The sequence below is a fragment of the Cajanus cajan genome, chromosome 1 (assembly GCF_000230855.2).
Source record: "Cajanus cajan strain Asha chromosome 1, NIPB_CcT2T_4, whole genome shotgun sequence".
Lineage (NCBI taxonomy): Eukaryota > Viridiplantae > Streptophyta > Magnoliopsida > Fabales > Fabaceae > Cajanus > Cajanus cajan.
This window is the reverse complement of record NC_138517.1, coordinates 78,336,803-78,408,295: the sequence shown is the minus strand read 5'-3', so window position 1 is coordinate 78,408,295 and position 71,493 is coordinate 78,336,803. Positions and strand designations below refer to the sequence as shown.

Genomic DNA, 71,493 nt, shown 5'->3' with positions numbered 1-71,493 from the left:
TTGATCGATCGGTGAATATTTGATTCGGTAACTAAAACTAAATCTATAGAAGAAAAAGAATTCATTAAATAAAAATTGGAACTTACGTGGTGTTATGACTTTTAATAAATTTTTAGTCAATAAGAAAAACATTTGAACATGTTAAGAATTGATATATACATATATATAAAGGCATACACCAATAATGACTTACACGCATCATCACTTGAAAAAAAAATATAGGCTAAAATTGAACATGGCACCTCAAACTTCCAAATCCAAGGCCTATATTGTTGTTTTGCTAGCCTCCCTAATCCTCCCCTTGGTTCTCCCAGAATGTTATTCTTCTGTGGTGGTTGCAAGTGCAGCAACCAAACCAAAATTCTCAGATGTTGATCTGTTGGAATTTCCTCTAAATTTAGAATACTTGGAGGCTGAATTCTTCTTGTTTGGGACTTTGGGACATGGATTGGATGTGGTTGCTCCAAACCTCACTGGGGGAGGACCCCCTCCCATTGGTGCCAAATTGGTTCAACTTGATAGCCTTGCCAAAGATTTCCTCTTGCAATTTGCTTTTCAAGAAGTTGGACACTTGAGGTTAGTCTTTGCAATTACAATTACTATTAGGGCAAAAAACATAGAAAAGGTTTTTTAATTGTTTTCTTTACTTACAGGGCCATAAAGAGTAAAGTGAAAGAGTTCCCTAGGCCATTGCTGGATCTTAGGGCGTCATCTATTGCCAAACTAATGGATAGAGCGTTTGGGCGAACTCTAAACCCTCCCTTTGATCCATATGCTAATTCCATCAACTTTATTCTTGCAGCTTATGTGATTCCCTATGTTGGCCTCACTGGTTATGTTGGTGCCAATCCACTACTGCAAAAGCCTTCTTCCAGGAAGGTAAATCCCCTTATATACTTAGCTAATCTACAAAACACGTGTATATATATCAATTAATATGTGATTATTTCGACTTAATCTATGATCTCAAGTCTAAAGGTGTAATGACACCATTCATGCATGTACACGATCGAACAGCTTGTTGCGGGGCTTCTTGGAGTAGAGTCCGGGCAAGACGCGGTTATTCGAGCATTGCTGTATGAACGTGAAGCGCAATTGGTGCAACCGTATGGAGTGACGGTGGCAGAGTTCACAAATCGCATTTCAAGGCTCAGGAACAAGCTGGGAAAGGCAGGTGTGAAAGATGAGGGTATCACGGTGCCTAGGGCAGAAGGTGCTGAGGGAAGAGTCATGGGCAACATTCTCGTAGGTGACAAAAATTCACTGTCATATGCGAGGACTCCCAAAGAAATACTTAGGATAGTCTATGGATCTGGTGATGAACATGTTCCTGGTGGCTTCTTCCCTAAAGGAGGAAATGGTCGCATAGCTAAATCTTACTTAAAGTAAATTAGTTGTGCCTAAAGCTATGTATCAAGAATATTAGAGAGCATTCGTTTTGTAAATTACATGTCTCTCGAAACTGTTGTGCATCTATGTCTTCTCTACGTGCGACAGTAAATTATTTGTTATAATAAGATTAATGCTTGCTACTTCTTGATATAATATAATCTTTTCTGGCTTCAATGTTATAATAGATTTGTAGATAAGGACAAGCAAAGGACTTTGCGGCGTCATTGCATTAATTAGGATATCAGATTCATCTTGAATAATAAAATAGAATAAACAACATTTATATAAACTTTCTTTTGTTGGTCTATGGAGTATCTCCACCGATAGCAGTGACTAATCTCCTCGCTACGTTGGAGGCACTTCAAAGGGTAAGATAGCTGGTCCTAATAGATTTAACGCAATTACATACACAAGGCATGATTGGAACTCCTGACCTTGCTTAAAACGTGGATCAACCCCTACCGCTGAACCACACGCTTGGGGTTTACATTTATATAAACTTTAATACAATAAAAATATTTACTATTATTTTTTAAAATAATTCGGTTGACCAAACATATTTTAAATAGAATTTTTTTAAAATATATTACTATAATATTATAAATTGATAAATATAAAATAATTTATCTTTAAATTTATGTCCTTAATTAATAATTTGACTACATAATATATTAAATGATATTGCTAAATCTTATTTACTGATATATAAATGAATTATGATATTTGTCAAATATAATGTATTAATTAAATTTAAATAAAAGTAATTAATAATATATATACAAATGTATTTTAATGATAATTATCATAAAAGATAATAAACTTAAATAATAAACTTAAATTTTATAATATTTTTATACTACTAGTCCATACTCTGTGTGTGAGCATTTAATAATTTATAAAAATGAGTTATTTGATAAATTTAAAGTTTATAAGACAAAGATTGAAAATTAATTAGAAAGGAAAACTAAAATACTTCATTCTGATAGAGAAAGGGAATAGGTCTCTAATAAAATGAGCAGTGGCAGACCTTAGTAATGACAGGCTCTCCCAAACTTTTCTATTTTTTTTATATATTAATATTATATTTATATATTATTATATCACTAATTGTAATAAAACTAAAAAAATTAAGTAAAAAAAAGAAGAGAAATTCTATTATTTTTTTAACTAATAAAAAATTTAATTTATAATTATATATATATATATATATATATATATATATAAATAATCTGGCACTCCCAAAAAAAAATTTCAAGTTCCACCACTGAAAATGAGTGAATATTGAGTCACATGGTATTATTCATGAAGTTATTCTACCCTAAGCTCCTCAATCCAATGGAATTGTTGAAAGAAAAAATTGTACTTTGTTAGGCATGATAATTTTGTTTTACTTATAAGTTTTGGTTTGCTTGATAAATTGTGAGGGAAAGCTTTATTTACTATATGTCATATTTTGAATACAATTCCTTATAAAAATAATATGATAAAATCCCTTATGAACTTATGAAAAATAAAAAATCAAATTTGAAATATCTCAAAGTGCAAGGATATGTCTTACAAAGGTGAATACTCCTCTTAATAAGAAAAGGAAAATTGGTCTCAATACTATTGATTGTGTTTTTCTTGGATATTATTTGCATATTACTACTTATACATTTTTAGTTATTAATTATAAAGTTACTAAAATTTCTAATAATACAATTATGAAATATATAGATGTTGTTTTCTATGAAAATGTTTTTCCTTTGAAGAATAAATTATCTAAACTTGTTTGTGATGCTCCTAGTTCGGTTTTACCTTCTAGTATTAATGTTAATAAGGATTTTGAACCTAAGAAAAGCAAAATACTTAGAAAATCTAAAGTTTTTGGTTTTTATTATTTTATTTTTACTTGAAGATGATCCTAAAATTTATAGTGATGCTTGAGTTTTGTTGATGCACCTTTTTTGAAAGAAGTCAATAATGATAAAATGGATTCTCTTAAAGTCAATAAAAGTGATTTTTGATTGACCTTCCTCTTGATTGTAAAAGTATAGGTAGTAAATGTGTTTTTTGAAAAAAATTAAGAACAGGTGGATCTAAGTTAAGTTTAAGGCAAGATTTATTGTTATTGGTTATAAACAAATAAAAGTGTAAGTTTCTTTGATACATATTCTCCTATTTCTAAAGTTACTACTATTAAAGTTTTAATTGTTCTTGCTTGTGTTTTTAATTTGAAAATTCATCAAATGAATGTAAAAATTACTTTCTTAAATAGTGAATTGGAAGAAGAAATTTACATGAATTAACTTAAAGATTTTATAAAACTTGGAATAGAAAAGAAAGCTTGCAAACTTGTTAAATTTTTGTATGGTTTAAAACAAACATATAAACAATGGCATGATAAATTTTTGCAACATCATGGCTTACATTCTCTATATATACTAGTGTGTGAAGAAACTTTAAAATTTAACACACAACAAATCACTCATCTGACTTCAAAAATATTTCTACCATTAAATATTTTGGAGTAGTATTCTCTACATATTTTGAGGTGGTATTTTTTGGTTATGGATTCGTTGCACATAAACAAGTAGATGTATCTTGAAAGATGAGCACACTATAAATTTCTAAATTACTAGAGTAATTGAGACTTTTCCTCTCTAAAAATAATGTTTTACGTGTTTTAATCCAGACTATTTTAAATTTATTATTTCTAAATTTAATTTACTCTATATGTTTAATTGGTTGTAGTTGATTGCTTTGTTTTTAAATTTAAAATATTTATATTATTGATATTGACTTTCTTAATAAATATAATTTTCTATTTATTTGTATTTTTTATTTCCAACAAATTCAGGACTTCCCGATTTAATTAGGACCATAGTTTTTCAATTTCTATCAAGATAAATAGAAGGAAGTTTTCCCATCATTGACTCAAAGTTATTGTCAAACTAAATTTTACTGAGTGGAATATGGAGGCACTTATGATAAAACAAGCCAAGCTAAACTTTTACCATAAAGTGATTGGTGGAATTACCATTAAATGACTTATTAGTAAATTAATAAATTACTTCAGAACAGGATATACATCACATATCCAGTCCATGGGTGGCTAGTCTAAGATTCTAAACAACAAAGCTTGATTTTGAAAAAAAATATTATCATTATGTGAATGTACATAGGGAAGAACAAAGCTGTTTGGGGTGGTAGTTTTTGTATTGATGAAATTATTCTCTAGGGACACGATAGAACACGTGCGAACACCGTAAAATGAAAAAATTAAATTCAATGAGGATTTAATTCATCCTAGAAAAAACTTGTCATGTATCAAACAGTCCTTAAATCAATTACCATTTATTAGTATTTAAGGTAATACATTTATGGTACATTATTATTAAATATTATTATGGTACAGTCATAATAATAATAATAATTATTATTATTATTATTATTATTATTATACATTTTTATGGTAAATTATTATTAAATCAACATAATAAACCATAAAATTATCATAATTATAAAAAAAAACTGTTTCTTATTTAATAAATTTAATCAAAATATTTTAAATATTTAATTTATAAATATAATCAAAATATATTTATTATAATCACCTTAAGTACAATAATAAATATAGTTATATATTTTTATGTGTTATAAAACTGATAAATTTAGACAAAAAAGCAAATATTTCGATGTCATGTGATAATTTTTTTTAATAATAATAATAAGGTTTAAATATGTATTTAGTCAAATAAAATTAACGAGTTTTGATTTTGATTAATTTATAAATTTTTTAAAATTTTTGATCCTTATAATTTTTTTGTATTTTTAGTTCTTGTAAAATATTTTTTATCGTATTAAAATGCATAAATTTTGATTTTAATTCCTATAATTTTTTCATTTATATAAAATATAAAAATTATTATATTTTTTTTCTTAAGGATGGCTTTAAAATATATAAATAATATTTATTTTTAAAATTTATAATTTTTTAGAGTTATCACACATTGACATTAGTTGTAAGTAACATATAAGAGGGTCATTTAACATAGTTAAAAATGATTACATAATAATAGAGGCTAGAAAAAATATTTTTAAATTTTAGAGGTGAAAAAAAAAATCACATGCCAAAGTCAAAACTTGATCATTTTGTAGAAGCTGAAAATATATTTAAACCCAATAATATTATTTTTGTGTATACAAATAATCTCTATATATTAAATACAATTTTTTTCTTAAATACAATTAATCTCTATACAAGGATTATATATTAATCTCGATGAGATGACTTTTAGGAATTTTTTAAAATTTTTCTGACGCCTATCGCTAGTTTGGAAGCTATATTAAAATTGAGAGAGTAAGACTAGAAAGGGTTGTGCTTGCGACTTACCTAAGAAGTAAGAAGGGTCGGGTTCTAACTTCTGAGCGCACAGCATCATCAATAATTTCTCAAACAGCGTCCTAAAAGGTAATTCTAAGTCGATCTATCATTCTTTTATTCGGATTTCTTTTCTCAATTCTTTTATCATTGTTTTTGTCAATCTAATACTTCCTTCGATCGGATTTCGTTCGCAATTTTCGATTCCAATTGTTTCAATTCCGAGTCGGTTTTCGCTACGTTTGAGTTTTCTTCGAATTAAGAGATCGCCCTGGGTTTCTTACGATTCTGTATTGAATTTAATTAATAATTTATAGGCAAGTGTTGCCGTAGGACGAAATTCACACATTGGAACGGGTTTCACTTCCTGTATCAATGGTGTTTATGTGAATTGCGAGAGTGTACGTAGCAGAATGTTGGATTTCAATTCTCAATGACAAGTAGTTTAGCTGAACTACGTAGCATCCCAAACCCTAAATCGTAGCTTTTAAATTTGATTAAATAGCAAATATGATGTCATCTGCTTTGATCCTTTTATTTTGTTAAATTTTCTACAGTGTAGAAATTTTATTTGGACGCAGTATCTGTACTAATTGTGATGTCTTGGGTGGGAATGGGTCAGCATTGAGGTATACTGAATTTGAGACTAAACCATTTGGGAATTTTGCGAGTTATTGTATAGGTGGCTTTTGGGAGGATTTCGGTACCAGTTGTTTAATTTTAATTTCTTTTTCCCTTTGTTTTTGTGTGTGAAGCGTCCTACTTGTTAAAGACTCAACTCAACTTAGGTCAGAGTTCGTGAGTGTTTGGTCCATCATGTTTATGTCTGACCAACCATCCCTTTGAAATTACCTGTTTCTAACCACAGCACAATGGTTCTGGATAATTGATTTAAGAATTCAACTGCATGATTTAATTTATATTCTTTCTACCCAAAATCATTCAATCCTGGTTTTGTTTACAGAAACACATTAGAGTAAGCAGATAATTATGGCTGTACATTCTGATTCGGCTTCATCAGGGAAGAAATCAAGCAATGGACTGAATGAGTTGCTGACTTTTAATGCTGAGAATATGCAAAGCAATATGAAAATTATCTATTACAGGTTTGGTTTGATTGTTAATGGTATTTTGAATATATAAATATAACTAGAAACATTATATTTGGGGTGGACCATGGAACATGAGGGTTTTTTCTCCCCTTTCTTTCTTTACCTGATTATGGATCAATGTGGGTTCACAAGCTGTTTGGGGTGGTAGTTTTTGTATTGATGAAATTGTTTGGTTCTATCTTCGTGAAATAGTCATCTGAGTTCATGATATGTAGCTGTAAAGCACTCTTACAGTAAAGGAGAAAAAAGGGTGGGATAGGGGTGGGGGATGAAAAGAAACACCTGTTTAGTGTTGTAAAAGTCTCTAAGGTTTACAATTGAATATTCATTTTTGTCTCTTTTGCAGTCGAACATTTTTATCTATAATTGGTGGAGTTGTTGCTGGCATTTTGGGATTTACAGGCTTGAAAGGATTTGTGTTTTACTTACTTCTCATGGCACTTACTTCACTTGGGCTTGTGGCCAAAGCAGGATTTTCAACCCACACATACTTTGATTCCTGGAACCGAGTGCTACTTGATGGCTTTCTGGGTGGCCTAATGGTAGGTTGTTTATGTTCATTTCATCTTTCTTTGGGCATGGTGTGTTTTGGAAACTTCTTTATTTTTCATGAAAGAAGAAACTAGTTTGTATAAGATGGGTAGAGAAATACACAAATAGAGAATAAATAACATATGAAATGCACATCAGCAATATAGCATTAGCCAAATTTATGAAGCATTCACTGAAGATCCCCAGTTAATGGGGAGAATTGCCATGTGCTAAACAATAAGGATCAATGCATGTCTAAGTCAGATGTTTTCCCTTAAAGGACAGGCATTCTATTCCAGCCAAAGACATCAAGAAATAGATACAAAGTGTACTACCAGAACAATTTAGCCTCCTAATACTCCAGCCAAACATCTGAACATAATTGAATTACAAAAAAAAATGCTTCAACTATTAAAGGTGTTTACACTTACCACTCACCAAAGATACTAAATAGTCTACTCCAAATGTAATTAGTTGCTCAGCAATATGAAAAAAAAAAGGAAAAGAAAAGAAAGAATAACAGCAAAATTTTCTAAATTAGAGGTTCACGGGACATACTTATTTGAAGATAAAAACTTTGTTAGGATGTGTATCAGTAACATACCATTAAAATTAATATTGCTGAGCAATGTACTGTCCAAGTAAATGAAGATTCCGTGGAATTTTGGAAATTTCAAGGGCTTTTTCAGCCTTGTAGGAAATTTTCTCGATTTGGACTCGGAAAAGCATTAAGAAAATAAAAAAATGACTCCTGATTCCCAAATCAAACGCTAATCTAATCAAGGGTCCAAATCCTCTTCTCTATGTTTTTGTATATACTTCATCGTCAGCATAGTACATTGGAAAATATATTCATTAGGGGGGGAAGAATTAATTTGCTAATTATGTTATTGGTGCCCCTTAAAATATGCCAATTTCTGCATATATTTCTAGTCTGAGTTCTACCTGTGTTTGGTGCTTAAAGTTTTAATCAACATTAAAATATTTGTTAAATATAAAGAGAAGGTTAAAAGGAGGATTTTTCTCTGGCCAATGAGGGAGGGATACACAAGGGGGTTTATACCGAGCTCCTTTAGGTTTTGATGAAACTACATGCAAGATAAGGCTTTTATGTTATATTGAAATCTTAGGGGGGTCTATATAGTCTTCCTGGCCTTACTTGACCAGTTCAACATACATTATATTTTGATCGTAATATAATGTTGGGGTTTGTGTTCTCTTTCTCTGTATGTGTGTAGCACTCTTTGAATGTTTACGTGTTCAGCATTATAACTTCTTTTTTATACTTGTGCAGTCGTTCGTGCTGTTCTGGACGTATCCTTCTCTCTAACAATACTTTGGTGGTGGAATATGACTGAAAGTTTATTTAACTCAATACTATAAAATCTGTTGAAAATGGAGTACTTGTTTGTCCAACACAACACTGTTTCACGTAAGAGTAGTGGGGTTAGCTTTTCTAAATTGAACCAGGCTTAATTTTTAACTTACAAAGTACAAATTTGTTTTGGAGTGGGTGGGGATTTGAGTGGATTTCCTAATTTCGAGTTTTAGTAACAGGAATAACTTCCAAATGTTTTGAGTAAAATATTTGAACTTTTCAGATGTTGTGCTATGGTTGTCTAAACGCTGGTTGCCCCAGATTATGGCATCCAGCTAAAACAACCTAACAAAATGTAACTTCCGGTTTACATCTCTTGTGCTGAAATTTTTGCTACTATGCTGTATTTCTTTGACAAAATAAAGATTTGCCTATGACATTGTTCATATATTTTGATGGACGGAATGTGCAAATGTTTCAAGAGAAGACTATTTTGGCATCCGTTGCTGCTATTGATCCTTGCCTGACTGCAGCACCAGTTACCAGAGATAGCATTCATGATGTTCCCGTTTTTAAACTGAGATTTACTACCAGACTATTGTCTGTTTATGTATTATTTAAAATAGCAGATTGGGAAGGAGGCATTGTGTCGTCATTGATATGGCTGTCAGATTGGCCTCTAGGATATTCTTCTTCAATTTTGCTTCTTGATATAGATTGCAATTTTGTCAAACTTTATTTTATAGGCTTAATATACTTTTAGTCTTTTAGTCCTTCAATTCTAACTAATATGTGAATTTAATTCAGTAAATTTAATCTCTTATCTTTAATTTTTATAAATCATGTTGTAGGTTGAACATCATGTTTGCTTGGTAGTGATTATTATTCTGTCGCGATCCTGCGTCGTGAAAAAATGGATAGACATCATTAATAGTTTGATTGGCTCAAAGCTTCGACCGTGGCATATATTAGGACCAAAATATAAGTGATGCTATCTTGGAGGATAACCCATTTTACATAGAAATAATTACAGTATAATTTTGGCTAATTGTTTTGATATCTTTATTTTTATCGATTTGTAATTTTAGTCTCTATTTTAAAATTGAAAATTTTAGTTTTTTTTTAATTTTAAAAATACAGGATTTTGATTATTTTTAGTTAATTTGATATTTATTAATTGTTAGATTTTAATGTTTACTTATATTATATTTAAGTGATGTGATATTTTATAAAATTTAAAAATAAAATTTTAAAAAATATGTAAATAAAATTTTTATTAATAAAATAAATATTAATTTCTTATAAAAATAAATATAAATTGATAATAGAACTAAAATTTCATATATTTTTTTAAATAAAAAAATTAAACATTTCTATTTTAAAATATAAATATTAAAATTATGGATCGATAAAAGCAGATGGACAAAAAGTGAAATTCAACCTATAATTTTTAAGGGTATTTTGACGAATGGCTAGCATTATGTAAATATTACCCCCAATAAGGTGCGGCTTAATTTGGAAGCAAGGTATGCAGTAAATGTAATGTTTTAGGATATATTTAACAATCAGTTAAGTTGAACTGAATTTTACGCTCACAAACTTTTCTTTTTCTACATTGAAACATATTTTTTTTTTATTAAAAATTTTAAATTGATATCCAAATATACACTTGGGCTTGTTTATATCTGCTTGATTACTTTCCCGAACAATAAATACCTGGTTTACTAAAATTCAGAAGCATTTCTTGCAATAAAAAATAATTAAAAAAAGGAGTCAGTTTTATGCCATGAAAAGCCAAATACCTCGTTATTACAAAAGCGCTAGCAGTAATTAAAAAATTTACACAGTTTTTATTTTATTTTTGTGAGTTATTTGTCTATGTGGAGTTAATGCTGAAATAATGTTGATTCTGTTGAAGACGATACTTGGCTAAAAGCAGTAGGTGTTTTAATTCCCAAACCTGAGAAATTGACGAGTATCAAATATATGTGCGACGCATACAAAAGGAAAGGGTGGAATTAGTGATAAGGTGAACCAAATCTCATTTCCAAAAGGAACCAAATCTCATTTCATATCCTGCCACTGCCAGCCCATATGGACTGCACGGACACCTACTAGTCCAAATAAACACATAATATTATAACTATTATTTTTCAATTCAAATTTATATTTTATTTTAATAATGGTTTTTTTATTTTGATAGTGATTCATCCAGATCAAACAAAAATCAACACCAATTGTATCTAAGCTAACCGTCTATTTCATAGTTTAAAAGGTCCCCTGTTCGGCTATTCCATAAACTTCATTTTCATATAATTTTTTCCCCCAACTTTGAAGAACTGATTTATGCCATAAAGTAATTGCCTTATCTTAAAAATACAAGTTTATTTTCCTGTAATAAGTGTAAGTTCTATGATTTTCTAATACATCAATTATAGAAAATTAAAGGATCTTTGAAATTCATGATACTCACATAATAATAATAATAAAAAGTGTACCTATCTCCATAGTAGAAAACTCTTTTGATATTTAGAGTGCTTTGATTTTTTTGAGAAGAGAACCAAGATTTCACTCCCTTTGACTTTTCTTTCTACTCTCTCTATCTTTCGTGATGACTAGGGTTTGAGAGAATACTTTCTGTCAGGGGCATGGACCTTGTCTCACATTAGTGGATATTTATAATCCCTAAAGATTGTTATTTCTATCAAATAACATTTATTCTCATAAATGCTCCATTAAACCCATTTATGATTTAGTCTTTAATTATTTAATTATTTATTTATTAGTCCATTTATATATTACATATTTCCCACATGAGACATAATTATCTTACATTCTCCCACTTGACTCATGTGACATTTCTCACAACCGACAAATAAATAAATTAATTAAATTAACATAATGCGCATTAAAATCGCTAAATCATTTTATACATTAGGTTCATCATAATTTCATATTTAAAAATATGAACTAATTTGAGTCATGGCGGTTGTACATCAGTTTAATCGACATAGTCCCTTCCATGTACTACAAACAAGTCTTCTTCTTAATATGATCATTAATAAGGAGCACATACTTGGTCCAACTTTATATCTTTTTCAAGATGACACCTGTTTACATTACTCTAACACAAATATGCATAAAACCATAGAAAACAGGTACTCAGAAACATATCATTGATGAACTCAAAATGTCAATCACTTAATATAAAATAAACATGATACTCAACAATCATTAGTAACAATAATGCCCATATTTTTAACATGCTCAATAAATGTTTTGGGCGGTAATCCCTTTGTTAAAGGATCAGCTATCATAAGATTTGTGCTAATATGTTCTATTGACACTCTTTGTTTCTGAGCTTCCTCCTTCACGGCAAAGTACTTTAATTCCATATGCTTAGCACCCTTAGAGTACTTGTCGTTCTTAGAAAAAATACTGCTGCAGAATTATCACAATACATTTTCAACGGCTTAGCAATACTGTCGACAATTCCAAGCCCTAAAATAAAGTTCCGCAACCAATTAGCCTGAATTGTAGCCTCAAAACATGCTACAAATTCAACTTCCATAGTCGATGAAGCAACAACTGTTTGTTTTGCACTTTTCCATGATATTGCTCCTCCAGCTAAAATAAATACATAGCCAAGAGTGGATTTTCTTGAATCCACACATCCAACAAAATCAGAGTCTGAATATCCAATCACCTCAAGGTGATTAGACCTCCTATATGTAAGCATGTGACACTTTGTTCCCTGTAAGTATCTCAGAACTTTATTTGCAGCTTTCCAATGTTCCATTCTCGGATTACTTTGATATCTTCCTAACATTCCAGCTGCAAAGCTTATATCTGGTCGAGTACAAATCTGAGCATACATGATACTCCCAACAATTGATGCACACGGAATTGCTTCCATTTGTTTTCGTTCCAAGTCATTTTTAGGACATTGAGTGAGACTAAACTTATCTCCTTTCTGAATTGGAACGGGCGATGCTGAGCACTTTTCCATCCTGAATCTCTCTAGTACTTTATTGATATATACTTTCTGAGACAAGCCTAACAGTCCTTGTGATCTATCTCGGAATATTTCTATTCCTATCACATAGCTTGCCTCGCCCATATCTTTCATTTCAAAGTTACTAGAGAGAAACTTCTTAGTCTCATGAAGAAGACCAAGATCGTTAGTTGCAAGCAAGATGTCATCAACATATAGAATTAAAAATATAACTTTACTCCCACTGACCTTCAAATATATGCATCGATCAACAATGTTTTCTTTAAATCCAAAGGAAACAATGGTATCATTAAACTTTAAATACCATTGGCGGGAAGCTTGCTTAAGTCCATATATTGATTTCTTTAATTTGCACACCATGTGTTCCTTTCCTTCAACCGAGAACCCCATTGGTTGGCCCATGTAAACATTCTCCTCTAAATTTCCATTTAGAAAGGCGGTTTTCACATCCATTTGATGTAGCTCCAAGTCATAATGGGCTACTAATGCCATGATAATTCTAAAGGAATCCTTTCGTGAGACGGGTGAAAAAGTCTCTTTATAATCAATGCCATCTTTTTGAGTGAAACCCTTAGCAACAAGTCTAGCCTTGTGCCTTTCAAGGTTGCCATCAAAGTCACGTTTAGTCTTAAAGACCCACTTACAACCAACTCTCTTGCAACCTTCTGGCAATTCTACAAGGTCCCAAACATCATTTTGTTCCATGGATTTTAATTCTTCTTTCATGGCATTTAACCACTTTTCAGAATTATCACAACTTACAGCTTGTGAAAACGAAACTGGATCATTCTCATTAATACTTGAGTCAGTTTCTAACTCATGTAGATATACCATATAGTCATTCGAAATAGCTGGTCTTTTTTTCTCTTTGTGACCTTCTTAATGCTATTTCTTGTGGTTGTTCTACAATAGGTTCATTATGAATCATGAGTTCATTATTATGTTGCTCTTCTTCATTGTTGTTTAACTCAACAGTTAGAGGAACACTTACTTTATTGCTAGAGGCATAAGTCAAAGAAACTTGCATTCTAACTTCTTTGACTTCCACTTTCTGTGGAATTGTACTCCCACTAACTTCACCATTTTCAATGAACCTTGTATTTCCAGTTTCAACAATTTTCATATTATGATTAGGACAATAAAACATATACCCTTTTAATTTTTCTGGATAACCAATGAAATATCCACTGATTGTTCTTGCATCCAATTTCTTTTCTTGTGGATTATAAATCCTTATTTCTGCCTGACAACCACAAACATGTAGGTGCCTTAAACTAGGTGTCCTACCAGTCCACAGTTCAAAAGGTGTCTTTGAAACTGCCTTACTAGGAACCCTGTTTAACAAATACATGGTTGTTTTCAAGGCATACATCCACAAATATATGGGTAAAGTTGAATTACTTAACATACTCCTAACTATATCCATTAATGTTCTATTACGCCTTTCTGATACACCATTTTGTTGTGGTGTACCTGGCATTGTATATTGAGCACAAATGCCACGTTTCTGAAGAAGTTTAGCAAATGGACCTGGGTGTTGCCCAGTTTCATTATATCTTCCATAATACTCACCACCTTTATCAGATCTTACAACTTTCACTTTTTTGTCTAATTGTCTTTCTACTTCATTCAAGTAAATTTTTAAGGCATCGACTGCTTGAGATTTCTCATGCAATAGATAGACATAACCATAACGTGAATAGTCATCTATAAAGGTAATGAAGTATTTTTCCTTTCCGAAAGAATTGACATCAAAAGGACCACATATATCGGTATGCACAATTTCAAGAAGCTGAGTGCTTCTTGTAGCTCCTTTCTTTGTATGTTTTGTTTGTTTTCCTTTAATACAGTCCACACAAATATTTAGATCCGTAAAATATAGATTTGGAAGAATTTCATTTTTTATTAATCTTTCCATTCTTTCTCTAGAAATGTGACCTAAACGTCTATGCCACAAGAAAGCAGAACGTTCATTTACTAAACTACGTTTAGTACCAATGTTATGATGCAGAGTCAAGAGGGTTTCATCATACAAACCATCTAAATTCAATTTATATAAACCATCACAAAGAATATCAGTACCAATGAGATGATTATGCTTAAATAAACTGAAACATCCATTACCAAAAGTAAAAGAGTATCCAATAGCATCAAGTTTAGATAATGAAACTAAATTTCTAGATAAATTAGGTACATAAAGAGTTTCCAATAAATCTAAATGATGTCCAGTATTAAGGATTAAACGATAAGTCCTGACTGCTTCCACTAGAACTTTCACTCTATTCCTCATGAAGACGAACTTCTCATTTAGGCTTATGGTTTGGATTGTAGTGAATCCCTGCATCGTATTAGAAACATGAGTCGTACATCTAGAATCGATCCACCATGTATTATGGGGAACTTCAGTTAAATTTGACTCAAAACATACATAAGCATTAAGCTTACCTTTCTTTTCGAACCAAGCCTTACATTTTGGGCAATCCTTCTGGAAGTGTCCAGATTTCCCATAGAAATGACAATTATTACCCTTTGACGCTTTCTTCTGGATTGGCACAGATGCCTCATTAATCTTTAATGGTTTTTTGCCCTTATCATGTTTCTTAACAAACTTCTTTCCAGCTCCTTGATTCCCTTGGTGGCTTACATAATGAATTGAGTGACTTCCTTGATTCTTAAGTCTCGTTTCCTCCTGAACCAACATACTATGCAATTCATGCACATTCCATTTGTCTTTCATGGTATTATAGCTCATTTGAAACGGCCCATACTCACTCGGTAATGAGTTAAGAATAAATTGTACAAGGAAATTCTCATTCACAGCCATTCCCAAGGACTTAAGTCTTGCTGCAATATTTGTCATCTCAATGACATGCTCATGCATAGTACGTGAACCATCAAACTTTATGGTGGTCAGTGTACTCATTAGTGTCCCAGCAAGAGACTTATCAGCTGTTTGAGAGCGCTCTCCCACAAAACCCATAAATTCTTTAGCACTTACAGTTTTGGGTAGATCTGTCTTAATACTGTTAGCAACAGTCATTCTCGTGAACATAAGGCAGAGTCTGTTAGACTTTTCCCAAGCTTTATAATAGACTTTTTCTTCATTACTACTAGAATCAGTAATAGTAGCAGGCTTCTCTTCCAATATAGCAAGGTCTTGATCCAAAACACCGAGGTGAAATTGGACTTGCTCATTCCAGTCAGAGAAAATAAGCCCATTAAAAATTGGAATAGACGCTACAAGAGAATTTAGTGAATTGGGAACAGATACTGCATAATAAAAATTTTTATATGAGTGTTTTGAGACATAAAATACATGCTACACATATAATATATTCAAACATCAATTAATAGTATATTGATGTTCTCCTTTGGGTGATACATCAACATACAACATACAAACATAATGATGCTAGTAAATTTAATCATTATTTTGCAACTAAACATGCACCAATTAGAATTATCTAATACCTTTGGATATATAAATAATCTAGTAGCACACATAAGTCACACACAATTATATTCATTGATTATGAGATCAACTAATCAACCTTTGGGCAATACATAAATGTCTTATAATAATGAATTTCAATATACCCATAAAAAAACAATTATTTTATTTAGCATCCATTATTCTATGGGTAATTGAATTAAATCACCATTAATTTGGAATTAAAATAAATATAAAATCTGGCCACTTTTGTGACTAACAAATTCATCATAAAATTAATTCCAAGATTTGATTTAAAAAAAAAATCAATTCTTTCCAATTAGAAATACAAATTTAGGTATTTTTAGAAAAAAAGGAAACTTTCAAGAAAATAATTATTACGCGATTATCACTAGGATTTCGATAATGTGAAATTTAATATATTAATCATATTTCAAAATTTAGAATTACATTCATGATCCAAACAAACAACATGCAGCAGAAAATTAAACATAATATTGCAACAATGACCTTGATAGAATTATTCCACTTACAGTGGTACTCAAAGGATAACATTTATATAATATTCGTTTGTTTGTCTATCCTTTTTCTTTTCACTTTTCATAATATTTTCCCACTTCAGGTGAAGAAAATATTCTTTTATTTTCATTGTCGTACAATTATCTCACTTCGGGTGAGAAAATATCCTTTTATTTTCATTGTTGCACAATTATCTCACTTCTGGTGAGAAAATATTATTTTATTTTCTATTGTTGTAGAATTATCTCACTTCCGGTGAGAAAAAAAAATTGCTTGAAATTTCTTAATTTGACAATGTCTTCTAGATCATTGCAAAATCGTTATATATGTATATATATAACATTCATGGAGAATTATACAATTTTACAACACATATCATTCACGGAGGATCATTCAATTTCAAAACCTTGCTCTGATACCACATGTAAGTTCTATGATTTTCTAATACATCAATTTTAGAAAATTAAAGGATCTTTGAAATTCATGATACTCACATAATAATAAAAAAAGTGTGTACCTTTCTCCATAGTAGAAAACTCCTTTGATCCTTAGAGTGCTTTGATCTTTTTGAGAAGAGAACCAAGATTTCACTCCCTTTGACTTTTCTTTTTACTCTCTCTATCTTTCGTGATGGCTAGGGTTTGAGAGAATACTTTCTGTCATGGGCGTGGACTTTGTCTCACATTAGTGAATATTTATAATCCCTAAAGATTGTTATTTCCATCAAATAACAATTATTCTCATAAATGTTCCATTAAACCCATTTATGATTTAGTCTTTAATTATTTAATTATTTATTTATTAGTCCCTTTATATATTACATATTTCCCACATGAGACATAATTATCTTACAATAAGGATTTGATCACGTAGTGAAAGAGTCTATCATGTTTTAAACTAATTAAAATAATTCAACTATTGGCCTAATTATTTTCTTTATTATGCACAACTATATATATAAAAAAAAAGTATTGAGCAATAGACAACCTTAGGTAGAAATTTTAGTTTTGCTTTCTTTAAGATATGCACTCAAAAACCAATGGAGAATTAACCATAACCGACATAAAATTATTTTAAACCGACTTAACTATCAAAATTTTATTAATTAAAAAATATATGTATACAAAATAGACATTAATTGAATTATAAATAAAAGTAAGAAATAAAAGCACAATAATATCAAATTTTATAAATATACAAGACATTCATATATTAAAAAAACTCGTGGTGCTAAAATTTCATATTTTATTAACATCAATCTTGATGCTACTATTAAATATACAAAAGCAAAAAATTTAAATAAAAAATAATTAACTCACTTTTATACTATCAATGTGATAAGCATTTTTTCAACAATTTTATTTATACATTCTTAACACGTATATATAAAAAATCTATTCACAATTTTCACGTAATAAAAAGAATAATCTGGTGAGTGCTTTTTTTGTGTTAACACGTGTTAATTCATGTTTCTGTCATTGACACACATATACCCCATCTTATAAAGCAAGACTAATAAATGCTTCAACATCATAATTGAAAGTGAAATTCAAACAAAGGAAGGGAAAATAGAAGAAAGGAAGATGAGTAGGTCGTGGTGGTGGTGGTACACGTCACCTTTCCGGTGGCCGGCGTTGGACTTGTCTTATTTGAACCCGGGTTGGAACGTAGAGAGTGTTATTCAGTGGAACTTGTCGTTGGTTGATGACGTCTTTTGGGCCTTAATTACGGGCCTTGAGTCCATAGCCTTGCTCGCCATGCTTTGCTACTTCTTCCTCTGTTGTGGTTGTACTCTCTAATTCTCATTCCTTTTTTTTTCCTCACAATTATATGTTTTATTTTATATTTCATGGATCAATCGTAGTTTAAATTGTTTCTATGATTGGTTGTGACGGAATTTCTTTTTTTTTTTTTTTGTGTTTATATGTTATGCTTTGAATTGAATTTGACAATTTGTGATCGCACCAAAAGGGTCGTCTAAACGTTCCTGAGGTCGATGGAACCAAAAGGGTAAAGCGCGTTCTTTTGTGAGTTTCAGGTTTTTTTGTTTTTTTGTTTTTTTTTTTTAATGTGCTTGATTATTATTCCATTAGGATTGTCTTTGTCTTGGTTATAAGAGGTGAACATGTGGTATAAGATTCTAGATTCTTTCTTTATTGTATCTAGAAAAGAAGAAAGAAAAAAAAAACTCGATTATTATTCGTGATTTGTCCTTTGGGATTGGATTACGATTTTTCATTTATAGTATCACATCCCAAGTATGCTAGATAGGGATAATGGTTTGGCACATTAACAGCGACACATCACCTTACTTAGAAAACCATGTGTGATTTATTTTAATCAAACAAAGGGAATTTTCAAATATGGAATTGTATGGGTGTTGTTTTTTTTTTAAGGTAACTAATTTGGTGTGGATATTTGATATGAAGTATTTACAACTTTATCGAATTGTATTGGTATGAATGACAATGTAGTACTATTCTTAGTCTAAGACATAAATTTTTGGTTATCAAAATATTTCAAAATTCGACTTTAGTCTTTATTACAATTTAATATGTTTTTAGTTTGTATATTTAATAAAATTAACATGGTTTTAATATTTACAAAATGTGTTTTTGTAAAATACAGGGATGAAGAATATATTGATTTTTTTTATAAATAATAAAACCAAATTTTGAGATATTTTGGTGAAAATAAAAAAATGTTTTATCCTATATTTTTTAGGCATTGAAATATGAAAGTTACATATAGAGGAAAAGGGTCCTCAAGAGATTCGTTTATAGTTATTAACTATCATTGTCTTAAAAAGAAGTATTTTTAAACTAGTGCTTTTATAAAAAATATAAAAAATCTTTAAATAACATATAGGAATTGTTTCTTAAAATAAATAGAAAACTGTTTATTTTAAGGAAAAAATTTAAACAAACACAAAAAAAAACACTTATTTTATTAAAAGAAGCGCTTTTGTGAAAAAAAAAATTAAACAAACAGATCCTAAATATTCAGACATGCTTATTTTATTTATTTTTATTTTTTTGAGTAGCAGAGTATGCTAAGTTGACCTTAAAAAATTAATGTGTGATCATTTATATTTTTTATACATATTTTAATAGAATATTTAATTTCTAATTTATTTTTATAAATTTCATTACAAAGTTATAAATAATTTTCCATTTACTAACATTTAATTAAACTGCCTACCTAAACACGCATAATTCTATTTTCAAATAATCTCTCAGCAGAAAAAGTAAAGGGTGAAACTTGCGTTGAACATATAACGTAACCACGATTTAAATTCCAAAGCTTCGGTTTTCCAATATTTGAGCTGTATTTTATTTTATTTTTTTAATAAAAAAGGTAAATTACTTTGACGTGCTTAGAATAAAGAAAAATGTTTTCCTTAATAAAAAAAATATTGTTTAAATAGTTAGAATTATTAAGAAAAAAATCTATGTGTGCTTTTTTGTGTGAGTGATGGCTTGAAAAAAACTATTTCTCTTTTTAACTATAATCCTTTTTTATTTTGTAACGTAACTTTGTTAGATATATATAATAGTTAGTGGGTGGTGTTTATCTGCTAGCTAAGCTCCAAGTCATAATTAGGAATACGCAACACTTCTAGATTCGGACTCTTCAACCTATACTCACAAATATTATGTCTTCAAGTTTTTGTTTTCATTTTTATTTTTTTAATAGAAATAATTTATATAATATCTCAAAATTAACTATCAACAATTAATTTATACATATAAAATATTTCTTTTACTAATTAAATATTATTTTAACACAAATAACTCTGGTATTCCGACCAGGCCTTCCAACGTTATATCTTTGAAGTTGAAAGCCAATAAACCAAACTGTGTCGGCAAATCTTGAATCTTCAAAATACAAAACCCTCTTTGTGATGAGATCATGAGATAAACTTTGAAGCAAAAGCCCCAGACTTTTTGGATATCATATTAAATTATTAATCTTCAACCCTAAACTTACTGCTAAGCTTATCCAAAACTCCAACAATTAAGAGAGCTTTTGCAAAGGTTTGCCTCTAGCAAAAATAAAGACATCATCTGAACAAAAACAAAATAAAGAGATACGAGACCCATTTTTGAACATTTGAAAAGGTTGTCACCGCTTCTCATGGGCCTTCTTCAACATCATTTCGGCCCATTTTTCCATTCATAAAACAATTAGGGATTCAGATAATGAATCCCCTTGCCTAAGCCTTTTAATTGGAGTAAAATCCAAGTTTTACCCCTATTCCGTAGTAGAGAGATTCAATTTTAGTTTTATTATATTTTTACATTTTAAATATTATATAAATAGTAAGACAAATAATTTAGTTTTTATTAACAATCAATTAGAATTAATATTTTAAAATAATTTAATATACCAAATATCTCATTTATAAGTTATTATATACCTAATAGGACTATGTCTGTACTGTTTCAACATCTCCAAGGACGGAGCCAAGGGGGGACCTACGGGTGCCACGGCCCCCCAACAATTTTAATTTTTTTTTATATACATATATATTACTATATGGCACCCCCTATTTTTAATATAAACTCATATGTATAATTAAATGAATAACCCAAATTTATTTTTTTATTCAACTTTTGGACTTCTGGTACGGCCTGCTATGTGGTATCACTTTGGAATTTTTTTTTTTTTAAAAAAATGTAGCGCCTCATTTGATCATTCCAATTCTCGGCCCCCCAGTATTGAAATCCTGGCTCCGTCCCTGAACATCTCACCATTATACTAAATGTAACTATAGTAATGTAGCTCTTCAAATATATACTATTAAAAACAAAATTACACAACTTGGTAAATGTATACCTTTACTTGAATAATTATCATTAATTAAATATATTTTCATAAATTAGTGTAAATTATGTAATAAAAATGTAAATACAGAAGATGTCATAAATATTAAAAAGTTATACATATATATATAAATATAAATAAATAAATATATATATATATATTCAAAATCTAATCCAATCCAATACTTTTATTTATTTATTTTTCGATTAGATCAGTTTTAAAACAGGCATACTAGTGATGGACCTAGAACTTTAAGCTATAACGTAATTTATTTTTAAAAATAATAATATTAATTATTATGATAAATGTGAAAATAAAAAAATAAATATTACATGAAGAAAAAGAAATACTTTATAAGGATAAAATGTTCAACAGAATGAAGAATAAAAACATTTATTGAACTGAAAAAGAATCAGAGCATAAGAAAGAAATTGGTTAGTAAAAGATAAAATTTGACAACAATCGAAAATTTAGAGACAATAGATTTAAATTATAAAAATAAGAGGTAAAAAATAATAACACCAAACACATATTTATATGAGTTAATCACTTATATATTAAAGTTTTTTTATACTGACAACCAATTATATCTTTTAATTGTAGTGATATGGCACAGGTAAAATATAGTGGCGTTAACGCATCTCCTCATTTTATCTAGATTTACCACTAACGCCTGTACTGATATTAATTGTAATATCTCTTAATAAAAGATTAAATCTTCATTCACTATATAATGGGATTAACCTCTTCTAATAAATTAACTCTTCTTGATATTTGATATTTTTTGGCAAACATGATAAAGAAAAAAATATTAAATATTATATTTTCAATAAATTTTTTATTTTTAATTATTTTTAAGTAAAAATTATATAAAAATTTTAATCTTTAATGTAAGATATTTTACATGATTAAGAATTTTGTATTAGTAAGAAAAATATAAAGATAGTGGTACCTGCACTGTTTTAAAGATTTGGATGATGCAAAGTGCTTCCCAGTTTATAAAAAAAATGGATGCTGCATCATTCACGGTTGGAGGAGTCCTACACTGAGTACACTGACAGTTGGCTTATAACAAGTATATTCCCACGTAGGAAAATATAGTTTATTTTTTAAAAATAAAATAAACTAATTATTTTTTCCATTTCTTCAATTAAATAAATAACGGAAGATACATTTATAGGAACATAGCATATTTTGTCCCTCTGTGTTTTGTTAATTAAAGAATGGAAGGTGGCATGAGACATTGAGAGACGAAGGTTAAGAAGTATAAAGAGTGAGAGTGCAGAGCAGAAAAAAAGAAAGAGAAGAAGAAAGAAGGTATTGCTAAACATAGATCATTCACGAGAACCGTCTCAACAGAACACCGCTTTCTTTGTATTCTTTTTCGCTTTTTAGAATTTCCTATAACGACCGAATCGCTGTTTCTTTTTTTCCTTTTCCTTATTATTAATTATATACTTTTTTTTATTATTTTTTTTTTATTTTTCATTTCAATTTTAATCCCTTGTCGAAGCCATTCCTTATTTTTGGGTTTAGCAATTTTGGGGAGAGGTTTTTGCCAACTTGCATGGAATTTGAATCTCCAACTTCTCGCCCTATCCCAAGTGACGTCGTTTTCGACCCTCCGCCGTTTCCGATCATCCACCCCTTTCTGCCGCCGCCTCCTCCGCTCTCCACGGTGCTGCTTCCTTTTCCCTTCAACCCTTCACTTTTCTTCGTAATGGACAATCAAAGGTCCATTTCTCTGCTTCAGGTGAACTTTTTTTTTAAAAAAAAAAAATGGATTTTTGATTTGGGTATTATTTAAAGTTTATGACTTTTATTTTGGGGTTTAATAATTGTGTGTATGCAGTTCATGGCTGATGAAGGACTTGTTCCGCCGCCAGAAGAGGATGAGAAAAGGAAAAACGCTATTAAGAAGCTCAAACAGGTTTTCTCGTGCAACATTCCCTTATTTGTTTTTGACTTCTTGTGGTTTCTGCTGAGGCATTTCAGCCTTTCTTTTCCTTTTCAATGCATTCTTTGTTTTCTTCAAGGTTGTTTCTTTTTTGGATTTTTTATTTGTCTCAAATATGGAGGAAATTGTGTTTTGTTGTTATTTTCACATGTATGACTGAAAAGGTGTTTATTGTGTACGACAATGTTGTCCTTACTTTAACAAGGTTTTCTGCTAGAAAGTTGGTGTGTTTGGGAATTGCATTCAAACACAGTTTATTACGTCCAATGGCTGAAAAATGCGTAAGCTAGAATTAACGACTTCAATTAAAACGTGAAAAATCACGTCAAATGTGCCTCTGGAAGCGTATCCAAATATACTGGAAATGTGTTTTTTGTTATAGGTGACACCTTTGACAATTTGGCTTCTGTAAGGACGGATAGAAAATTCTAGGGATTTATCGCTGGTGTTTGAAAATTTATAACTTTTTTAGGTAATGGACTATTTTTTGTGTAAGTTATATCAACAATCAATAAGTATTTAAATTTATTACTCAAAAAGATGTCACTTTGTTCATATAATTGGTAAGATTTTGTAACTGCTTGAATTATTATACTCATTTATTAATGGCAAGACTTCAACAAAATATTTTACATTTTCACAACAATTATAACTTTTTACATTTCTTATGCATCCAGGGGTAATATTAATGTTTTATGGTAATAAACCCCTGTTTTGTTTGTTTGTTTGTCCAAATTTAGTTTTTTTTTTTTTTTTTTTTTTTTTTTTTTTTTTTTAATTTGCATCACAATATTTGTTTGTGCACTTTGCATTGTCTTGATGGTATTGCCACTAATTACAAATCTTGTACTTCTTTTTTATCACCTTATTTATCAAGTTATTTGCCTTGCAGATAGTCTCATTATGGATCAAGAAGGTTGCATGTCAGCATCAACTACCAAAACACCAGATTGCTGTTACTTCTGCCACAATACTGACATATGGATCTTATGGCCTTGGAGTAAGTGCTTCCCTTTTTTAGTATTCCTATATAATATTGCTTGGTTTCTTAGTTTTTAAAGATGAGAGCTAAAGAATTTGTCGAGTTAGGATTTCTCTTAATTTACTGGCATTTGACTGTTAAATTTCTTTACTTGTCTAAAGCATGTTTTATTTTCTAAACTTTCAATAATGTTTAGGTTCACAGCTCAGAGTCTGACATTGATGCTTTGTGTGTTGCTCCTTTTTTTGCCTCAATTGCAGTAAGTTAATTTGGTTTCTCTTGTTTATCATCCCCCCTTGGCTCTGTAGCACATTTGTCTTAATATTTACAGATATAATCTATACAGGAAGACTTTTTTGTTGTGTTGCATGACATGCTTAAAAGGAGTCCTGAAGTGTCAGATATTCACTGTGTCAAGAGTGCAAAAGTCCCTCTAATGCGATTTAAATTTGATGGGATTTCCATTGATCTTCCATATGCCCGGCTTAATGTACTATATGTTCCTGAGGTCAGTATGAAGAAACATAATGTAGTTGATTATGCATTAATCCATAACGCTTTTATTTTGTATTTAATACTCTTCTGAACTTGGCTTGTTAAATAACCAATTGTTTCACTGATGCTGTTAATTATAATACAGAATGTTGACATTCTAAATCCATTTTTCATGAGGAACATTGATGATACCAGCTGGAAAAGTTTGTCTGGAGTACGTGCAAATAGACATATTCTCCATGTAGTTCCTAATATTGAGGTAAGATGTATGCCGATCATTTCTATTCTCAGTAAAAGAAATAATCATTAAGCAATTGGAATATTATCTTGATGATGCAAAGTACATGAAAATATCTCAATTTTTGTTTTCTTTTACTTGAGAATGATTAGTAGCTCCCCTTTTTTATCTGGTTCCATGCATGGGCGAGGAAGGGGACTGGGCAGGTTTTTTGTCTAGTTTTGCTTTATTGTTCTTGTGCATTATGGTCTCTTTAATGCAAATCTAATGTTTCAGAAATTTCAATCTTTGCTACGATGTCTTAAACTCTGGGCAAAAAGACGAGGAGTTTATGGAAATGTAAGTGCATTTGTACTTTTAAGTAATGTTTACTTTCATAACTTTGTGCTTGAACTCTCAAGTTTTATGGTTAATGTGAGGTAACATTTTTTTTTTGGCAGTTGCTTGGTTATTTGGGAGGAGTTCATATGACAGTTCTTGCAGCTTATGTTTTTCAAAGACATCCTGATGCCACTTTAAACTCTCTAATTATGAACTTTTTTCAAACATTTGCATTTTGGCCCTGGCCGACTCCCGTAATGCTGCAGGAAGGAATGTTGCTAACAGCTCTTGATGCTATAGAAGCACGATCCTTCATGCCTATATGGCTGCCATCTAGTCCTTACGAGTTCTGCCATACTAATATAACTAAAAGCACTTTCTACCGAATCAGGTCTGAACTTCTTCGTGGGCATAATATGACAAGGGTATGTTTAGTTGCTTAACTGAAGTCTCCTTTTGGTATACATTTTATTGCTTCTATTATTGTATAGTTTTATCCTTAGTGACTTAATCTTAATGTTCTGTATTTCAAACTTACTTTCTTTTGCTTGGACAACCATAACTGAAGTTGATGCCCCTATTTTATTTCCACACGATTTTCGTGTGTACTTAGTTTAAAAAAAAAAAAAAAAACTAGCCCTTTAAGTAAGTCTTTCTCATTTTCTTTATTTGGTTGAATTGAAGGATCTTTTGATGCCAGATTTCGATTGGGATCATGTATTTGAGCCTTTCCCATACTCAAAAAGATACTTCCAATTTGTCAAGATTTACCTCTCTTCTCCTAATCATTATACACTTGGAGACTGGGTTGGTTGGATTAAGTCACGCTTTCGGGGTCTTCTCGTAATTGTAAGTAGCGCAAATGATAAATCTAGATATCTCATAGTTATATTTTATTATCATTTCCTAATATGGTTTTGTTTGCTACAGCTGGAGGGTATTCTTGGATTTTGTGACCCCAACCCCACAGAATATGTTGATAGTGAGAAAACGGAGCCACATGTGGTTTTCTACTGGGGCTTGCAACATGTGAAGAATAATTTCATTGACATTGATTTGGTAAAGGGAGAGTTCATGAAAATTATCAACAATGGCTATGAAGGCTCTCCTGGGAGGATGGAGTTGTCCATTCTGTTAACTTCTCGGCTACCTAAGAAAGCATTGATGGTGGGGCTGTAAAGACTAAAGAGAGGGAAAGCTTGCTGGAAAAATCATTGATGATAAGAAAAGGAACCCAGTCTTTGCTGGAAAAAGGAACTCAACGTCTTCCATGTTGCCTTGTTGGCCATGTGTCACTTAGTAGGCAAGCTGGATGCCTAAGCTCCAATGGCTTGATTTGTTTTATTTTGATTTATCTGCCAGCTTGATGTATGTACTATATAGCCCTGTATATTCTCTCTTTTTGGCCCCTTCTCCCTCCCTTTATTCTGGCTTCTAACTTCTGTTGGAGCATAGGTAGGATCAGTTCAATCAGTAGTCTTTAGTCATACAACACTAGATAGAAGAAGATTTTGAAAAGTCAAAAAGGTTAGGAGGTCTGGGACATGTAAAGTGAATAAACCTCATTTTACCTTACCTACCAAAAAAAAAAAAAGTACCCTCGTTCAAATACATTAGTTAGGCAAATCAATGATGAGTTGGAACACGGAAAGTTACTTCTTGTTTGTTTTGGGATAATATTTTGAGGGGAAACGATAATGTCTCAAAAAATTGGCACAATTTTTACACATGTTGGTGTGAATAGTTTTTCTATTCTTCTTGCTGTTTTGAAAATCAGACTGGATCAGATCGGCTGGACCGGCAATCAGTCTGCTGGCCCATTTGATTACTTACAAAAATCAGATCATTTGAATATCGGTGTGAACTGGTCGACTTGGTCCAAAATCGATAAAACATTTTGGATCGGTCTTGTTTATTGTTTGGTAAATTGTAAATTATATATCTTATTTTTAAGATTTATTTTGTTTTAAAAAGAATTATTTTTGTTATTTAACTTTTAAAATATTTATTGTGATCCTTAATCATTTTAATTTAGTTCAATTTGGTTTTTCTAAAATAGTAATTATTTTCAATTTCGAGTCTTTTATCGATTGATTTAAGATGTGAAAAATGTTTTATTAGATTAAATTTATTTATACGAAAGTTATTGAACTTAACTGATATTTGAATAAAAAAAATGATAAAATTTTTGTGAGAATGTGTCCAATAAGAAAAAAATAAAAAGATTAATAAAAAGTAATATAATTTTAGATAATTAAAAATGATTACTATTTTATTTATTTTTAAATTTTTGAAATTTAATTTAAAATATCTATTAAAAAATACATATTTAATAAAATCATAAGTTGAAATAAATTATGTTATCAATTAATTTTAATATTTTTTTATTAAATATAATTTAATAGTTTATATTAAATTGAAATATTTTATATCTTGAATTTTTATAATTTATATATTTAAATTTTAATAAAATAGAAAAATATCCACTAACAATAAGAAACCCTAAACCCTAAAGAGTTAAATTAATATATATATATATATATATATATATATATATATATATATATATATAGTTTAGAATTTGTGTATACATTAAATTGTTAAGAATCAATAAATGGTATTTTATTTAAAGTTTAGTGTTATAAAATTATTATATTTATTTAATATTACTTTATGTATCATTGACTATTGTTTTATTAATAATGGTTTGACCACAGTTTAACTATGGTAGAACTTGAACATTAAATTAAATTTAGATGATTCATGACTAATTTAATTTTAAAAATAATAATTTTTCACATTTATTATAATACTATTTTCATCCCAAATTGATTGTAGTTTTAATATCTGAAAAGTATTTTAAAATGATTGATGTTCTCACTTTTCAATATAACATTATTTTTTTTCCATAAATTATTCTACTATCACAATTAAAAGTAATACATTTATTGTAAAAATAAGAATATTTTAGTAATATTATTTTTAATATGTGTGTAAAAACCTTAAACTAGACATGATTGTGAAATGGAGAGAGTAATATACAAAGTTTGAACACCAAGTTATTTGATTTACATGTATGAAATTCTCTTCAATAGTTGCATCTTTTATGTTGATTTGTTAGGTTTTTCTTTGATTTATTTTCTCTTAACACGAGTTATATTTCTTTTAAACTATTTTAATTGTTTGAGTTTTGTTCTAATTGTTTAACTTACAAGTTATATTATACAAGTATTTTAAGTCTATGCATGCCAACTATTTATTATATAAATAAAATTAATAATAAACTATATATATATATATAAATAATATATATTTCAATATAAAAATTATATTAATTAAAATTTATATAAACAAATATTTTCAAACATATAAATTATATATATTTGTAAGAAGATATTTATATTAATATAACACAACTATTTTTAGTAATTAATAATTTGTTCTAAAATTATTAAGTTTAATTTAGAAATATATGTGGTAAATGCAAATTGAAATATTATATAAAACTAAAAGGATTTCTAAAAACAATTACTAAAGAAAAATGTCTAAAATCCCTTTATTTAAGAAGAGAAATTCATAATAAAAAAAATACTACATATAATACAACTATTCATATTAAATATAAAGAATGAAATTAAATTGAAATTCCAACTTAACTCTAAGAATCGGAGAACAATTACCCAAAGAAAAGATCACTTTTTTTTTTATCCATCTTTATACATAGCATAAAATTGTAGTTAATATGAAAGCCCAAAAGTACAGAAACAAGTGATATTGTAATTTAAGATTAATATAAGTTTTTGTTACTCTGAATTAGTTTGAGTTCATATTCACTTGCACACTAAATAAAAAGCACCAAATAATCTAGCAATCTATCAATGAAACAAACTACCCTTAGAATCTACTAGTTTTACTCTAAAAAAGAATTAAACAACTGAATACTCATCATGCTTTATTTCATCAATGTAACCCATTATATAGGAATTACAACATCCCTCAAACGTGACTCAAGCTAATAAAATTATACCAAAGTAATTTTTATTTAATTGAAAAAACATCTAAATTCGGCTTAAGTCTTTTATCCAGAATGCCCCCTTCCTTTTATGCTTGGGCATGACCCACTATCACACATCTTCTTGAATAATCAAATATTGACATATCCCAGTTAAATTTCTCAAAAATAATTTACTTCTTATTTTATTTTTATCTTTCTCACTTTTCAATACACGTTAAATATTGATTATTCTCATCTCTCTGACATTAGATTAGCTGAACTCTACCCAATAGAAATATAAACATACTCTTATCTATTAACTTTTCCTGTGTTGAAATATATTTTATGATATTTTCTCACAAAGAACTATTGTGAAATAATGTTTTAAAATCATGTCTCTTTGTTGAAATATAAGTTAATGAGTTTGAACCATTGATTGTTTGTGGGTGCAAATAATAAAACTTATAAACATCTAGAATTCATTAATTTTTAAAGTAAAACAAAATGGTCAACTTCAAAACGAATCCTTTTAATATATAAGATAAATATATAAATTGAGACCAAAGAGTCACCTGTGGATCCGTGGCGCAATGGTAGCGCGTCTGACTCCAGATCAGAAGGTTGCGTGTTCGATTCACGTCGGGTTCAAATCCCGTTTTTATTTTTAAAATCCTTATTGTTCACACAAACTAATATTCAAATTATGCATCACTATCAAGGAAATTTTTTCATACGTTATGAAAAATAAACTCTTTTCAGGAGGGTATATAATTAGAATCAAATAAGAGTTGTGACTTGTATAATAGACAATTATTTTAGGATTTGATGATTATTAACGGGCAATTTAAAACATTTTAGACTATATACTTTTTCTCTCAATATTTTACGGTGTTGCAAATATTTCAAAGTAGCATTTATTCATAAAGTTAATCACCTATTCATTGTTAGTGTAAAATTTTTTTACACTGACAATCAATCATATTTTTTAATAGTGACATGCCAGTTGCTTATTTAATGAAATAATAATAAAATAAACAACTTTAAAAGATATGATTGGTTACTAGTATAAAAAACTTTATATTGACAATGTATAGATGATTAACTCTTATTCATATCTATTTAATTGTCTATAGTTAATAATCATCATAACGAAAGTTCTTTTACGACAATTGTTCTTAGTTTTCCGCCTATTTTTATTATAAAAAATTATTCATTCATTATTTCATTTTCGTTACTTTTTTTTTTACTATAATCTAATAGACTATAACCTTTTAATTTTATATATATATATATTTATTTATTTATCTCTATATATATATATATTAAACGCGAAATATTATCTTACGTGAGAATAATTTTAAGAACTATTTTTTAATAAGAGTATTTGTCAGATTTTTTTAAGTTATTTATCTAATTCAATTTTTTACTTATTATATTTATTTATGAATTAAATTAACTTTTATATATTAAACACAAATAACTATTTATTACAAGAGTATTTTTAAGGGTTATCTTTTGAGATGAGCATTTATAGAAATATTTTTAAATTTTTATCTAATTTATTTTTTTATTTATATTTATTTGTAAATTAAATTTTTTAAAAATTTTATATGACTTCTTTTAAGCTTAGTTAGCTTTAACCTCGACTTAAATGACTCTACACAACCTAATTCTTAACGAACCCGTAACCTTTAGAACTCTAAAAACAACAACAATTACACTATAGCATCATATAACAATAAATATCATATAATAAAGCATTAATGATAATATTATTCAAAAAATATTAAAATAAATACAAAAGGATATATTCAAAGAAATGAGAGATTAAAAATCAATCCTTATAAATTAAATGTGAACAACTATTTTATATTCAAAAATTTTATTTATCAATTTTATTTAAGAATCAAATTTGTGCGCTTTGGATGTTCATTGGTTGTTAGGTTGGAAAATAACACGTTCTGACTTGGGGTTCATGTTGTTGTTTGTTTTTTCTTATAAACAATAAAATAAGTTCAAAAAAAATTAACAATGAACATATTAGTCGCAAAATATAAATAAATTAAATCATTTAAATTTTCAAAAATTGAAAATGTTGATCATATTATTTAAAGATAACATGATCATATCTTTAAATTTTTGTCATACAAAGATTAGAATCCAACTCATTATGATATTAATTAAGCACTTAATAATATCTCATAATAATATAATAATGCATTTTATTACATCTCAAAATGATATTAATTTTGATCGTTGATTAATATTATCAATTATATTAATGTAGTTTTTCTAAAAAAATCTTTATAAACTAAACAACCTATATTATTCGATCATAGAATAAGTTGCTAGTCAAAATATGCTATACTATTTAACTAAATGATAAAAGAATATTTTTTTAACATGTAACAATGTAGTCAATTAGATTTTGTATGCAATTTTCTATATAATGCTACAAGAAAAAGAAGGGTGAGCCTCGTTAAATATTATCTTAAAATCACAACAGGACTCTTAAATTGTGGTTTTTGAAGTAACTTGTTGTTAAGAGAAGGTCATCCTAGTTGGGCATTATAAGAAATATTGGCATCGACCAATATACATCTTATATTAATTGTCCTCTTGTCTTCATCATTAAAGGTAGCCAACAAGTCAACATAGTCCCTAGCATTGACCCTTTTCTCTCGAGAAGCCAACCAATTGGTGATTGTAAGGTTTGATGCTTGACTAAAAAACTTGTAGTTGTTGGAAGGTAGACATGTATAAGATGTCAACAAAGTTACCTTTATCTATTAAGGTCTTTATTACTATGAAGTTTTTCATTTCCTTAGTAATAACCATAAGGTCATCCTAACAAGGGTCCAAACCTTTGAAGTCGTCGTCAATAAATGTGATTGGTAACATGTTTTGCAAGGGTTATTGGGTGACGATGTTTAATGCCTTATCAGTGCGAAAATGCATTTTTCTTGTCGAATTGGTGGAACCTCTACCAGTGAATCCCCCAATGATTGTGTTAATGACCCCCCTTAATCGTGAATTAGTGTAGTCTTCCTTCTGAGGGACCTACTCAAGACTCTTCCAAGGACAACCATTTCTTTCACACCTTTTTTTCCAACGTTCATGTTGTTAACCTCAATCACATGATTGAGTTTTCGTCTTCTATACAAATTTTTGTAAGTGTCTGACCTGTATCAGCACCTCAATCTTATCTTTCAAAGTTGAACACTCTTCGATGGTGTAACCAAAATTGCGGTGGTACTAGCAATACTTAGTGTAGTCAATCTTCTGAGTGGTAAAGACTAATTTAACTAAAGGAATCAAGTAAGTACTTAATGCTTCGTCTAGGATCCTTGAGTGATTTCCATTCAAAGATGTGTATTAAGAGTACCTTGGTGGCTTGTGCTCTCATGTATTGGTCCCAGTCTCTCTTGTTCTCCTTAGATTCTATTTTTTCTTTGCCTCATTCCTCACCAGAACGTTCTCAAAACTCGACAAGCTCTTCCATGTGCATGTACTTAGTCTGTCCCCATCAAAGTTCTTCCATAGAGAATGCATATTTCTTGTACAGGCTATCCAAGAAAGGACTCGATCATAAGGTTGACAATATCTGGCAAAGTGATAGTAATGTCTAGTCACTATCAAAAGTAAACTAGATTTTCCTTAAAAATTTGTAATATAAGGAACAACCTAGGTCATTCTTCATGAAGACACAATATTTAATTTGTATTTTATCACACAAAATTAGCAAAGGGATATAATATTTCAACACAGTACTTATAGTCAACAAAATAGAGAATTAAGAATCGAAAATAAAATTAGAGAAGTATCGATTCAAGGTTTCAATTTGTACCACAAATATTTCACGGTTCAAATTATAATTCAAATTCTCAATCAACCTAATTCACACAAACTTACTAAAAAAACATAGATCTAAATCTAGATCTATGGATCCCATCAAAACATGAAACACAATCACGATCTTACAAGTTTAATAAAATTCAAGAACGGTAAATGGTTGAATTAGACAATTTAGGTTATTTTAGGTTTAAGTCTAAATATAAATTTAGATCTAAAATTAATCTTTAATATTTGTTCTAAATCCAAAACCAAATTCACAATCATGAAAAAACAAAATTAAAAGTAAAAATAGAAAACAAAAGAAACAAAGAATTCATTCAATAAAAAGATTGGAAACTTGAATTTTATCATAGTTCTTGAAACCTAAAATCAATTAATGAACTACCAATGCATCATAATCTTGTTGTAGCAATCCAATTCATGTAAGTAAGAGAGAAAATGAGAGATAGAGAGAGAGAATTTTGAGAGACTTCTAAGAGAAAAAAAAACAATTTCTAAAAAATGATATATATGATATCAAGTGTACATGTGTTACACTTTATAGACTATACTAATGGGTATAAACAGAGAAATTAAAGGCTCAATCCACTAAATCAACTAATTACATCACTAAATTAATCCTAAGATTACATTCTAAAAATAAAAAGAAAATACTATGTAGGATCACAACTTTGCATTGCATTTTTGGGTTACTTAACATTCAAATTGGCTTTTTCTCCCAACAGAGAAGTTATAGAACTTTTTATTATCTTTCTAGGGACACTAAGAGTGTCTAAATCCAATGTCAAGAGCTCTAGATATGACCTGTACAAGAAACAATGTCAAAATAGGAAAAAAATTACAAAAATTAACTAAAATTTACAACTAAGACCAAAATGACTCACTAGAACTAATCAAAGCTAATATATCACAATATGGTACTAATAAAAGTCAAATAAACAAAAAAAAATGCATAGAAAGATATATAAATTGGTCTATCAAGATCAACCTCTTTTGCCAAGTTGGGAATCTCAAAGGCTACTTACCCAAACCTATCCATGAAGGTCTAGAGAGACTCATCCTTACCTTGCTTGATGCTCATAATGGCGATCAATGTCATTGCATGTGGTCGTCTCGCACCAAGTTGTGCAATAAATTGGGAGACCATCATCCTGATGGTGCAAACTGAGTAGGATGGAGGGCAGGTATAAACCACCTTAGGGCCACCCCCTTCAAAGAAGTAGAGAAAAATTGACACTTAACTGAATTGGTGCTAATGAGCAAGCTAACCTAATAAATGTACAAGTTAACATGGTTGTCAAGGTCAGTAGTCTCATCATATTTGCCAATCCCAGGTTCTTCCACCCCCTTGAAAGGGGTACTTCGATAATATCATCAGTGATGGGATGCTTGCGAAATTTCTCGGGTATAGCAACAAAGTGAGGTGTCGATGTCCCAACCTAACGAGATGCTTGTGAGATTGATACTTCCATTGGACACATGCTAAAAGGGAAACTAGAGTCACCTAAAGAGTCAGATGTGCCTGGATGTTAAGTGAGATCGTTAGCCCCATATATTATCTTGGTGTTATTTTCTGACTATTTAATCAACCATCACATTTCAAAGTTTTGTTGTCCGAGGAATGTCATCTCCTTTTCATGTCATTTTTGTTGTCTCTCAATTTGTTCACATCACTACTAAAGCTCCCTTTGCAATTTTGCCAACATGTGGGCATTGTTTGGTATCTTCGGTTCCTGCTTGGTGATTCGCTTATTCCTACCATTTGTTAGTCGATAGAGATTGTATTAATAGTTTTTTCTATGATTAATGGTGGATGCCAAATGTACTTGCTTAAAAAAATACTTGTCAAAAGTCTTTAAGTGTTCTCAGTCTTTAGTCTTCGAAATGGTTGTTTTACATGCAAAAAAGACTTTGATGCATAAATTAGCAGGTGTTCAAAATATATAAGTGTAAAATCTTAATAATGAGCACACCTTTTAGATATGTAACACAAGTGTATATATAAAAAAGAAATTGTTACCATTAATCGAGAAAGCATTAAAGAACATTCAAGACTTTTAATTGTGATATAATGATCGGTCATTACTATGTCACTTAATTGCAAAGGTGAGAATCTCGACCTATCGAGGACAACTCAATTGGAGGAACAAAAACCTATTCAATATATAACTAAGAACTTTATGTGATTAAGTTAAACCAAGGACCAAAGTGTCATCAAATGATCGGAAACTTATCCGATATAATTACAATTAGAAATAAAATACATATAAATGTATAAATTGTTTATTGTTAATTTAATCATGTTTTCTACATTATATAAAGATTATATATAGCAATGAAATCCCTGTATGTGAACTTTTTAAATTTTAAATCAACAAGTTTTTAGTCAAAGCTTTAATTTCGATTGATCTGTACGTCACCATTAACGAAATCGAGTATTAGAAAAGGTGAATAATTTATCATAATGTACAGTTGCACACCATTCACAGTAATGCATATGTGATTATTGAATTATATATATATATGATAAATTATTAATATAATAAATATAATGCATGATTAATTAGGAATTTGTCTAAATAATACTCCAGTGGTAACTTGCAAACATATGAACAAAGGAAAATTACAAAATAATACTATTATACTTATCTATTTTTCAAATAATATTTTATAATATTGTCCTTGTCGATAATTGTTCTGGTTGGTAAAATAAATTCTGACATTAAAAAAAATGAGAGATGGACTAAATACTTAACTGGATTTTATGTCTGAATACTTTTACTATCGACTCCAGCAATCTTTTTAATGAATGAAGGATCAAGGGATCACTAGTGATTGCAGTGCCACTTCAAGATCGCATCTTGGTGTAATCTTGTCTTTCAACAAGGAAATATTTTGGTATAAAACTTCATCTAAAAGGATTTGGTAGTTAATGAATTTATTTATAAGTACTTAAAATATTTATTTTAAAGAAATAATAAAATAATTTTTTTATAAATTAAAATGTACTAACATGTAAGTTAAAAGTAAATTTGTTTCTCGATAAACTAACTTCAGTGAGTTTTTATAAATTAATTTATAAAAAAAAAACTTGTTTATTTATTTATTTCTCTATAAATGTATTTGATCCAATGAGTAAATACACAAGACCGCGGGTGCTTTGCTTGTTACTGAATAATTTTTTAATAACTCTATTTCGAGCATATAAAAAAAGTATACAGTTTATTTCATTTTTTTGGTCAAAGCTGTTTTTTTCATTTAACCAAGTAGTTTTGTTCATTGATGAAATCTCACTTGGCAGAAGGAAACCCACGATTAGAAGAGCAGATAAATTTTCCATGTACCACATAAATCTACAAACCAGCTTGCTTTCGAATTTTGGTGCACACTTGTAAAGGTTAGCAGAGTTTTTCTGTTTCTTTTTCTTTTTCTAATTCATGAAAATCAAACTCGTTATTAAAAGAATTTATAACAATTAATGCATCCTATTAAATCAAGTGTTAAATCATTTGTGCGGGGTAATGGAAGAGTTATTTTCTTCTTCTTCTTTTTTTTTTTCTACTTGAATTTGAGCCACTAATTAAACTAAAATAACTTCTAACCAATAGCTTAAATGCATTAGAACTAACAAGAATTTAAACTGTACTTGTCTGGGATACACTCGTAGTCTTCTGGGTGGTGAAGGGCCGAATGAATACTCCAATAAAATATTCCGGTGAAGGGGTTGGTACCTGCAAAAGACACTCCAACGCTCAAGTCAAGACAAGCACGAGTATCTAGGATAATTAATGAATAGTGACGTTACCTTTTTACTTGAACTATTTATACTGACATTTATGGGCTCTAACCCCTCTGGGCCCTATGACAAGATTACCATATTAGGTAATACGCCTCTAATCGGCTTATCAATGTGATTAACTCTTAACTCTTGATTAAGGATAATTCTTGTCCCCTGATTAATGATAGTTCATATTCCATAGGTATCTAATGGCCGATCAGCCGTCGGCCACCTGGTTCAGCCTTTCAGGTGCCGATTGGGTGTCGGTCACCTGGTTCGGTCTTTCAGGTGCCGATCGGGTATCGACCATATGGTGGCCGAAAGGCCTTGCCAGTACACTTGCCCCCCAGCCTTGGGGAAGTTGTACCTTCTTCAAGGGTATAGCGGTTAAGGTATGGGAGAAGTTGAAAGGTTAGGGTCATCTCTGCCGTTGGATCTTGTAGATTTATTGGTTTAGGGTTTTAAATATTTGTACCTTGTGGTAGGGTCTCTCACGCGTATCGCTTTCAGCCGAGTAGTATCATTTGAGCAAATCCGATCCAGCAGCACATGCCGAGTGATCGTTTCAATCTCAACTTTCTGGTAAGTTTTATTGGATGGCTACTGCTTCCGAGAGCTCTTCGGCGAGTGGGGTTCGGTCATCATCGTCCGAGGGGTCGTTGTCTAGGGCTTCGGGGCCGTTGCGTAGGGAGACGTCGTCGCCGAACGGGGACAGGTCTAGCGAGGACGTGAGTACTTCCAAAGAGACCTCAACTAGTGGGAGTGAAGAGGTGCTGATCCAAGTCAAGCGTATATCCAATCGGCAAAAGTATGGACCTTCCGAGGTACCTGGGTACGATTGGGTCAATGGAGAAGTGACTTCCTACTATTCTCGCTACCGAGATACCACCATGATAACCAACTTATTGGGGTACACCAAGTGTCTGTATTTCAACTCTGGCGAGAATCCGTATCCGATTGGCGTGCGTGCTTGCCGAAACAATGCATTTCCCGATCCGAACATGGTGTGCTTGGATAAGCAAGCCGATAGGATGGCCTCGTTCTACATTTATGATTGCATTTTGCGATACCTTAAGGTGAGACTACCATTTGATGAGTTCACTATGGGAGTGCTTAAGGTCTTAAACGTTGCACCGACCCAACTACACCCGAACAGTTGGGCCCAACTTCAAGGTTTCAAGCATCTATGCCTATGTGTGAACATTAGGCCTTCACCTCTACTTTTTCTTTCTTTCTATTCGTCCCGCCCTTCAGATTTGGCCAAATGGGTGTCTCTTAGCCGAGTAGGGTCTCGGCAGCTATTGGATAGCTTTACGTCGTCGTACAAGAGTTTTTTTCCGTTGTACTGGACCCGTGCCCCTCGGCCGTATGATGTAGTGTCGGATGAGATGCTCACAACCGAAGAGCAAAGGGATTTGCAATTTTTACTTCAACTTCCTAGGCGCTTGCCGACTAAGGCTTTAATAAACGTAGTTGAGTCTTCCCGATGGGAGAATGATTTGATAGGTATGTAACTTTCCTATTTCGGCCTTTAAGTAAATTCCTATTGATGTTTACTTGGTTATTGGTGCAGGAATCATGGTGACAAGTGGTGCCGATGAGTTCAACATCCGCAATCTTTTGGCTGGCCGGATGCAACAGGCTAGGGCTTCGGGGGTTATGGGCAGTTCGGCGCTTGCCCAAACGCCTCGTCCAGAACAAGATGACTGAACTCCGCCTATCCCGGAACGAAAACGCCAAAAGGTGAGGAAGGGGAAGGAGGTTATTCAGGAGGGGCTGAAGCGAAAAAGTAATGAGGAGAGGCCGGAAAAGACCAAGAAATCCAAGCAGTCAGTGTCCTCTCCGGGTGGGACAATTATTTGTGTGCCCCCCATGCTAATGTCTAGGGCCTTTCTGAGTGAAGAAGTCACTGCCGAGTCATTGGTTCGACCAAACACAGTCTCGGATCATGGCCACGAGTTCTTAGGCCAGTTGGATACCATGGCCAAATGGAAATATTTTTGTGAGGTACAGTCTCGGTCGCTGGCACTCGTGCATCACCTCGCTATGGAGCCAATCGGCGAGTTGATTCAATTGAGACAAAGGGTTGAGGATGCCGAGAAGGCCACAACCGAGGCCATGGCGGCTGTCGAGGAGGCATCAGCGAAAAGTCGCCAACTTGCAGCCGAGGTTGACGTGCAGCGGCGCAACAATGATACTCTTCGGTTGGACATGCAAAAAGCCGCGAACGAAGAAAAGCGCCGAATGGAGGAAACTAAGGCGGAACTGGAGCGGGTGAAAGAGCAAGCCAAGGAGGGTATCGTGGCCCAGCATGAAGCTGGGTTTCGCCATGCTCTTCGGCAAGCACAACACTTCGGTCGCTTTAGGGAAGGCTTTGAATTTGACATGTCGAAAGATTTCTACCAAGGATCTTTTATGTCTTTTCAGGATATGCCCGAGGGGGCTGTCCCCGACAGCGACGCGTCGAATGATGACCTCGAAGATGAGGGGATTCTAGATGCTTCGGATGGTGAGGCTGAAACCCAACAGGAAGAGCCGAACCAAGATCAAGACGGCGAGCCCGAGGTGCAAGATGACGCGGGCAACAACACCGAAGAGTAATAATGTTGGGGACTTGGGTTTTTGTATGGTAGGCCGATATAGCCTTTTTAATTTGATTGCAATTTACTTTTGCTTGTAATGCTGGCCGATAGAGCCTTTTGACGTTCATTAAATGACAAGTGCTTGTTTTTGAAGAAACTTGGAATTGGACTATGTATGACGTGCACTTTTATTTTGATTGTTTTTTGGAACATAACCGGTTGTATTCTTTCAGAAGTTGTTGTCCTGCAGCCAAACCGAATGGGTTCATTCGGACTCGATTTTCTCCTGATTCAAGTCCGAACGAATTTGTTCGGGCTTAATTGATTTTTGATCAAAATCGAACGGGTTCGTTCGGATTTGATTGCCTTTGGATCAAAACCGAATGGGTGCATTCAGATTTGACTTCCTTTTTGATTCAAAACCGAACGAGTTCGTTCGGATTTGATTGCTTTTTGATCAACACCGAATGGGTTCATTCGGATTTGACTTCCTTTTTGATTCAAAACCGAACGAGTTCGTTCGGATTTGATTGCTTTTTGATCAAAATCGAACGAGTTCGTTCGGATTTGATTGCTTTTGGATCAAAACCGAACGGGTTCGTTCAGATTTGATTGCTTTTGAATTAAAACCGAATGGGTTCATTCGAATTTGATTGCTTTTGGATCAAAACCGAATGGGTTCGTTCGGACCTGATTGATTTTGGATCAAAACTGAATGGGTTCATTCGGATTTGATTGCTTTTGATGATGTATAACAATTGGTAGTTGATTTATCTGCATCTTGTGTTAATGTCGAACGCGCATCCTTGGCCGAGTGGGGTCACTCGGGAGGGTAGCCTTTTAAGTGAATTCTGAAGGCGCATCGTTGGCCGAGTGGGGGCACTCGGGAGGGAAGCCTTTTTTGTTGATTGTCGAAGGCGCATCCTTGGCCGAGTGGGGTCACTCGGGAGGGAAGCCTTTTTTGTTGATAGCCGAAGGCACATCCTTAGCCGAGTGGGGTCACTCGGGAGGGAAGCCTTTTTTGTGATAGCCGAAGGCAAATCCTTGGCCGAGTGGGGTCACTCGGGAGGGAAACCTTTTTTGTTGATAGCCGAAGGCACATCCTTAGCCGAGTGGGGTCACTCGGGAGGGAAGTCTTTTTTGTTGATAGTTGAAGGCACATCCTTGGCCGAGTGGGGTCACTCGGGAGGGAAGTCTTTTTTGTTGATAGTTGAAGGCACATCCTTGGCCGAGTGGGGTCACTCGGGAGGGAAGCCTTTTTTGTTGATAGTTGAAGGCACATCCTTAGCCGAGTGGGGTCACTCGGGAGGGAAGCCTTTTTGGACAATTGATTTAAGACGAGTAATGAGTAAAATTGCATTTCATTAATGGGTGCCTCATTAAAAACCTTATCGGCCAAAACCCCTTTTCACTTTTTTATAAGGGGAAAAAGACCGATCAAGGAAAAGAGTGCACCATGCATATACATTGATGATAAATTCCTTTGTTTACAAGCATGTCTTAACTAAAATACATCTTCAAATGAGTTGAGTTCCAGGTGCGAGGAATGATTTTTCCCGAGAGCTCTTCTAGTTTATATGCTCCATTATGAAGGTTATGTCGGATCCGGAATGAGCCATCCCAATTGGACGCCAGCTTGCCTTCTCCAGGGTTTCATCTTGCCGATCCTTGTACTCGCCACACAAGGTCTCCTTCCTGAAACTCCCTCTTAGTGAGTGCCGAGTTGAATCGTCTAGCCATTCGCTGCTTGCAAGCTTCGGCCATGATCTGTGCTTTGGTACGAATTTCATCGACCATGTCTATTTCGGCTCGGAGGGATGCCTCATTGCAGTTCTCCTCGAAGTATTGTCGCTGAAAAGATGGTTCCCCAACTTCAACGGGGATCATGGCATCAGTACCATATGTCAACCGAAAGGGGGTCTCCTTTGTCGTGGACTGAGGAGTGCACCGATAGGCCCATAGGACCTCCGTCAGTTCTTCGGCCCAAGCTCCTTTAGCATCTCCTAATCTCTTTTTTAACTCTGTGAGGATCACTTTATTGGCTGCTTCGGCTTGACCATTTGATTGTGGATGTTCAACCGATGTGAACCGATGTTTGATGTCGAGGTCTTGGATGAATCGGTTGAGTTTTTGATCGGTGAATTGGAGACCATTGTCAATTACAAGGGCGTAAGGGATGCCGAAGCGAGTTATAATGTTTTTCCACAAGAACTTCTGAACATTGGCTGCTGTGATGTTGGCCAGTGGTTCGGCCTCGACCCACTTTGTGAAATAATCTACTGCGACGAATAAAAACTTGCATTGTCCTTTAGCTATTGGGAACGGTCCAAGTATATCCATTCCCCACATTGCGAACGGCCAAGGCGAGCTAATGCTATGTAGTTCTTCGGCCGAGGCATGGATAAGGTTGCCGTGTCTTTGGCATGAAAGACAACGCTTGACGAACTGCATGCAATCGCTTTTGAGAGTTGGCTAGAAAAAGCCTGCTCTAAGCACCTTCATATCTAACGTCCTTCCCCCCGAGTGAGATCCGCATATACCTTCATAAACTTCTCTCAGAACATAATCCGCTTGTGCAGAATCGATGCATTTCAAAAGAGGTACCGAGAAACCCCTACGATATAACTGTCCACCAACAACTGAATACCTGACAGCTTGTGTTCGGAGTTTTTTGGCGGCCGAAGGGTCGGATGGTTCTTTTCCAAGTTCAATGTAATTCATCATTTCAGTGATCCAAGTCTGGGGAGGCTCTTCGGCCATCAAACATTCAATCGGTGTGATGCTCGGGGTGGTGAGGTCAAGGTGGAGTGTAGTTCTTAGCTGTCCCGGTTTTCGGCTGCTACTAGCCAATCGAGCTAGTTGATCAGCTATTTCGTTGTGTTCTCTCGACGTATGTTTTACTTGCACTTCGTCGAAATGGTCACGCATTCTCCGAAACAAGTGATAATATTTCAATAAGTTAGGGTCTTTTACCTGAAAATTGTCATTGACTTGTTCCGATACAACTTTTGAGTCTGTCCAGCATACCACTCGCCGAGCTCTGATTTCTTGCACAAGTCTCAAACCGGCCAGCAATGCCTCGTACTCGGCCTAGTTATTTGAGGTTTTGAACGCAAACCGTAAAGATTGCTCGAGTATTAGCCCAGTTTGTGCTTGCAGGATTATTCCCGCTCCACTGCCCTGGTTGTTCGAAGAACCATCAACATGCATCGTCCATAAGTCACTGACAAAATGGCCTTGCGGCTGCAACTCATTGACAAAATCTGCTAGGCATTGCGCTTTAATCGGTCCCCTTGGTTCAAATGACAAATCGAACTCTGAAAGTTCGATTGTCCATGCCATCATGCGTCCGGCTAGTTCAAGTTTGCGCAAAACCTTGGCGATGGGGTAATCGGTGCGAACTATTATACGGTGGCTCTGAAAGTATTGTCGAAGGCGTCGGGCCGTGTGGACTAGCCCGAGCCTACTTTTTCAAGAAGTTGATATCTTGTTTCGGAGTCCTGGAGCATCCTACTGATGAAGTACACAGGCTGCTGTACTTCCTTTTCTTGCACTAACACGACACTGATTGCTTCGTCCGACACACACAAGTATACAATTATGTTTGCCTGAGGATCGGGTTTTGAGAGGATTGGAGGGGATCTGAGGCGTTGCTTTAACATCTGAAATGCTTCTTCACAATCGGCCGACCATTCAAACTTTACCTTTTTTAACAGCCTAATGATAGGCTTTGCCGTTTCAGCTAGGCATGGCAGGATCCTTGACAAGGATGTGAGCCGTCCGGCTAACCGTTGCACCTCTTTAAGGTTTTGGGGGCTTCTCATGCCGACGATTGCTTGGCATTTGTCAGGATTGGCTTCGATGCCTCTGGCTGATAGCATGAAGCCGAGAAACTTACCCCCGGAAACGCCGAATACACACTTCTCTGGATTCAATCGCATATCATGTCTACGAAGTTGTTGAAATACTTCTGCAAGGTCAGATAGGTGCCGATCAAGGTATTCGGATTTGACGACCATATCGTCGACGTATACTTCCATATTTTTTCCAATTTGATTTCGAAAGACCTTATTCATCAACCTTTGATATGTGGCTCCAACGTTCTTCAATCCGAAAGGCATCACCTGATATCAATAATTGGCCGAATCGGTAACAAAAGCTGTTTTTTCCTCATCGCCGGGGTGCATGCGTATTTGATTGTATCCGGAGTACGCGTCAAGAAAAGTGAGGAATTTATGCCCTGATGCTCCGTCAACTAATCGGTCAATGTTTGGCAATGGATAAGCATCCTTGGGGCATGCTTTGTTGAGATTAGTGTAGTTAGTACACATTCTCCATTTTCCGTTCGGCTTCCTTACCATGACCACATTTGCTAGCCATGTCGTATATTGTACTTCCCGAATGAATCTTGCCTCAATCAACTTGGCTACTTCGGCTTCGACTGCTAGTTTCCTGTCGGTCCCCATCTTTCGTTTGCGTTGAGCTATGGGTCGTGCGTTGGCGCAAACAGAGAGCTTGTGGTACATGAAATGTGGGTTGATGCTAGGCATATCTGACGGTACCCATGCAAAGAGATCTTGGTTCCGGATGATTATCTTGCTTAAAGCGGAGCGGTCTCTTTCGGGAGTGCTGGCACCGATGTAAGTCACCTGAGATGGTGATGAACCTATTTGCAAAGAGATCTTGGCTTCAATTGGTTCTACATGGTCCTCTTCATTGATCCTAGGATCAAGATCCCAGTCCTGGGTTTCCGCGGATGCCGAAGGGTTTACTGCATGAACCCTTTTCGATTTTGTTTGTTTCTCTTCTTCCATAGGAGTTATTCGCAAGCTGGCATAGTAACATTCCCGCGCTGCTTTCTGATCGGCATGAATAGTAAGGATGTTTCCTTTTTCGGATGGAAACTTCATTGCCAAATGTGGCGTAGAGACGATTGCTCCCAACATGTTTAATGATGGTCGACCGAGCAAAATATTGTACGATGTGCTAGTGTTCACCACTATGTACTTCACCTGGATTTTTCTGTATTCCTGTTCATCAAAGCAAAAACGGGTAAAGAGTTTGATGTATCCCTTGGTGCTTACTCTTTCTCCAGAGAAACCTACCAGGGGATCATCATAAGGTATGAGCTCCTTCTCCGAGATACCCAATTGCTTGAAGGTGTTCCAGTATAAAATGTCTGCCGAACTGCCTTGATCGACCAATGTTTTCTTAACTATACAGTTATGAATTTCGACACTTATCACCATTGGGTCGTCTTGTACGAGATCAATGCCCTGAAAGTCAGCATTAGTGAAGATGATTGACGGTAGCCTCCGAGTTGGCTGTTTGTCGACCACGTGTATCGACCGAACGACACGCAAATGCCTCTTTTGGGCTGAGGAGGTTGAACCCCCTCCGGCGAATCCTCCTGCAATTGTGTTAATGACTCGCTTATGTGATCCTGTAGGCTCATCCTTTCTTTCACGTGACCTGCTACGTTCACGTCGGGGCCTCTCGGCGTGATCTTGCCTATGTCGATCGTTGTGTCGAGATTGGAATGAGGAGCGAGACCGAGACGAGTCTGACCGATCTACAAAATTACGAAGCTGCCCCTGCTTAATTAGATCCTCAATTTTGTCCTTCAGAGCTGCGCACTCTTCGGTAGAGTGTCCTCGATTGCGGTGATACCTGCAAGACTTGTTGGTATCGGCCCACGGCGGGGTGGCTGCTCTTTTTGGAACAGCCAACACTTCGGAGGCGAGAGCTTGCTCAAGTATCGCTGCCCGACTTGCATTCAAGGGTGTATACTGCGAGTATTTTGGTCCTCGTGTAGGTCGTTCCCGAAGTGTTATTTCTTTGTTGCGACTCCGAAATGATGACTCTCCAGGCTTTTCGATTTTATTTATGGTTTCGGCTCGGGCTTGATTCTGAAACTCTGCCAACTCCTCCATTTGCATATATTTATCAGCTCTCCTGCGTAAGTCATTCATATCTGAAGGGGGTTTTTTGCAAAGGCTATTAACAAATGGCCATGGTTTTAAAGCCGTTGTCAGATGATGAAGTGCTACGGTCGGGTTAAGATCTCGGATTTCCAAGGCTGCCTTGTTGAACCGATCCATGAAAACTCGAAGCGTCTCCTTCTTATCTTGCCGAAGACTAATCAGCGATAAAGATGTCAAGCTGTGGGGACGACTCGTTGCAAACTGCACTGTAAATTGAGACGATAAAGTATTGAATGAGTCGATCGAATTAGGGGGTAGCCGAGTGAACCAGCTCAAAGTCCTGCCTTTGAGAGATGTAGGGAAAATGCGACACAAGGCAACATCGTCCGTAGTGCTCAGGGTTACCTGCGTAAGAAAAACATCAAGATGTTCATCAGGATCAGTAGTACCATCATACTTATCAATAGGTAAAAATTTCCAATTGTCCATCAGAGGGAGCTGCATGATGGAGGGGGTAAATGGATGTCGGTGTGACCCGACAGTTGCCAAATTTGTGGGTCGGCCGACTGTGGGTAGGGCCGAAGGGAATTTTTGAGGTGCTGCAGCCGAGGCATGAGGAGCCGAGGTGTAAATTGCCTGGGATTGATACGACCTTTGAGTTTGTGTATTCATGGCTTGAGTGGGTTTCCACGATGGATCCTGATTTTTTAGTGCCTCATTTTCGGCTTTCAAGGCCGAAAGCTCCCTCGCATCCTTTTCTCGTTGCTGCTTCATTGCCTCCATCTCTTGTTTCAACAGCCGAACAGTCTTAGAGAGATCGGTTTCGTCTACCACTTCTACATGTTCTTCCTCTTCAGGTTGATGATCTCCTACGTTCGTTCTCTTAGTTATCGTCATTGCTTCGCTTAGTTGATCTTTTAGTATCGCCTCAGTTCGGCCCCACGGTGGGCGCCAAAATGTACCTGTCTGGGATACACTCGTAGTCTTCTGGGTGGTGAAGGGCCAAATGAGTACTCCAATAAAATATTCCGGTGAAGGGGTTGGTACCTGCAAAAGGCACTCCAATGCTCAAGTCAGGACATGCACGAGTATCTAGAATAATTAATGAACAGTGACGTTACCTTTTTACTTGAGCTATTTATACTGACATTTATGGACCCTGACCCCTCTAGGCCCTATGACAAGATTACCATATTAGGTAATACGCCTCTAATCAGCTTATCAATGTGATTAACTCTTAACTCTTGATTAAGGATAATTCTTGTCCCCTGATTAATGATAGTTCATATTCCATAGGTATCCAATGGCCAATCAGCCGTTGACCACCTGGTTCGGCCTTTCAGGTACCGATTGAGTGTCGGTCACCTAGTTCGGTCTTTCAGGTGCCGATCGGGTGTCGACCATATAGTGGCCGAAAGGCCTTGCCAGTACAGAAACTCTCTAGGAGGGAAGTAGACGATGATGCCAATAATTCTTGTTAGTTAGCAAGTGTCTTTTGGTGCGCTAGTTAATGATTCTGCTTTGATATTTGAAAAAACATTATAAAAAAAAGGTGTATTACATTACACGTAATCATGGGGTGGTTGTTTTAATGAATGAAATCCGAGTAGCAAAACAGTGGTCGTGGTGGTGTCGGTCTTAGGCCCTCTCTTCTTTCTTTAGTTCCAACAGAAGGGTTCAATGAAGAGAGCATAGTCTAGAAAGTTCTCAAATTTGGCATCTTGAGGTAGGGTAGGGGACATAAAAGAAGGTGTGGCATTGACCAGAAAAGCCAAGTGAATAAGACACCCGTGAACCAAGGGCCAAGTTAACTTTAAACAACGTGTAGAGCCAAGGCCATCCCATGGTTAAAAACAGCAATCACCAAACACCAAACCTCGCCATTTTTTAATGTAAAAACTAGAAAGGGCTGCAAAATTCACATAACATAGAAAAAAACACCCACAACAACATTTAGGGGTCCAACTATTTTTTCTTATTTCTAATTTTTTAACACTTCTAATGATTAAATTAACTTTAACAATCCTTTTTTTTTTTTCAAGTTCTTTTTCTCTACCACGGGTGTCTCTATTTCATTATGTTAGAGGCTAATTTTGCTCACAATTATGTGACTGTGAGTAGTTTGATGAATTTTTCTACATAACAATAATCAAATATGAATTTTTATTAAATAAATTGTTCTAATCTATCAATTTTTTTTGTTATCTAAGTTTAAAAATTAATTAATTATTCAATGTATAAAAGAAATTGTCTCTTCTCAACTTATTTTTTTAATAATTAAAAGATGGAATCCATTTACAATTCTTACTTAGTTGACTTATTTAGAAACAAAATGCTGTAAAATCAATAGCTAAATTTATTTGTAATAACAATATTAGATGATATGTGCTCTTTTCAAGTTTATACACATACCTTAATATTAAATTTCTAATCACATATTTAAATGGCATGATACTCTGAATAATTTAACTATGTTGGTAAATCCTATTGTTTTTACACTTCAATTCTTACACCTACTTTTGTATTTTTTATTTGCTTCTTTTTTTTAACCCTCTTAACATCACATTTCTCTCTGTTCTCATGTGAGGTACATACCCCCCAAGAACTAGCAAATGATCATTCTGTGAACCTAAAAATAGGAGCCAAGAAAGAGCCTAGACCATTCTCATTCCCCTACCCATCATCACAAGAGAAAAAAATGAGGAGAATCCCAAACTTGGTGTCCTCTTTTGCACTTCACATCATTCTCCTTGCTTCCACTTGTATTCCCTTCACACTCTCCCAACCGTCTGTCCCATGGAAGGAAGGGAATGGCGATTTGGCAGACCAAATATGCAAAAAGACACCCTTTTACGACCTTTGCAGCTCCATCCTGCACTCAAACCCTCTCAGTCCGAAACCTGATCTCAAAGGGGTGGCACTCTTGATGGTGAACAACATTCTGGCAAATGCAAGTGACACACTGAGTTACATTGAGGGGCTGATCAAGAGCACCTCAGACCGTGAGTTGGAGCAAGCCTTGGCCTTCTGTGCTGAGTCCTATATCCCTCTTGTCAAGTACATTCTCCCTCAAGCTGCTGATGCCATAAGCCAAGGCCGTTTTGGCTTTGCCAGTTACTGCATTTCTGATGCTCTCAAAGAAATCAATAGCTGTAACAAGAAATTCTCTGGCGCATCTCAGGCACCCTTAGGGGACAGAAACGACATTGTGCAGAAGCTCGTGGATGTGGCTTCTGCTATAATCAAATTGCTTCTTAAGGGATGATTTGTTCATCAATCTTTTCTGTTTCATTTCTTGTAGGTATACCATTTAGTTTATCTTTAAAAGCACTTTTGGTTAAAAAAATATGAAAAAAAAATGAAGTAAATTTTGCATAAACTAATATAAATTAACTAATATATAAGTTAATTTTAGCTTATAAAAATATTATTTCATTTTTTTTTCATATTTTCTCATTCTAGAAGTATTATCGAAGATGATTATCGAGTAGTTAGTAACTTAGTTCTAGTAATAGTAGTAGTCTAATTCTTATTGAATAAACACTTAGATGGTTGATTTTGTATAATGTGTGGTTCTTCCTTGAATGTGTACTTTGAAGCAGATCTTTATAAACCATACGGTTTTTGACTACCTCTATGTTTCTGCACTAACAAAGTGTTGTGTAAGATGCAAATGAATGCAGCTTTTTTATCTTTCATTCATCGATGTAATTGATAGGTGAAAGCAAGTTATCAGAGTGACCATGTTTAAGTACAGTATGTGGACAAAAATTATGCGTGGAAATAGTTTCCCAAGTAATAAACTTTCAAATGAGTAGGTAGAAGCTATAAAACTAGACAACCTATTGGAATTTGGAACATAGTAGTTTCCTAATTCTATTATGAAATTGGGATTTGAGGAAGAAATTTCTTAGCATTTGTGGAATTGAGTTTCACTCATCCAGAATTTTCTTCTAGCACATGTGTCGATGTCCTTATGAGGAAGCTTCGTATGGAAGAGGAATTTAACAAACTTTGAACGAGTAAAAATTTCTCTCTATTTTTTATTATTAAAGTTTTAAAAATATAAAATGTCACTTTCTAAAATATGCATCAGTTTCATTAATTTTATTTTATTAATTTTTCAAAAAATTTAAGAAATGAAATGAAAATGAAGAGGATCTATTTTCCTATAGAACATCATGTTCTGGGTATGTTTGTTTTTCTCACACTTTCAGTCTCATAATAATACTAATTGTCGTGTAAAAGAGAATAAGTCAAAAAATAAATATTATTTCAATTGTTAAAGTAATTTTAATTTTTTTATTATTTACATCCGTAATAATATTTTTCAGAAAGTAGTTGTGTTGATTATTCTCAACATTATTTTGTAAAAATAATTTTTTCATCAATATATTAGCTTTAGTTTTTTTGTTTTCTTGTGTATGAGACCAAGGGAGTATTATTTAAACTTTTAACCCCTAATTTTTTGGTTGATTGTGAGTCTGTCCTCCATTTATTGCATGTTCTTGAACAAAGGGAAAATAAATAGAGAATCAGAGTGCTCAGGTCCAAGGTTCAAAGTTGTTTTCTTGAATATGAACCCAAAGTTGTTTTCTTGAATTTTTATTTGGTAATTATTAAGTTATTTTTTTAAATATGAAAATATGGTTGAGTAATAACATAACTTGCTCGTGAAAATAGGGTCGTATTTGAGATATTTTTTTTCTCTTAGACGACAATAACAACAATAATAATAATAAATTAATTACTTTTGTTAATTTTTTTTTAATAAAACGTTAAATTTTCATTTCTTATTAAAAATAAATAAACAGGCAAAACACCTGCCATGAACTCTTGGATTTTTTTTATTTTTTTTATTTTATACAATTCTGATATTTTGTGAACATGAGACGGGACCTGACATGATGCAACTCCATATCCAATATGTTATATTATACTACAGTATATATTATATTAAATTATATTGTAATGCATTATTATTATATATATATATAGATTATACAAATAACAAAAATATATATAATAAATAAATAATGTAATAAATTAAATATAAATTTTAAAATATATTAAATAATATTAATTTATATATTAATTTATAATGTTATATTATTTATTATAATGAATATATTAATTTATATAATATTATCTAATTCATTAGTATAATACACATCAAACATTAGAAATGACTTAAATTTATCTCAAGTTTATCTTACTTTTATGGCATCTGCTCCTATTTTCACATCATATCTTATTATAAGAGCATCAAATCCGAAAGAGTCAAACCTCTGGGGAAACATTTAGTAATCATCCTTATTTCTAGCCATTGATTTAAAACAGCCACAAATGTGTACCTACTATAAGCATGTTAAACGCCTCCGATTCAATGTTCAATTTATCTTAATTTCTTTTCAGGATCCCAAATGAAGCAATGTCACATGTTCATGCTAATAAAAGTCAAAATTGGCATCATATCTGACAATATCGAGAGCCACATCTGACACCTTATTCTTAATTGGAAATTCAGAGTGCCACACGCCTCAATGGTTATCCTGAATGAGAATTTTCCTTTCTGGCGAGAAAAGTAATTGATGAAGCCCCTTTATTCTGAAATGTGCTTAATGTACGTAAAATATTAGTAACAAAAAGCACATTATTACATACCAGTTGTCTTAATTAAAGCGGTGACAAAAAAGACACCTGAACATGATAAATAGAATCATAGCTTGTGGGCTTCAAAAGCAAAATCTCCAACTCAAATTCTCATCCAGCGTAGGCAACCAAAAGTTGCTGAAGAGGTGAAAAGTAACAACACGTGTTGAGCAAGACAATGAAGAAGCTAGCAGCACTGTTACGGTAATTTAACTCACCCCCAACTTTGATTTAATATACATAAGGGGATAAATTACCAACAAATAAAGAAATATATATCGTGAAAGTCAAGACTAAGGGCTTGAAGGAGTAGCATGAGAATCTCGTCGTTAAATACAGGCATTGATATTATTTCTCATAATAAAAGTGCATTAACCTGAATCTCTCATAGGTTTTTCAGGCAAATCAGAACCTGCTACCTGCTGTACAAAACTGCAAGGTGCCAATAACATGAATTAGCAAAATTGATATTAGGCAAATTTTTAACTAATAATGTATTTAAAGTTAACTTCTGCAAAAAATATTTCTAAGGGAAAAAAATAGGGAGAAAAAAATGAAATATATCTTCTCCATAACCTAGAATTAGCTAAAAGATATAGCTTCTTCAAAAAATTACTAGTTTTAGTTTAGAAAGAAGTTTATTTCACTTCTTTATATTTTTCTTTCCATAAGTACATCTGAAGAAGTTTATCCACATACATTTAGGAAACAAATGAGCAAAAGGAGAGGTTCAATGTGTTGTGTGGCGTGCATTTGAACTTACTTATGAGACTCTGAACCAGGAGCATTTGAGTTACTTGCAGAAGGATTGGGTTGGAACTCAATCGAAATTAAACCACCCTCTGATCCCCCTGCAGATACAGGAGATCCCTGGAAACTTACCACTGAGGTTTTTCCAGATGACATGCCTGCAAAAGGAACTTCTAATTAAAACAAAAATGATTAAGCTAAAATGTTGAAACTTGTCAGCATATGAAAGAATTAAGACCATTGGGATTATTTTGATCCCATCTTGCATACTACATGCATACCTTATAATTTAAACCAAAAGTAACAGGTGAATGATTGATAAAATTATGAGAATTTATAGACCATAAAAGGTAAACATAGTTAAGATATTATCAAAATATTGATGAAAGGAAACTGAACCACGGGGAACCATCTTGCAGCATAATTGCAATCCTTTATGCCCACAATTGTGAACACATCAAAGAAAAAAGGGGAGTTTGATCCGGAAAGAGAAAGCAAAACCGTGATCAGTTGATCATAAATCTCTAAGCAGCTTGTTGGAAAAAGTGAGCTATTTATAGCAAATTGTCTCAGAAAGAGTCAAATAAGAGCTCTATAGCGCATGTGAAAATTTCCTAGTAAACATGTCCAAGCAGTTCAGATTCCATAATATTTGAATCAATCCCATATTCTAGTAAGTTAACGATCCTATCAATTTCTGACAGAACAGTGTGTTTTAAAATGAAAGCTTTATGACAATTCACCAACCATAGTACTTATTTCAAAATTTGGAATGAAAATGCTAAATCCCTACATGTTGTAATGCGCAAGATTATAAATAAAATGCCACATGAGTGACAAATTTCAAAATCTACTTTAATCCCAAATGTTACCTTGGAATATTATGACAACAAAGAAGACAATAGTGAACAGCAAAGCCAGAATGCTGCTGGTATTGGAAGATGGTGCTGATGCCTTAGCAATCTTCATCTTCTTCAAGGCTTTCATACGCTCTATCCTCGCGCGTTTCAACATGGCAAGTTCAGATAACTCCTTGATTAGCTTATGGTCAGCTGCATCCAATGTCGGAGCTTGTGGAGGTCTTGGAGGCTTGGGAGCCTTTTTACAGGCCTTTTTCCGTTTGTCCTTCCCCGCCGGCGTACGATTCGCCGAATCCTTCCCCACCATTGGCTTGTTTGTTACTTTCATCAAATCCGCAGAAACTTCCCTTAAATTTGATTCATTGCAGCATAAATTTGTCCCTTCATCACCTTTAACAGAACCTCCTACAAACCCAGAAGAAACCTTAGCAAATAATGTCTTTCCTGGTTTTGCACCACCAGGAGTAGAGACTCTCTTTGAATTATCTCCAATTAGTGGCAATCCACTTTCAAGATCAACTTCAGTATCCCTATCCTTTGCACTTCTATGATCCATCTCAAACCCTAATCCAACTTCTCCCTGCTTGTTATTCTATAAATCTTCCACTAATTGCCCTCAGAGACCTAATCCTTGAACTCAACCCATCATACAAAATGACCTCCTCAAAGGATGTTATGCACAAAGGGTCTAATTGAAACCATAAATCGTCAATAAGACAACTTGCAATACAACTCAACCCCAATTAAGACCCCTTTTATAGTTATATGATTGCACATTAGACAAATCCAGACAATAATAAAGTACTCATTAACCGCCAAAACTTTTTCTTTCCCTTCCTAGGCTCTATTTTACCACAACCCTTCCGAAAGCAAACAAAAAATAAATGTAATCCCAGGAACAGACTGACCCTGCATCACAATTACAGAAAAAATTCAATCAGTTGAGCCTAACCTATAAACATAATTAACGATCTTACTTTTCCCTTTAAAATTTATAAGGGCATGGAAAAGTAAACCAAATGATACAACTTTAAGCTCCCAAAAGCCACTATTCGAATTTCAAACCTTTAAACAAAACAGACAAAAAAAAATAATCAAGTCTTGAGATAAAAAGGAAGAAACATAAAAGTAAAACCCTTTAGGACAAAAAATAGTTGGAGGTAATCAAAGTAAGGAAAACACATAAATGGTTCTAAGCCAGGAAAGAAACAAGGCCAACACATAACAAAATAACCCCAGAAAAAGTATATTTATACAATGATACCTGCATCAACATTAAAAAACATAAAGGATTAAAAAATGGGCAGCCACGAAACCGAGAAAAGTCAACAACTTTAAACTAGTCTCGGGCCTTAGAATAAGAATAAAACATAAAGAAGAAAAAAAGGGGGTACCTTTGCCGGAAGGGGAAGGAAGGGCAGATCCAATGGTGGAAGAGTTTGTAATTACAGGGAGCGAGGGATAAGGGTAGGAAAAAGACTATAGATAGATAACAACATAACAGGGAAAGGGAACCAAATTTACAGGAAAGTAGAGATTTGTTCAAACAAAGATCCCTCTCTCATGATTTCATGGTATGTGCTGTCTTCAAAAACGGCATATTTATAGAGGCAAAGATTGAGGAGGTGATGTAGCTATTATAGACAACACTTGTCGACAGTTGGCAACTCCCAATTTCACACCGTGGCCCCTCCCATGTACTGTTTTCTGTCCTTTTATTTTCCACTTTTTTCCCACTCATGCTTGCTTGTTATCGTTATGTTGTTGTTATATCACTTTTTGAATCTGTATGGTAAAATTAATTTTGAATTCTTTCATGTTATCTTTATCTTCCTATAATATTTCCTTACAGTCTTATTTATTTTATACGGTATTTTTTTGTGTGTCTTAGAATATTAAATATATTTACTTTTTATTTAAAACTTTTTATAAAATATTGGGAAAGTTTGTACAAGAGTACAACTTATGCGTGTACTTAAGTTAGTAATGCATGTTTCTAATCTAATTAAAAATAGGATTATTATATTAGCACATTTTTAAATCACATTATCTGTATAATTGAAATATAATTAAAAATTATTCAATTTTATAATAAATGTTTTAAAATTTCATCTACTTTAATTACTTAAAATAAATCATTTGGAAATAGTATAATTAAATTAAATTTTAAAAAAACTAAAAGTATAATTTAAAAAAATAATGAATAAAAATATATGATCACAATTTCAAATATGTCTATTCTAAATATTAGAGTTTGTGTTAAAGACTTAAACGAAAGTAATACACATTCATGCTAAACTCAAGAGCCAACATTAATTGATATAAGTGATAATTACTTATGTTTCTCAATTAAGATGTTTAGGGTTTGAATTTTGACCTTGAGTATGGAATTACATTATGTTGGGAGAAGAATATCCTATCTTGTGTGTTCATGGCTTTCAATGGAGACCAATTTGTTTCTAATGGTAAATACTTTGTATCATTGTCATAGTTATCACAAAAAGAAGAAGATTAACATCTAGATCATATTATTGATACAAAATATTCATCAACAAAATATATAATTAATCTCCATTAGAGAATTTGAGTGATTACCCTGATATCTTGTTTAAGTTATCTGAATTCAATACCACTCAAATTTACGATTTGTTAAAATAAATTCTTACATATAACCCTTTTTAAAATATAAATATTTAATGTAAAATTAATTAATTAACTAATTAAAAATGACATGTTTTATGATATTAAACAAATAATATATAATGTTAACAATTTTTTTTAAAATATACTATACTTTTGCTCAATTCATCTCTATACTATCATTTATTATAAAATCAACATATAAATAATTTTAAGAAAAAAATTATACATTTTCAAACAAGATCAAAACATGATAAACCAAACTTAAAAAATTCTATATAACAAAAACATATATATTTTTTATTTATAAATATAATACATAAAAGGTCAATAATAAAAATTTAGAATCATATTGTTTCGATACAAAGATGTGTAGATAAAAGGAAATTTTATTTTTTAAAAATAATATAAAAAATTTGTAATTATATAATTTTAGAAAAATAAAATAAACCGGCCTCCCTAGGCAAGGGGTGGCAGCACTTCCGGACACACGGGGCCGGCCCGGCTAACATAAATATTTATTATTAAATTAAAAGGGCGAAGAATTCGATTCTAACGACTTCCTCAACTCAAACAAAGGTATTACATTTATCATTTATGTGTGCCACCCACGACACCATTAGTATTAAATACTTTGCCTCTCAATAAAATCAATCATTTTTAAGAATCCAAGTATAACTATTACTATAATGTTCTAAGCGTTTTAAAAAAAAAAAATGTACTAAGCGTTAATTAACATTTAATAAGATGTAAAATTTAGCTGACTTAAGATAATATTGATTAATAATAAATTACTTTAATTTTTCTCCCTCGTTATTGTGCGAGTTGAGATGACGTGAATACGTGTTTTTCAATCTTAATCTTATGATAAACAAAAAGGTTTCAACGTTATCGAGAAATATAATAATCGTAAAGAAATTAGCTTCAGGAGATTCACGAAGAAGCCACATGAAAAATGGCAGTTGAGTAGGGCCATTCGTTCCACCACGTCCACCAACTCCTTCCACAAGGCTCTACAAAATTGAATGCTTACTATATATATTTTCTTTTGTTTAAAATTTTATATGATTTTTATTAAAAGTTTTAATAAATTTAAATGATATTTATTTAATAAGAAAATGTATGTATATTCAAAAAATATGTTTAATATCACGGCTAATCCCCATAAATATAACGATTTTTTTAGTTTTTACCGAAAATTGTTGGTTTTATTTTTTATTTTTTTATTTTTTCGAAACATTTATTTTATAATGACATATATAGAAACATATCACATGTCACCTTAAAATTGTTGTTGTCGTGGTTTGTCTACAGGCATAATATCGTGTCATCACCAAATTATTATTATTATTATTATTATTTTAAAATTTAATTTTATGAGAATTAAAATAAAAAATTATAAAACAAACTAAATTTTGTTATATTCATAAAAATAAAAATAAAAACATATTTAAATTTAAAAAATATATACATATATTAAAAAAAAATAGTAATAAGATTCAGTTGTAATGACTCGACATGTTGTTATACTTATTACAAAAATTCACGACAAAGCGAAAGTTAAAAGAAAACATACATAAATCATCTAGAGATCAACCTATAAAAGTAACTAATATAGTAATATTCATGCATAAGGTAAAATGTATGCAATGTACACAAGATATAAAAATCCAATATATATATTATATACACCATAGTCTAAACCATCACATAAATATCTTATAGATGGTTGATTAAGAACTTCAAAACATGACTCTATTAGAAGAGTTATACAAAACAATTCACTTCTAATGTGACTCAGCATCATCAATTCAACTAATCACCTAATCCTGTCTTACTCACATACCAAATATGGTCATCATAGTCTCAATCACAAGAAAATGAAAGGTAAACTTACAAAAGAAATAACATACAACAAGGGCAACAAAGCATATATCAACAATAGTATAACTCACAACTTAACAACATACTCAATATTTAGCAACTTCAAATTACTCAACATCTCAACATATGTGTATATTAATAGCTAATGCATCGTCATGCATGTTAACTAAGGAGATTTTCTTCAACAAAGGTGAGCAGTTTAAATGGCTTGCCCCTACCGAACCATAGTGTTAGACCTATCTTAGCTAGATTAGGTATAGTACAATGTTAGGCCTTAAAAAGAGTCAGGTATAGACAACTTAGTTTGATTTCTTAGGTTTGTCACTTAATTAAACTAAGAAATATAGTACTATGTCAATGTAGAATAGTTTGGGTATTGATCTACCACGTCATTAGCTTACAACACTAAGTCATTTATGGAATTAGCCCATTGGTTACCCTCCAAATACCACAATCCTCCAATATTAAGTTTGAGACTAAGTTTCTGACTTCATATTTTACTCGGTTAGTCATTCAACTAGGATATGGTTCGACTACCTCCATATCAATCCACATAGACCTTAGAAGAAAAACCAACTTTAAAAAAGTAGCATAATTATGACATCCATGTATCATAATTCACCTATGGCATCCATGTATCATAATTATGACATATAACTCTACCACACCTCCATAACTTCACGACTTAACATTTATACAATATACAACTTACTTCTTAACATCATCAATTCATCTACCAACTTACAACATAGATATTCATCATCATCATCATCACTACAAATATATATATATATATATATATATATATATATATATATGAGGAGGATTCAAACGACACCGGTGTAATTTTTACTAAGTGTTACACCGCTCAATAACTTTATATTAAATGTGAATTTTGAAAATCCAACCGTTGGATTGAAAGTTCATATCCCTTAGATCATATATATCAAATTTTATATTAATCTAAGATGATTTGATACTTCATTCTTATAAAACAAAATTGACGTAATATATACATTTCAAAATATACTAAAATATGAACACTTTGATTACCTTTAAGTTGTTGTTCAATTTTAACAAAATTTGACATATCTTTTTGACTATCTTATATGCTTGTTTGACTATCTTTTGTTTTCGTATTCTTCCAAAGAAACACAAATATCTACTCTGAAGCCATTTTTTTAATGCATTGAGTTTTGCTCCTTTTATATGAACACCCCCTCATGGATTTTCATTTTCCTAAACTAAAGAACCGTGGTCCCGAATTCAATAGCTTCATATTGTTGTATTTGTATAAAATATCAATTACAGCTAAATAATATTTTATCAGTTTTCTGTATTTTTATTTTATGAAATTGGATCCATCCGCTGCCATTTCAGCCAAAATCACACACCACATCAAACACACTATTTAAACACGAGTGTTGTAGATGAAATATTTATGGAAATTATATAGAGAAGATAGCAAGACGCGTGCCTCATTATTGACTAGTTTTTGGTCGTCTTTAAGGTAATGAAGAAGGGGTCTTGGTGGATCATGTCTCATGTGCAATTTGAATCCCCGTCAAAGGACAAAGCTACAAACGCACGTGGGTGCTGTTCAAGATCCAGCCACATCAAATTTATTAAATACAAATTCTTATTTATATTTTTAAGAGTTTTTCTTTGCAAAGAAAATTTGGAGAAAAAAATTTAACTGCTTATCTAATTTAATTTTTACTTATGAATAAAAAATTTAAATTTTAAAATAAATTAACAATAGATAAATTTTTTTTTTATTACAATACAAACTACTTATCATAAATCTAAACAATAATTTATATGTTTAAAAATGTTTATATATTATAATTTTTAATATAATTTATATATTTAAATATAATATTTATTTATATATAATTTATTATAAATTTTATTTATATATAATAAATATGTATATTTATTGCACAAGCTAAAATATTAATTATGATAGAAAGTAAACATACAACAAGAACTTAAGCTTGCAAAATGCATTTTACCCTTTCTTCTAACTATTAAACTTGCATTTTTGTAATTCAATTTTTATTCATAAATCCTTATACAACAAAACAATTTTAAGTTAATACAAAAAAGCTATTTTGGTAAGAATTTCATTAGTTCAATTTAGAAGAATATGAAGATACAAGTTTATAAACATTTTTGAAAATTTCTTTATTAAAAAATACTCTTTTATTTTTAATAGAGAAATTCTAAAAAATAATTATAACTTTTTAGACTCCATGTATAGAAGCCACTTAATCATATTCCATCAGCAATTGCACATGGCAACCTGCATGTTTTAACTTTTCAGCAATTAAAAGAGAATCGAATCAGGGAAATAATGCTAAAACTTGAAAATGACTGCACCACTCAATGGATTAGAAGGATATATCAATTGCCAGCATTGTTCTCCTTGTTCACGCCCTTGTCGATTCTAGTTTGGTAGAAAGTTCCTGGAATGTACATAGAATTATTAACAATTGCTTAATGTAAATATATCTTGTAATATGTGATACCAATTAGCCTTCAAATTAAGGACAAATTGTGGAACAATGCTCTCTTTCACTAACGCAACTAGTTCGTCCAAATCTGAATAGCTGATTCCATGAATAATAAAGAAAGAAAATATAAACTTTACCTTTATGTTATGAAAAAGGAAACTACATTATACAAGCAGTTTTTTCTTTTCATTGTTATTTCAAGGGTGAAAAGCTCATGAAACTAATCACACGTTGTGAAGAGACATCCTGCAATACTTGACAATGCACAATTTTTTAACGACATGATGCATTCTGAAACCAACACTATGTTTGTTGTGCCTAAAGTGTGTGGGTATCCTCCAAAGTCCCACATCGGATAGTTTGTGTTGTGCCAAAGTGTGTGGGTATCTTCCAAAGTCCCACATTGGGTAGTTTGAAGAAGGGTAGTGGTAGATTACTACTATAAATAAAGGGTGAGGGTTTGTGTTTACTCACCACAACAACATAGGTTCCTTTGGGTGTATTGGGGACTTGGGTAGTTGTGTGTCAAGTGAGGGTTTACAATTTTTCCGTGCAAAAATTGTGTGAGAGGTTTTTGCAATTTTGTCCTTGTAAAATTGCAAGTGGAGAGAAATAAATTTTTGTGTGTGTTTGTGGATGTAGGCAAGAAGTGCCGAACCACGTTAATTTTTGAGTGGTATCAGAGCCGCTGGTTTGATCAGGTGACCGGCTCGATGGTGGGTCTCTGTGAAATTTCTTAATTCTTAGTATGCTCTATGGTTGCAGCATTGTCTGATCTTCCACATCAGAAAAGAATTGAGGTTTTGCTCAAGGGAGGAAGAGAAGCAGTGTGGCAGGGAGGAAAAGAAGCAGTACGTGGGCCAGAGCAGAACGGTGCTATGACTACGATGAAGTTAGATGTTCCTTTGTTTGATGGGAGGATTGACTTCTCCTTATGGCAATGCACAATCCAGGACTATTTAGTCCAGCAGGGTCTTGATTGTGCCTTAGAAGAAGAAAAGCCACGTGAGATGAAAGATTCAGAATGGAGTACAATCCAGAAAAAGGCAGTGAGCACAATTCGATTGGCACTAGCTCCACAAATCAAAGTGACTGTGTTGAAAGAAACCTCTCCAAGGAAGTTGTGGGATTTGTTGGAAAGCAAGTTTGCATCGACGACGTTGACCAATCGATTGATGATGAAAATGGATCTGTACTCGCTGAAGATGGAAGATGAAGGTAATGTGTTTGATCATATTAATAAGTTTAATGAACTGGTGTCTAGGCTGATGAATGCAGGGGAGACTATCAAAGATGAAGAACAGGCATTGTTGTTATTGGCTTCTCTACCCAAATCTTATAAATCACTAGTGCAATCATTGCTAGCTGGGAAGAGTACATTGCTACTAGATGAGGTGATAAGGGCATTGAAGGAGAATCAACAAATGATGGGTGGTGATAAATCCTCTGGAGACAGTCAGATACTGCTAGCTAAAAGCGAGCGAGGAAAGAAGTATGGTGATCAACATGGTAGAAGATTCCAGCCGAAAGATATGAGTAATGTTCAGTGTCATTACTGTGGAGAGTTTGGTCACATTCAATTCAAATGTCCAGAATTCAAGGAGGACTTGAAATGTATGAAGGAGAAGAAGAAGAGTATTCCTTCTGTAAGTGTGGCCTGTTATGATGATGGATTAATGTGAGACTTTGGATGAAGGAAGGATATGTTGTGCCTAAAGTGTGTGGGTATCCTCCAAAGTCCCACATCGGATAGTTTGTGTTGTGCCAAAGTGTGTGGGTATCTTCCAAAGTCCCACATTGGGTAGTTTGAAGAAGGGTAGTGGTAGATTACTACTATAAATAAAGGGTGAGGGTTTGTGTTTACTCACCACAACAACATAGGTTCCTTTGGGTGTATTGGGGACTTGGGTAGTTGTGTGTCAAGTGAGGGTTTACAATTTTTCCGTGCAAAAATTGTGTGAGAGGTTTTTGCAATTTTGTCCTTGTAAAATTGCAAGTGGAGAGAAATAAATTTTTGTGTGTGTTTGTGGATGTAGGCAAGAAGTGCCGAACCACGTTAATTTTTGAGTTTGTTTCTTTAATTTGTTTCTCTTGTTGTGTGTGCTTCCGCTGTTGTAGTTTTATTTTCCCTTTGGTACCCAACAATGTTGTATGTCATTTACAACCACATTTGGCTCTCAGCTAATGTCTGCACGTGAAATTAATAGTAATACTATAATAGCAACATGCTCCTACTGCAATTGAAATATTCCGTTAATACGAAGACTCACCTTAATTCTGATGATATTGTTATGCCAACCATAGTGACAAGAAAAAAAGGGTGAACATAAAATATCTTCAGCAATCCGGATACATAGACATAATTGTCGAACTCTGTTATCAATTTTCTATTTTGTTATTATTCCGCATTTTGTTTTTGGTTTTCACTAATTTGATGGAGAAATGCCTTAAGCAAATAATATGGTAAAAGCTTAATGCAACTGGGGGAAAGTTCAAATAAATGTAATAGGAGGAGCAATGGAGGTAAGGACTAGTGACAAATAAATGCAAACGGCTTCCAGTATGAATTAAATCACACACTATTAGGCTATTACTTCAAATTGATGCCACAAGCACGGTGACTTACCAATAAACAGCCTTAACTAAAGAAATTGGATCATATGTATCATGTCTAACTTAAAACACAACAGAATTTGAATATATAATACTTTGTACAGTGTTTCAAAGTTAGAAACCAGATCACAAATAGTAGACTCTCCTTGACATAATGAAACACCAAATATAAATAGGTTAACCCTCTTGAGACAATATACTTCGATTGAGTCAAAAACAAAATATGTGGCAGTGCAAATTCCCAAAATGTCATCACAAAGTAGTTACGAAAGTCATTCCATGGAGAAATAATTTGAAGAAAATGACAATGACTGGGCAGGTAACGGGCATATTCACATTAAAATAAAATCAAAGTAGAACATATCCATAACAAAAGATGTATACAACCTGATCCATTCCTTCAGACTGTGTACCAATATGCCATTGCAAGTTCTTTCTATCAACAGTTCACACAAATTAGGAACATAATAATAATCATAATCATAATAATAATAATAAAACAGTAAATAATTTAAACAAAACAATAATCAAATATTTTCCAAAACCAAGGGCATTCTTTCAATACATGAACTGTGGTGAAATTGTCCATGCAAAAATATAAATCACAATATGCCATAGGTAGATTGTAAAGGAAGGTTAAGATTAAACTATTACATAAACTGTAGAACTTTAGTTTGTTCAGTATTTAAAAAAATTATGGATGAATAAAATTCAAAAACATGTGTTAAACTGCCACAAGTAGCTTAAAATAGTGAACAGATCATCTGAGGAACAGCATGTGACTTCATGTAATACTATCGAGTGAATGAAGGGATGGAATCAAGTTATCAAATTTGAGCTTAAATAAAGCTTCATTAAGCTGAAAAACCAAGCTCTAGCTCATGCATAATGTTATAGCTTTGCACAGTTCTAAAATAGTTAGTTACATGATTTAAATAATTTTCATAAATTAATATATCAAACTCAAGTTAAGTTTATCATACTAATAATATGTTTGGATACAAACTTAAAAGAATTTTTTTAGAGTTTCTCTACTAGAAAAAAAAAACTTTATTTTTTATAGAGAAATTTTGGAAAAAAAATTCTAAACTTTTATATAAACAAACTCTAAAATTCATAGGTTATCTTTGGTGGATGTTTTTGAATGGGAAGAACAACACATAAGGGTTTCATTTTATGCTTAGTGCATTTTAAAAATAGAACGAAACATAACACATGGATAAAAAGCAGTGTTGATACATTTTGGTTCCGCTGAGAAGAGTAGAACAAAACAGAATAGAACATTCTGTTATGGTTTGTCTGCACATTAAATGCTACCATAGCTTGCAAGTTTGGCTTCATTATATGGTCAAGCCTTATATCATATCTGATCTTGATATTACTGAGAAGCATACCAAACCGAGCCATGCTTATCTTGCCTTCAATTCCATAACTACTCACGAGTAATGATACCGATACAAAATTTAGATACAATATCAGTTTACCAATATTCAACACATGTTACCTCAACAACAAATGAAATTTCAGTTGTATTATCTAATCATACATCTAAACTGAACCATCACCACAAAAATAAAATAAAGTAGAATCTTACACTATAAATCCAAATATTTTCAGCATGCAGCAGCTATAAGAAAGTCAAAGTTATCGAGGCTCAACTTATTTGTTGGTGAATGGGAACACCAAGTCCACTGAAAGCACAAGGTAGTATATCTATAATATCACAAGTGCAGCCATAAATATAATAGCAATTGTGGCAGAATAAACAAATGCTGCAGAGCTTGATAGTCCAGAACCTGCATAATAAAAGATACATTGTCCATTGAACAAACTCGTTAATTAACAAACAAGCAAGAGTATACAAAATGATGCACTGCGTTCATTTCGAGGTGAATCTGAAAATCCCCTCAGTAATAGCAGAGTATAGCATCAACAAGGACATGAAGCCCCACTGGTCGATTTTGTGTAGTCATAATAACCCTTTTACCTACGTGACAAACACAATTTTCTCACCCACCAAATACACAAACTGCGAACATGTGTATCTTAAAACAAAACATGAAAGGAAATATCGAATTATTTGATTTTAAACTCGCCCACAAATTAAATACTGCCCCCATTTGTAATTTTTCAAGCATGCAAAAGAAAGCAAGTGGGTTTTGGCGCTTCTCCTTTACCAAGATAAAGGACTCCATCTATGGCTTGGGCGCATAAGTACCACTTTCCTCAGACCAATCGGATAATAAGGAATTATATAAAAACAAAATGAATCATAAAAACAATATGCAATTAAGAGTATTTTAATAGCAGTGGGTCAAAATCCTTCGACTCTCTATATTTTATTTAATAAAATTCTTTAAAAATTGTGTTTAATAAATAAATTGGTATTATATTTAGTTTTCAAATTTAAAAGTCTTAGATTTATGTCTTATTTTTTAAATGATTAATTTTTAATTATTTAAAATTAATTGTCTAAAAAAATGTATATAATAAATGAGACAATTCTATTTATTATAGGTTATAGATTTCATTTATTATATGTTATAAATTAATCGATTATTTAATTGTTGGGATATATATAAGGAAGAAGCATAGGATCAGCGGGATAAGTAACAGGTGGTATATGCTTGTTGATTGACATTAGCAATCCTAAGAACGTTTTGGTCTTCGTTTTTCCGAACTGGTCGTCGCCGGTATCTTGCCGAATAGCCTCAGGCAACACTGAGTATCCTTCGTAGTGTTTGCACATGTATCGAATGATCAAAAATTATAGAAAGTTTAAATGTGTTTTAAGTGACTTTAGGTATGGAATTTTGATTTTAGTTTCTATAAAAAAAATTTCTTTATATTTTAAAATTTATAAATATTATTTTTTATTTATGTAAAATAAATAAGTTTTAATATATATATATATATATATATATATATATATATATATATATATATATATATATAATTTCTATTACTTTAAGAGAGTGTTTGGTATATGATAATTTTCTTTTATACATGAAAATTATGATTTATACGAATCACAAATTCTAAATAAAAATCACTTCGATTATTCATAAATATTTCTAAGAATATTTTTAAATATTATCTATGAATCAAAAATTTTTATTATATTAAATAAGAAAGTAAAGGTAACACAACATTTTTACTACATTAAAATTTTATTTTTACTTCAAAAAATTAGTTTCTCACACCCTCCACGAAAATATTTTCATGGGAAACCTATACCTAAGAAACAATGTGTATATGAATGTCATTTTTTAAATAATAAATTAAATGTGAGAAACTAACATTCTTGACATATTGATAAGAAAGTAAAAAAAAAAAAATTGTACTAAATGTCCCATCAAATTTAAAGTCATTGTTTTATTTTTCTCTAATAATCATTTAAAGGTATATATATAAAAATCTTATTTCAAGGATTTATAAAAAAAAAAAAATAGAAGTGTTTGTGGAAAAAAGAATGACACTAAAATGAAGTTGAATAGTGTCTATCAAAAACTTTTTTTTTTGAACTAGTGAAGTAGTATGAATAGTTGTAGGAGTGTAGATGAAGAGTTGATCAAAAGAATAAAGTATTTTTATACTAGTTTGTCTTCGTATCTTTTTTAACCCTAAATTACATCTAATTCTTGATCAAATTCGATCTAAGTTCATTATTTTTGCAAAGATACAAGTATTTTTTTACAAGTCACTTATGGTTCAACCCAAATATTTTTTGTTGTTCCTCTTCAAGCAACTACTCAAATATTATTTAACACAAAATCTCTTCAGGCTTTAAACTATCAAGTATTCTTTTAGTCAAGTCTCTTTAGGCTCAAAGCAAACAAGTATTCTTTTACATTTCAAACTTCTTCAGGCTTAAAGTGATAATACAAAGTTAAAGCTAGATAAATTAACAATGTTGTTTCGTCTTATTATGAAGACATATACAACCAATTAAGTATAGAACTTTTCACAAAAAGAATGAATATAGTTTTACAATATGTTTTCTCTCTCTTATTTTTGGATTTCAAACTTCCTTAAGGCTTCAATGAAAATGACCATTGTAAATTCTAGAGCATCTCTCATAGGCTTACTTTGTTTGTCTTTAATTTTCTTTTCCTTATAGGTATCGAAAAAGTGGAATCATGTGTGTGATGGTTAAAAATAGTTTTTTCTGGGGATTTTTGTGATTTAAGGGATTAGTTTGTCTTTTATGACAAAAAGCATGTTCTTTGTTTCTTTTGTCATTGTGGCTACCAAGGAAGTTATTTTGCTTCTATTTGTTAAGGAATGATATGCACAAAGATTGATTTAGTTATCAAACATCATAAATATTAATTTAGAGTGAATGCCTTATTGATGAAATATTTTGTCTATTAAACACTCATGTCAAGATAACAAATTGTCTTAATGCATTCATCTTATTGAAAGGTTTAAAAACTTTTCTCTAAAAACGTATGTGTTTCTTATCATTAAAACTTTATAATTAAGAAAATCTACGACCGTCTTTTTGATTTAACAATGTCACATGCAGATAAAATAACATAGAAAATTATGAACTTGTGGGGAATATCATTATATAACTTTATAATGTAAATATAAGTAGTTAAAAAGGGTCACATAATAATAAAGATTAAAATAATAATTTCAATTTTTTTAAGATAAAAAAGTTACAAGAACTAAAATAAAAATGTTTATTTTACTAGAACTAAAAATATATTTAAATATTTTAACAATAATTAAATAATAAATAACAATAAAGAATTTTTTAGATTTGTACCTATTATAGGTTCTTGAAAACCTCTTTTGAAGACAATATGAACAGTATAGTCAATGAGATTGAAAAAAATTGTTTAATACTCTCTTAAAACTTTTATACATATAAGTAAATAGGTACTTAATTTTTTAAAATTTAAGTATAAATGAATTTTAATCAAGTAAAATTTAACTAAATCAATTTTATTTAACGCTCTTAACCTAAAAATATTTCTAAGACAAAAAAATAAAATATTGTTTATAATGAGTGTGATTAAAAATAGTTTAATAAATTTAACATATTTTATATGAAATTTTAAAAATCAAATATATTTAATTATCTTTCTTAATTTGTGTAATATTAATTATTTTTACTTATATATAAGGGAAGATATATATAAGTGAAGAGGGAGTGTAATTTAATAATGGTTTATTATATGTCTGTGTGATCTTTTCTTGTGTTGATTAATTAAATAATTTACATTTTGTAACTTTTGTTATTTTATTTTATCTTAAACTAAATTCATAAGGGTACAAAATACATCTTTTTCACTAGTAAATATAAAATAAAAAAATAGGTGACCCATTATTAATAAAATATTGTTAATTAAATTGATGAATTTTATAATTTTTTAATAACTATAGAGAAAAATGAAAATGGAAATCAAATCTAAAAATAGGTTTAATATTTAAAGCATTATTTTGTTGATAAAACTTTTTTTTGTATTTTTGAAAACAACACTTTTAAGAATCCTCAAATGTGAATAATTGTAAAAAAAAAAAAATCAATGTTCAAATCATCGCTAAAATACTTTTTTATCAATCAAATTAAAAGGTTTCAAATATATAATTTTTTTTATTTCACAAAAATATCCGTATATCTTTTTTTTAGCGGGGTGTAAGAGCAGGAAAACTTTCTGATGGTACTTGACATTGATTATGAATTAAATTATTACAGTATAAAATAAATAATTAAAAACCACATAATATATACTTTTTAAAATAATTATTATAGAAATAATAATCTGATTATATATAATGTCAATTTATAATCAGATGATAATAATAGTAAAAAAATTTAATATTATTAAGAAATTATAATCAAAATCTTAATTTTAAATTAGACGATAAAATTAATATATATATATATATATATATATATATATTATCGATAGTGAGTGGATAAATAAATAAAATATATAAACTTGAAGTATCTAAACTTCTAAATTAATAATAAAAAGATATATTTCTTTTTAATGTACACAATTTTTTTATAACGTTTATATTATATCTAAGTTTATCTGCTATGGTTAATTTACACCAAAATTAAAAAATTACACCAAAAAAATTCTACTATGGTTAATCAAAAATCATTGAAACCTTTTAATTATCAACTATAAAAAATTATTTAATTTTAATTGACTTAATTTTTATTTATTCCATGGCACATAGTGTTTTTTTTATACAAGTAATTATTAATTACGTTGAAAGTTTCGATTAAAGTATACTATTTTTTTTAATAGTATTTCAATTAGGTGTTATTCATTAAAAAAGAAAAAAAAAAGTGAGTTAGGTGTTGGTACGCATAGTGGGTAGTGGCGTAGTGGGAAGTGGGAAGACCTCCACAGTCTCCACTCATAACCGCTGAGCATTGTGCAGAGAGCAAATGGCACTGTAAAATCCTCCCATAAGTCACTTCCATTTCTTCCCTCACACGCTTCCGTGCCATGGCCACCATCATCCACCACGTCCGCCGTTTCAAGCACCACCTCTACACCGTCCACATCCACGGAGTCCACGTCACCGTCACCGTCACTGCCAGCGCCTCCGTCGTCAAGCGCTGGCTCTCCTCCACGCTCTACTTCCGCCGCCGCTACGCCTACCTCAACCGCCTCGTCGTCGGCCTCGGCGTGCAGTGGACTCCCGGCGGCTCAAATCCTCCGGCGGAGACGCTGCAGCTCTGCATCGGCCGCCGCTGCCTCGTCTTCCAGCTCGCTCGCGCCGACCACGTGCCGACGTGCCTCCGCACCTTCCTGAATCATCCTTTCCACACCTTCGTCGGATTCTGGAACCATTCCGATCGGCGGAAGCTGGAGTCCTCGGAACACTGTTTGGAGATGTGGAGAGATCCTCTGGATCTGAGGCTTTGGGCGGAAACTGTAGATGACGATGATGATGAAAGCCTCGCTCGTGCTTCGGTGGAGGTGATCATAGAGAAATGCCTCGATTATGAAGTGGAGCAAAGAAGTGAGATCAGCATGAGCGATTGGGATCGTAAATATCTCAGCCACGATCAAGTTGTTTACGCCACCGTTGATGCTCACTGTGCGTTCCTCATCGGTAGGAATAGTAGGCTTTGGAAACTCCAGATTCAAGAGGTATAGTATAACTCTTTTCATGCATGCTAGTGCTTATTCAGAATTATCTTCTTCTTCTTTTTTTGTAATTCATGAATCATGATATATGAGTTAGTTAGGGTTGTGTATAGTACTAGTGGAGTCTTACTCTTGAATTTCACCGGTTGACTGGTATTGACGGTGACGAGAGTGATTGTGGTCTTAGTGAATCTGAAGCTGCCGGCGTGTTTGTTTGCTTCATTTGTTTCGTTCTGAAGCTCACGGTTCGATGATGATTAGGCAGTTTAATATTACTGGTATTTCCAAAAGTGATTTTTATTTTTTAGCACCAGAAAGTGAGAACTTAGTAACCTAATTAATTTCAATAATTTGGTTTATATGAAAATCAGCGAATTTTTACTTAGTGAATAAAAAATGGAAAATATCGAAAATGTGTTTTGAAATTATGAAATGAAGGAAATTTGCATGCTGAAGCCTGAAAGAGGTATGCGGACGGTTCCTTTATAGAAAATATGTAGGGATCAGTGGCACGCATTAGAATTGCAACAATATACAAATAGTGCTTTCTCTTTCTTTAGACTATGGCTTTGTTTGATTCAGATGAAAATGAAAAGAAAGGAAAAGAAAGAAAGAAAGAGATTTTCTTTGTATGGTTTGTATTTAAATAAGGAAGGAAAGAAAGTCTCACATTAATTTTTGTTTCTATCTTATTTAGAAAGAAAAGGAGTGAGAAAGTGTAGATTTGAATTAAAAGACAAAAATAAAATATCCTCAAATTAATTTTTATTACAATTTTTTATTTTATTTTAAGCGATAATTTTTTTTATTTATTACTATTTTTTAATTGATCCATTGTTTTTTTTATAATTAAAGTATTTTATAATTATATTTTTTATTTTTCTTTATTATTGTTTAAGGCTATTAAAGGCATTTACATCTTGTAATAAAAATAAAAAAAAGGCATTTACATCTATTCTTTTTCTTTCTTCTCATTTTCTGTTCGATCAAATAAGTGAAGAAATAAGAGAAGAGAAAGTTTATAGTTTTCTGGACTTTCACTTTCTCTCCTACAAAATTATAAAATTATTTCATTTTCACTCATCTTGTTTTCTTTTCTTTTATTTCACTTTATTTTCTTCTGTTTTAAGCTGAGTATTGAGTTATGTGATGTGGTTTTAAAATAATAAAAAAAAACGTTGGTTATTGATTCTTGCACAGGCTTATGCTTAAACTATTTGATTTCTGATATTAATACTAAAAAGAACCATCTTCTCCTTTTTAATGGCTTTCTTGCATTTATAAACTAGAAATAATAGAAAGGCGGTAATCTTGGAATATTTTATTCAATAAACCTCATGTACTACAAAATAAGAAGTACATTTTACACGACAATAAGGATAATAAATTATTCTAAAACAAGGAAATAAAAAAAGAAAAGAAAGATGATAACATTAATCTTATCTTAAAAATGACTTATAAAAACTCGAATCACCCATAAAGACTAGATAGTAGTATAACAAACATTATGTTATTTTTGTTGTGTCCCAATATAGTGTTTGAAAGAAGAGGTTACTATTAAATAAATATTCTTATATAGAGAAATACCCTTATCTAAAAATAAAATAAAAAAGCAATAAAAGAGGTGCTAGATGTTGAAATAGGGTATTGGAAAATAATTGTTTCACTTGCCTAATAGTTTATTTTCCTTGAATGGGAGGGGATTAACCTTACAACCGATTGGAATTTTGGATGAAAGAAAAAAGAATTAGAGAACATAAAGTAGTATTTAAAAAGAATTGAACTAATTAATGAAGACAA

The 71,493-nt window shown here is 32.1% G+C and overlaps 9 protein-coding genes and 1 non-coding gene across 14 annotated transcripts; 6 read left to right on the top strand and 4 right to left on the bottom strand.

The window, feature by feature from the left end:
• The first annotated feature begins 26 nt into the window (after positions 1–26).
• On the top strand, positions 27–1,647 carry LOC109804445 (ferritin-like catalase Nec2). The gene is made up of 3 exons (XM_020366269.3): positions 27–576; positions 654–879; positions 1,018–1,647. The coding sequence occupies exons 1-3, from the start codon at positions 185–187 to the stop codon at positions 1,387–1,389; spliced, it is 990 nt and encodes a 329-aa protein (XP_020221858.2). The 5' UTR covers positions 27–184; the 3' UTR covers positions 1,390–1,647.
• A 4,039-nt stretch (positions 1,648–5,686) lies between these two features.
• LOC109803124 (Rab5-interacting family protein) lies at positions 5,687–9,495 on the top strand. The gene is made up of 5 exons (XM_020364573.3): positions 5,687–5,845; positions 6,720–6,861; positions 7,214–7,409; positions 8,693–8,712; positions 9,142–9,495. The coding sequence occupies exons 2-5, from the start codon at positions 6,746–6,748 to the stop codon at positions 9,170–9,172; spliced, it is 363 nt and encodes a 120-aa protein (XP_020220162.1). The 5' UTR covers positions 5,687–5,845; positions 6,720–6,745; the 3' UTR covers positions 9,173–9,495.
• Positions 9,496–15,403: 5,908 nt separating this feature from the next.
• On the bottom strand, positions 15,404–17,228 carry LOC145955841 (uncharacterized). Its single transcript, XM_083071059.1, has 3 exons — positions 17,219–17,228; positions 15,504–16,001; positions 15,404–15,420 (listed from the first exon to the last, which is right to left on the bottom strand). Exons 1-3 carry the CDS (start codon positions 17,226–17,228, stop codon positions 15,404–15,406), a joined length of 525 nt encoding a protein of 174 aa, XP_082927185.1.
• A 959-nt stretch (positions 17,229–18,187) lies between these two features.
• On the top strand, positions 18,188–27,248 carry PAPS3 (poly(A) polymerase 3). 4 transcript variants are annotated; one of them, XM_083063436.1, is made up of 11 exons: positions 18,194–18,486; positions 18,673–23,281; positions 23,381–23,458; positions 24,378–24,485; positions 24,664–24,726; positions 24,814–24,975; positions 25,108–25,221; positions 25,477–25,539; positions 25,641–25,946; positions 26,206–26,370; positions 26,452–27,248. In XM_083063436.1, exons 2-11 carry the CDS (start codon positions 23,096–23,098, stop codon positions 26,698–26,700), a joined length of 1,494 nt encoding a protein of 497 aa, XP_082919562.1. In that variant the 5' UTR covers positions 18,194–18,486; positions 18,673–23,095; the 3' UTR covers positions 26,701–27,248. The 4 variants fall into 4 exon arrangements, with proteins under 4 accessions (XP_020221739.1, XP_082919562.1, XP_082919561.1 ...); XM_083063435.1 differs by having other exon boundaries at positions 18,194–22,845; positions 23,065–23,281; XM_020366149.3 differs by having other exon boundaries at positions 18,194–22,845; positions 23,042–23,281.
• A 2,843-nt stretch (positions 27,249–30,091) lies between these two features.
• Positions 30,092–30,163, top strand: TRNAW-CCA (transfer RNA tryptophan (anticodon CCA)). The gene has a single exon. It is a non-coding gene; the product is annotated as a tRNA-Trp (tRNA).
• Positions 30,164–42,202: 12,039 nt separating this feature from the next.
• Positions 42,203–42,658, bottom strand: LOC145955838 (uncharacterized). Its single transcript, XM_083071055.1, has one exon. The coding sequence runs from the start codon at positions 42,656–42,658 to the stop codon at positions 42,203–42,205; it is 456 nt and encodes a 151-aa protein (XP_082927181.1).
• Positions 42,659–43,860: 1,202 nt separating this feature from the next.
• Positions 43,861–46,551, bottom strand: LOC145955829 (uncharacterized). The gene has a single exon (XM_083071049.1). The coding sequence runs from the start codon at positions 46,549–46,551 to the stop codon at positions 43,861–43,863; it is 2,691 nt and encodes an 896-aa protein (XP_082927175.1).
• Positions 46,552–48,177: 1,626 nt separating this feature from the next.
• LOC109804397 (cell wall / vacuolar inhibitor of fructosidase 1) lies at positions 48,178–49,526 on the top strand. The gene has a single exon (XM_020366213.3). It carries the CDS (start codon positions 48,353–48,355, stop codon positions 48,917–48,919), a length of 567 nt encoding a protein of 188 aa, XP_020221802.1. The 5' UTR covers positions 48,178–48,352; the 3' UTR covers positions 48,920–49,526.
• A 1,510-nt stretch (positions 49,527–51,036) lies between these two features.
• Positions 51,037–54,529, bottom strand: LOC109804507 (uncharacterized). 2 transcript variants are annotated; one of them, XM_020366353.3, is made up of 4 exons: positions 54,311–54,529; positions 52,929–53,825; positions 52,070–52,214; positions 51,037–51,738 (listed from the first exon to the last, which is right to left on the bottom strand). In XM_020366353.3, exons 2-4 carry the CDS (start codon positions 53,470–53,472, stop codon positions 51,678–51,680), a joined length of 750 nt encoding a protein of 249 aa, XP_020221942.1. In that variant the 5' UTR covers positions 53,473–53,825; positions 54,311–54,529; the 3' UTR covers positions 51,037–51,677. The 2 variants fall into 2 exon arrangements, with proteins under 2 accessions (XP_020221942.1, XP_082919550.1); XM_083063424.1 differs by lacking the exon at positions 54,311–54,529 and adding an exon at positions 54,181–54,285.
• A 14,376-nt stretch (positions 54,530–68,905) lies between these two features.
• Positions 68,906–69,915, top strand: LOC109803804 (uncharacterized). Its single transcript, XM_020365478.3, has one exon. The coding sequence runs from the start codon at positions 69,046–69,048 to the stop codon at positions 69,700–69,702; it is 657 nt and encodes a 218-aa protein (XP_020221067.2). The 5' UTR covers positions 68,906–69,045; the 3' UTR covers positions 69,703–69,915.
• The last annotated feature ends 1,578 nt before the right edge of the window (positions 69,916–71,493 follow it).

Coding starts and splice junctions, on each gene's coding strand:
- LOC109804445 (XM_020366269.3), top strand. CDS start 185: ATGACTTACACGCATCATCACTTGAAAAAAAAATATAGGCTAAAATTG. Junction 577..653: donor CAAGAAGTTGGACACTTGAG/GTTAGTCTTTGC, acceptor CTTTACTTACAG/GGCCATAAAGAGTAAAGTGA. Junction 880..1,017: donor AAAAGCCTTCTTCCAGGAAG/GTAAATCCCCTT, acceptor ACGATCGAACAG/CTTGTTGCGGGGCTTCTTGG.
- LOC109803124 (XM_020364573.3), top strand. CDS start 6,746: ATGGCTGTACATTCTGATTCGGCTTCATCAGGGAAGAAATCAAGCAAT. Junction 6,862..7,213: donor ATGAAAATTATCTATTACAG/GTTTGGTTTGAT, acceptor TCTCTTTTGCAG/TCGAACATTTTTATCTATAA. Junction 7,410..8,692: donor GCTTTCTGGGTGGCCTAATG/GTAGGTTGTTTA, acceptor ATACTTGTGCAG/TCGTTCGTGCTGTTCTGGAC.
- PAPS3 (XM_083063436.1), top strand. CDS start 23,096: ATGGAATTTGAATCTCCAACTTCTCGCCCTATCCCAAGTGACGTCGTT. Junction 24,727..24,813: donor CTTTTTTTGCCTCAATTGCA/GTAAGTTAATTT, acceptor TAATCTATACAG/GAAGACTTTTTTGTTGTGTT. Junction 25,540..25,640: donor GACGAGGAGTTTATGGAAAT/GTAAGTGCATTT, acceptor TTTTTTTGGCAG/TTGCTTGGTTATTTGGGAGG.
- LOC145955838 (XM_083071055.1), bottom strand. CDS start 42,658: ATGCGTGACCATTTCGACGAAGTGCAAGTAAAACATACGTCGAGAGAA.
- LOC145955829 (XM_083071049.1), bottom strand. CDS start 46,551: ATGACGATAACTAAGAGAACGAACGTAGGAGATCATCAACCTGAAGAG.
- LOC109804397 (XM_020366213.3), top strand. CDS start 48,353: ATGAGGAGAATCCCAAACTTGGTGTCCTCTTTTGCACTTCACATCATT.
- LOC109804507 (XM_020366353.3), bottom strand. CDS start 53,472: ATGGATCATAGAAGTGCAAAGGATAGGGATACTGAAGTTGATCTTGAA. Junction 52,215..52,928: donor TGTTGTCATAATATTCCAAG/GTAACATTTGGG, acceptor TTCCTTTTGCAG/GCATGTCATCTGGAAAAACC. Junction 51,739..52,069: donor CCTGGTTCAGAGTCTCATAA/GTAAGTTCAAAT, acceptor GGCACCTTGCAG/TTTTGTACAGCAGGTAGCAG.
- LOC109803804 (XM_020365478.3), top strand. CDS start 69,046: ATGGCCACCATCATCCACCACGTCCGCCGTTTCAAGCACCACCTCTAC.